Source organism: Protomyctophum bolini (genome assembly GCF_963924005.1).
Source record: "Protomyctophum bolini genome assembly, chromosome: 3".
In the NCBI taxonomy this organism is placed as follows: domain Eukaryota; kingdom Metazoa; phylum Chordata; class Actinopteri; order Myctophiformes; family Myctophidae; genus Protomyctophum; species Protomyctophum bolini.
Window position 1 is genome coordinate 17,886,631 of NC_137864.1, and position 72,089 is coordinate 17,958,719.

At 39.6% G+C, this 72,089-nt stretch overlaps 3 protein-coding genes across 4 annotated transcripts in view; all 3 read left to right on the forward strand.

Annotated features, from left to right (window-relative positions):
• Window positions 1-3,757, forward strand: part of s1pr5b (sphingosine-1-phosphate receptor 5b) — a 4,153-nt gene extending 396 nt beyond the window's left edge. Inside the window, exon 2 of the mRNA XM_080794013.1 lies at window positions 851-3,757. Within this exon, the coding sequence (XP_080650139.1) occupies window positions 1,072-2,301 (1,230 nt within the window). The 5' untranslated portion in view covers window positions 851-1,071 and the 3' untranslated portion in view covers window positions 2,302-3,757. The remainder of the gene's footprint in view (window positions 1-850) is intronic.
• Window positions 3,758-8,747: 4,990 nt separating this feature from the next.
• Window positions 8,748-27,979, forward strand: keap1b (kelch-like ECH-associated protein 1b). Its single transcript, XM_080759228.1, has 7 exons — window positions 8,748-8,896; window positions 12,578-14,021; window positions 16,007-16,252; window positions 18,925-19,601; window positions 22,097-22,302; window positions 23,467-23,643; window positions 24,608-27,979. The coding sequence occupies exons 2-7, from the start codon at window positions 13,716-13,718 to the stop codon at window positions 24,862-24,864; spliced, it is 1,869 nt and encodes a 622-aa protein (XP_080615354.1). The 5' UTR covers window positions 8,748-8,896; window positions 12,578-13,715; the 3' UTR covers window positions 24,865-27,979.
• A 1,161-nt stretch (window positions 27,980-29,140) lies between these two features.
• LOC308309912 (volume-regulated anion channel subunit LRRC8C) lies at window positions 29,141-37,289 on the forward strand. 2 transcript variants are annotated; one of them, XM_080755886.1, is made up of 3 exons: window positions 29,141-29,351; window positions 30,933-31,081; window positions 33,601-37,289. In XM_080755886.1, the coding sequence occupies exons 2-3, from the start codon at window positions 30,941-30,943 to the stop codon at window positions 35,893-35,895; spliced, it is 2,436 nt and encodes an 811-aa protein (XP_080612012.1). In that variant the 5' UTR covers window positions 29,141-29,351; window positions 30,933-30,940; the 3' UTR covers window positions 35,896-37,289. The 2 variants fall into 2 exon arrangements, with proteins under 2 accessions (XP_080612012.1, XP_080612013.1); XM_080755887.1 differs by lacking the exon at window positions 29,141-29,351 and adding an exon at window positions 29,374-29,386.
• Window positions 37,290-72,089: the final 34,800 nt, after the last annotated feature.

The window sequence follows — 72,089 nt, forward strand, 5'->3', positions numbered from 1 at the left end:
ACTTGAATACTATACTCAATCACACTCCCTAAATAAGAGCATTTTATTCATTAAGTATCGTAGTGATGGTGGAACTGCACCTTTGTCTAAGTACTTGGCACTCAGTTTGTATTCGCCTACTTGGACAACTTAATTTCCTAAATATTTGGCAGCAGATTGAACGAGTTAAAGTTTCCAGACTATTTGTTAAATGCTAGCATATTATGACTTAAGGAAGCCAGCAAAATTCCTCCGCACGACAAGACTCTGAGGAGGAATGTGACCCTAATCACGTGCAATAGCTTTAACAAAACAATTGGATCTTAATCAATATAATCATATGTTATTTTTAAATGTCACTCATCCTGTCAAGAAAGTTTATACATGTCATTTAAAAATTGCATAAAAATAGATTGCAATGTTTGCAATGCATGCATGGGGCACATATGCAGACTGTGAGAGCAGAATGGTCATGCAGGAATAGTGCCTGCATGTGTGCCAAATTACACACACATGGTTGTCTAACAACCGTACCTTATCATGACTGACAAATGTTTGCTTTGCAAACTGCTTTTTAATGTATTCGTTTAAATCTGGTCAGTATTGCTGTCTCTTTGATATTCTTACACTTAATATCACTTGTGCTGCTGACATTTAATTTGACCATTAATATCCTAAAAGGTAATTAAGTTACACACGACTCATTCATGCTGCATTCATCTATCCGCTAGTTTATCAACTATTAGCTTTGTGTGGCAATATGCCTCACCTTTAAAATGGCTCTGAAATGAAATTTGATGATACTCAACATCAGTGGTCATGCATCCTTTCTATCTCTAACTTAATGCTCTCTTTTCTTTATTTTCTCCAGGGTCTGAGTGCTCTGACCCGTTCAAACAGAGCTCAAGGGCACCCTCTTCTGGCAAGGAAGACATTTTAGTTTTTTCCTCTATCACAAGCATCATCAACTAATCTCCCCATGTGTCGGAGCTAAGCCTGTTTTTTTTACATACTTGAAAAGCCAAAACAATGTCACGATCAATGACTTTATAGCTCCAGACTGCAAGCACAAAGACGAAAGCCACACCAAGCATGGAGGCCTCTCGTGCTGCCCACGTAGGGGCTCCCCCCACCTCCACCATCCCTGCCGTCTCCCCAACACCCTCGTCTCCGGGTTACTTGCAGTTCTTCTGGGAGTACCAGGACAACGCTATCATCGTGGAACATTACAACCACACGGGCAAGCTGCAGGGGGACCGCTACCGCGAGGGGCTCAAGCCGGAGGGAATTGCCTTCTTGGTCGTGTGTGTCCTCATAGTCCTGGAGAACGCTGTGGTCCTCCTGGCCATTTGGAGGAACAAGAAGTTCCACGTGCCCATGTATTACCTACTGGGAAACCTGACCCTGTCGGACCTGCTGGCGGGGATCACATACATGGCCAACATCATCATGTCTGGACCTAAAACGCTGAAACTGACGCCGCTGCTCTGGTTTCTCAGAGAGGGAGGGGTGTTCATCACGCTGGCCGCTTCAGTCATCAGTCTGCTGGCCATCGCCATTGAGCGCCATGTCACCATGGTAACCATGAGGCCATACCACGGGGCGAAACGGGGCCGGATGTTGGCTCTGATTGGCGCAAGCTGGGCCCTGGCAGGGTTTCTGGGGGTCCTGCCCATCCTGGGGTGGAACTGCATTCACAGACTGGACCAGTGCTCAATAGTGCTCCCACTTTATGCCAAGAGCTACATCCTCTTCTGCGTATCGGTTTTCAGCGCAGTGCTGCTGGCTATCGTGGTCCTCTATGTCAGAGTTTTCGGCATTGTGCGCGCCAACACGCAGCGCCAGAGGCTGGGCCTGTCGGGCAGCCTGCGCAAGGGCCTGGCCAGGAAGTCCGAGAAGTACATAGCCCTTCTCAAGACTGTCACCATTGTCCTGGGTGTCTTCATTGCTTGCTGGCTCCCTCTCTTCCTACTCCTCCTTCTGGATTTTTTCTGTCCTAATCGCAGTTGCCGCCTGCTCTACAAAGCTGATTACTTCTTGGGAGTGGCAATGGTCAACTCTCTGCTCAACCCCATCATCTACACTCTGACCAGTAAGGACATGAGGAGGGCCATTCTGCGCCTATTATGCCGACCGTGTCTGATGACCAAAGATGGCCAGGTGAAGAGAATGGGGGTGCCGTTTCTCGAGTGCAGTTTCAGTAAGACAGAGGTAGCTTCCCAGAAGTTAGAAGGAGGGGTAGAGACCACCATCTCCTCCGGGAACAACATCACAACGCCCTCCCCAATCAAGGCCCTCTACCCCAAATTCTTCAAATCCTGAGCTCTCTATTCAAGGCAGAGAGGATAAGCTGATGGGAGGACAAACCATGCTGACAATGCGTATCTGTACGAAGAAACCACTTGTTCTCTGATTTGGAGAATAGCCATCAGAAAAGCAGAAGGCCTATGATTGATAGCACCACCTGGTTATAGCTAGAGGTGTTAGGATCGTCAAGTTTAGACTAATGACTCGCCCCAGCAAGTCGGTTTTAATGATACCACATCAAAGGACTAAATCATCATGGGAATGGTTATTACCAAATATCAGGCCAAGTGGAGAAGACTCAAATGTGAACTAAGCAACATTTTTATATTTGTAGCTGTACAGAAGAATTATCCTACAACGGATTTGCACTGAAGTAATGTCATGATTGGCAAGGTAGCTTTGGACTGAACTTTACTGTGGTAGTGTGTTTAGTGTCATAGGACACAGAGGTTGATGGGTTTCCTGTTGATATATATCTTTTCTTTTGCACCGTCGCAGCAACATATGGCCCCGACTCAGAAAGCCCAATTTGCATCTAATTGATGGAATGGCATTCTGACACTACACTCTGTGTTCTATAAACCCAAAGACTTTCAAGACTGAACATTCCAATCCAACCTAAGTCCGTTTTGGATGTTATGGCGAATTACCACGCCTCCTTTTGACACGGTTTACTCAGTTTCTTTAATAAAGTGCCAAGGACAAATGGACATAAAACTTAGACTATTGCATTTGTTGACATTGGGATTTCGCTGGCTCGAAGGCCCAATGTGTTACATACCACTTACAATAATTTGTGTTTTATTGTACTTGTACACACACGCAAGGGATATCAAAACAAACATAGGGTTTTACAGTGTGCTTGACCTAGAAAACTGTGGCATGGATATGCGATGGAGAGTTTTGAAATGACAGGTGGTTTATCAAAATCACGTTAATCAAAAAATGACAAGTGGAAAGGCAGTTTGCAGTTTATGTCAGAATCTGACCCCATAAATGTCACATGTTTTAAGTAGTACAAATCAAATGTGAAATATTTTCAAACTTATATTATGGTTGCAGTGCACTTCTGTCACTTCTTTGAGGAAATTAAATTATAGCTGATTAATCATCATCCAGGAACAAGGAATAAAAGGACAAGAATATGCCTGCTCTCAATAAAGCTGCACCTTCAGGGCAAATTCATCAGCATACACTGCTATCATGAGTTCAAACAAGTCCCCTTATTAATTATATTTCACAAGAAGTGAGAAATAATAACAGTGTAAAGCACTGAATGTATTACTTTCCAACCAGTGAAATTAATTTGACATCAATCTGTTAAAAAGTGGTCTTTGTACCAAACGTGATGAGTGAGTTTTTTCTAATACTTTGTACTTAAATGTATTAAAATGTTAATATTGTAAAATTTCATGACAACTGTATTGTAAATTATATGCATTTTATAATAAAACTTTCACATCTGACTTCATCAACGTAATAATGTGCTTTCTTGTAAGCTCTATCATGTTATCTAAATGACAAATGGCACATCTACAAGCTCACAACACATTGCAATGTGACAGGTTATAAGCTTATAAGCTTGTAGATTGGCTATTTTCCCTATTTTTCATATGCTGTCAAACAGAAACGTCTTATCTCATACTTTTGTTATTTCAGTAAACAAATGCCCTATTTCGTCAGTAGTGTCACACAAAAGTAGCAAAAATAGCAAGCTCATACAAATGAAACAAATGAAAAGTATTATTAACCAGAGCGTTACTGTGATCCAGTGGAACAAAGGCTATATATTTCCATTTCTTCCTCCTGAATTGTAATAGTTTTGGACATCCTAGGTTTCCACCCGACAGCGAGGTAGGGCTTTCTTAAGTGGTTAACTGTGTTTCAGTTTGTGTAGAAAGAGGTAACTAAGTGTGTTAAACAGTTGTTGGAGGAATGCCACAGGAAGCCAACCCTCCTACTTCACATCTGTTAATAGCATTGGCCTAGATACTGGGGTTTTTCTATACACATTTTGCATGTCATTGCTGCTTCTGAATCACACAATGAGACTTTTCTTTAAAGACAGAGCCTTTGACCTGTCTTCGTACATATTTTGTCAACCTGCACGTGAGATTAGCCATCTCAACACTTTGACCTGCTGAAACTCCACACAGCTGGATTTAATGCTGTCCTTCGCTGGTATTTGTATATTTTCTGTGGACATGTTGAAAAGGAGCTGCTATAAGCCACCGGGCTGTTTTTCAGGCACGCGGGTTTCCAAGTCAAGATATTAGTTTAATGTGGAAACGGGTTCTTGTAAAATAATCCTTTGTTATTTCAAACTTTTACTATTTACATACCGCTAATCCAAATATAAAGATGACATATGAATTGATCATGATCTTATAAATAAAACAATTAGGATGTCCAAACTAAATACACAAAGTATCCTAGCTACTAGACACACAATGGACCCAATAGTATAGCTTTGCAAATTTCTCACCAAGAATGGTTGCACACAAGAGAGAAACGTGTTCTTCATCATGCAAGAATTGACAATTGCTTCCACAACTGTCGAATGGCAAAGGATATATAGGATCAGATTGTTTCGGCTTAAAGCCATAGCTGCATTTAAGCAAACAAAGCATAATGTAAGACTGTGTTGATAGCATTCACAGGTGAGTGTCTCTACATGCACACCGCTGTACCCAACATACACTGTCTCTCTTCGGACAGGTCAAAGGGTCAGAGAATCCTTCCTGTCTCCTCCTAGGCTTCCTTCCTGAGACTAAATCATCCAGCGATCCATCCAGCTCACCAAGTCCTGCTTGTGAGCTGTCAAAAGGACCAGCAGCAGCCATGCCTGCTCTCAGTCTGCACCCATGATGCCCCTTGCAGACGTCCCACCTTGTCTTGCTTTGTGCTGCTGCTGCTTGCTAGATTAGATAGATTAGATTAGACTTTATTGTCCCAGAGGGAGATTTGTTTTCTCAGCCCGTTCAACACAGAAACAAACAAACATATGTTTGTGTTGATCGGGCTCAGAAAACAAATCTCTCTCCACTACAGGACAGTAGCGTACAAAACACAGCAACATACACGGAATCTCCATGAATACATTCATACATCCTATAGTATAGCAGCACACATCAGCATTGTCAGTGAGGCAGTTTATTGAATTCTACAATGGCAGAATGGACAAAATTCCTGCTAAAGCAAGTTTTTCCCCCCACCCATTTTAAAGTCCCATATTTCCGTCCAGAGATGGCAGTAATGGTAAGTGATGAGTGTCATTGAGAGTGCAAGGGGGTGTGAAGTTCATGTTTAAGCGCTTGGGTGTGTGAAGAGTAAGACCATGAGTGACGTTTACAGACAATTCAATATATTAAATATAGGCTACTAATTAAATCCTACATTATTTATGCAGGGAGAGGACTACAATACACATGCAGTGACCACAGACCAGCATGAAGAAGCAAATTAATTCACCCCCCCCCCCTACACCTCAACACCACAGCAAAATATTGATTAGTATTGATAGGGTGAGGTGGGGACAGGCAGAGTGGAGCTTGTCTAGGAATGTCCGCTTAGTGTCCCTGACTGTGCTATTAAAGCTAACTTCATTCTTCCGGAATCAAACAAAAACAGGAGGCAGGCAGCTTAATCTCTGCTCAGGTGAGCAATTCAATGTGAAGGGAAATAAATGACTTCCCAAAGATGTCACATGACATTAAGGTTTATACCTCACAAGTGAGCCATGACATCAATTTCAGTCAGCCATAAGAACTGACATTTTTTTGTTGTCTTGTGAATTTGTCTAATCAAGCCCCTTGGCTATATGCTGTTTTATTATGAAGAAGACGTGACTAATTTGTCATCTCACAATTGCCTTATAGTGTCACCTTGTGGTTTAAAACTGTATGTGCATGAATGAATTTTATTTTCCCATGATCGAGGAGGGACCACTTTTTCCACACGCACACGCACACGCACGCACGCGCGCACGCACACACACACACACACACACACACACACACACACACACACACACACAGTTCAGAACCTGTCAGCAGCAAGGAGACTCTTGTATAGGCATACTAGATTAGGTAGGCCTATTCATTTGTAGCCATGTAGCTTCAAACTAAATTTACATGATAGGATTATAGCCAGGTAGGAGCAATACAGTCAAATGAACATTCATTTCAAAAACGGTATTGTCTTAATGAGCTCTTTGGTATGGTCGCCCTTTTTCCATCTCGCCCCACTACTCTACCTAGCTGTAAATAACAAATATAAATTCATGTTGGTGATTATATAAAAGATATTATATTAATTTATAATTGTTAAATTCACTCTGTATATCCATGGGCATATAGCATCATGATTACAAAACATATGGGCTACATATGGAAGAAATGTGTTTAATAAAACGAAATTAACTTAACTGCCTAAATTAACTTAATTAAGCATGCACCGTCTCTGACTCTGTCTCATGTTATTCTTCCTTGATTTTGCAGAGTATGCTAGAGATCGAATACTATACAATCAAATACATTTGTATACAAGATAGGCCTAATTTCAGGGAGGGAGGTGTAGCTGTCCCAGTTATGGGTATGCTGTAATATTTTATTTAGCTTATTTTTCTGAAAATGCATATGGTAAATTGTATTTTTGTTTTGGGCAACAAACTGTATATTTCGGTATTTGTATGGTAAATGCATGGTGAGATAGTGCCATCTGCTGTGCTCTGTATGTATTTGTGGTCTGTTTGTCTGTTTCATGGGCAGGTTGAATTAGGCTCGCCTAAGCAGCTAATCACCTCATTTCAAACACCTGTTGGGTTTGGGCAGAACAAACAGAGCAGAGGTGAAGAGAGGAGTTCTTTCATGTCAGAGACAGAGAGTCTCCACAAAAGATAAAGAAAATAATATAAAAAAGAACAAGAACTTAACTGAACTCCTAAAAGTCTGTGCAGAAGGCGCATACGGTATGTTCCCAGTTGTTTTGTTTGATGTCTGTAAAAGTTATATTGCCATTGTTATCGTATTTGTTTGTGTTTGTGACATGCGGACATTTCATTGTGAAAATATGGACAATTCATGGTCATTTAAAAAGACAGCATGACTGACTGACAAGGGCATTCATAATTTCATGTGGTAATAATTCATTGTGGTTAAAATTTCTTTGCAGTTTTTCACGTTGTCGCTTGGGATAAATAAAAAGCCCTCTCGATATCAGTTGGGACGTTGTCTTATTTCTGCACCAGATGAAGATGGTTTAGGAGCAGTTACAGGAGGGAAATACTAAATGAACTGTTACGTTAACAGTTTTACATTAACACTTCGCGGGGGCGAGTTGGTAAAGGGTGGTGATCGTGCTAGCTACTGTACTCTACACAGACAATATCCTGTATATTTGTTGCTTGCCTTTTTTTATTTGATCATTGAATTGTAACTTAATTGTTACGGTTACTGAGATTGTGTTCTCTCCTTATATCTGTACATTATTAGAGTAAGGTGTAGCCTGCCTAGCGCCTATCTCATGTTAGTCTAATCCTTTGGTAAATGTATCTAACTTAACAGATTTAATTGATATACTACTTACTGCTACAGCACACAATAAGACACACATTTCCTCGATTCATAAAAGTCCTCAATAAAAGCTCGTCGCCCTCCGCTCACATTCGCTGCCGTGGGGCAAATCCCCGCCAGTGTTGCCATGTCCGCTTATTACAAGCGACCTTTTACCTTGTTTTTCTGTTGGATTGATTGGAGAATTACATGTAATCAAATAAGGCAACTAAAGAACAAGATTCCTGTGCAGGATCTCCTCACTGGTCAACAAAAACAACTTGAAAACCCAGGCCAGGAGCCCTCATACAAGGTTTCTTTGACTGCACCTCAAAGGCCTTTAAAAAAGGCTCCAGACTTCCCATACTTGGCCTCACTCCCAGAACCCACCTCATCCCTGCCAATTCATACTTTCTATGATAATTTCCTGTTTTTCATAGAAGTGTATATTTGTATTCAAATCTTCTGATGAATTAAAAATGAGGACCCTGATGTAAACAGGTCTTAGGTGCTTTTCATGGTTTCATCCCAGTTTTTGTATTGACTTCTGCTTTTGTTTGAAATGTAGCCAATCAATCAACATTTTGTGCCAGGGATCCATTCCCCATACCATATTTGTGAAAATATGTAAGTTTGAAAAAAATCTCACAGCGCGTTGTGAGCTTCTGAATCGGCTATTTTCAAACGGCTGATCATGAATATCAGATTAAAATGTATAGTACTCATTTGTGGAGTGGGGCTTCTTTTGGGCTTGTTTTCATTCATAGACCTATTTCTGTCGCAAATTCTGGCAACACTGATCTGATCCCCGCCTCCTTTCTCTCTTTCCTTTGGGCCGACTCTTATTTTGACAGCGGAGAGCAGCGGGCTCTACTCGCACAATGCTTAGTCATGGTGAGTTACAGCTTTGCTCCGCTCGCACAGACAGACAGAAAGGCATACAGACAGACAGGCATACAGTGAGACAGACAGACAGAGAGAGAGAAAGAGAGACAGCCAGCCAGCCAGCCAGCCCGCGACCGTGGAGGAAAGGGTCTAATAACGAGACTTATTATAACGTGAGTTTTCTTGTTTTCTCTGTATTTAAGACGCCTCGGTTGATTGATTTTTCTGTATAGATTTCAGCTAATCGCATTAACGCGCGGCGAGTATGTTTACCAACAAGAATATATTTAGATCCCGCTCTGGCAGCGTTTTTTTTTTTTTTTTTTACTCGAGGGTCGACTCACTCCAACCATTACGTTACTGTCTATTATGAGCCTGAGACTCGTGTCAAAACATTCTTCATTGATCTTCAGTATTGGTTTCCGATAATAACGCTCATTGCACGGCAATTAGGGCTTTTTGATCGAGACACTTTGGCTTGTATTGATGATAATAATATCAGTGTGCATATAGTAGCAGCGCTTCAAGATTATTTTGAACAGCAAAAAGCGGTGACCCAGTTCTAGGGGAAACCCCAGCAAGCCTTTGTGTGATTGATTGACACTAGTGTTTTAGGCAGATAATGATTTCACTGAAATCGTTATTGTTTATTACGTCTTTTTGGGGCTTTAAGGATCATGGCTCCACTTCAGTTCTGGTACATGCAGTTTTATGTGAAGACACGTCCACGTTGGCGAAAGAGTTCGATATCGAGTCACAGAATGACAGAAGGTTTATTTTTATTTTTATCAAAATCTCCATGGGGCGTATTGTTAGAATTTATTGCCCCTCTTAATTCTTAAATCACATACCGTCTCGTAATCTTGCTCCACTCTATTCCCAGGGGTACTATTCAATCGGATTAACGGTTTGTCTGCAGCCTTCAAATGTAAACTATGTGATCTGTTTAATCATTAGAATTAGAAGTGCATGAAAGTTTGACTCGTATTTATACTGTTGTGCAACTCATATATATGGTTTGTTTGGCTTAGACTGTTTATTTGAAAACGCTACGAGAGCTAATTGTAGATATTTATGTCACACGATAAAACTATAAACAATTATGCTTATTCTTTTAGTGGGAAATATTAACTGACATTTGGCACGGATAAACTGTCAACTTTAGCCCGGGGATTCTAAGGGCCTATCTGTCTGCCATGGACAGAGTCATTTACAGTTGTGTCCTGTGTCGTATCCTGCATCTCAAAGTTGAGCAACCTTCTTCTCAAACTATTTTGTTTACTCACTCTCTCTCAGGCACATTGCAATGTGGCACAATAACACACACACACACACACACACACACACACACACACACACACACACACAGAGTTGACTTGATCAACATATCCTTGGAAATATCCAAGACATCAGTTAACTTTGGTTTCATTTCACTTTCACAACACTGATTTAAGAGTAGGGCACAATTTGGCACTTGGCAGTATAGGTCAATTGATATTCTATCAATATTGCGATATGAGGAAGTATACAGTCGGTGTTGTCTCTTCCTGGTTTTATCTCTATTTTATACTTTAGGAAATTGTCTTACATTTCGAAAAATAGCTAAAATGGACAGTCATGCTGACATGCTCACAACACATTGGATTCAATGCCTTGTGAACCTGTTCATCAGCTACTTTGGTTATTTATTTAGTTTTTTAAATATGAAAAACATGTATATTCATCACAATACAATATTATATAATCGCAATATTTGGTGTGTGTGCGCGTGTGTATAACCTGGCCTATCGTGCATTTATGTAGTCCCTTTATCCAAGGCGACTTTCATAGATTGTGCATTACACACACACACACGTTCATACACCAAAGGCAAGGACACTAAAGCCCAAACCACACCAATGCAACAAGTCACAACTCCTTGCAACGAAACGGTTTTAAGGACATGTCACACCAATGCTACTCCTTGCAACTGCCATTGTGGGTAATGGTAACTGGTTGCATGCAACTACTCAAACCGTTTGGTTGCAAGGAGTTGCAATTTGCATGGGCGAATCATTGGTGTGGTCTCAGTCTGGGCCTATAACTCTGGGGGAGCCCAGGATGGAACTACTGGTACCAACGTTTCAGTTCGTAACCGACGTGGCCTATGTATGCTCATACTCTTATCGCCCCTTTGTAGGTAATGATTGTTTTATGTGCATAGCTTAAGGTTGTTGTGTTATATAACTGGGAACATCGAGCTGCACCACCTTTACTGCTGAGTAACTCTTAACGGTCTCTGGTCAGTGAGCACAATACAGGCGGGTGATACTCTGTGACAACTCTCTTGTCAGTCATTGTCATTGTCAAGAGAATTCATATTCTGAAAATAAGTGCTATATCTGGGAAAAAAGGATCTGGACTTCCAAAACAAAGGTATTGTTTTGGAAGTCCCAACAGCCACAGGTCATTGTGTAAATTTGTTTGGTAACTTGTTCACATCATATTTACGCACATTTCTTTTAGTCTTTTTTTCTTTCTTTCGTTCTCCACAAAACCAAGTACGGTACTGTTTTCCAAGAACCCAATACTGAACTCATTGAGTTTTATACTATAATTCAGAATTCTACAGAGAGCAACTAAAAACATAATAGATGAATTTGTGATTGTACATGTTGGTATGGTAGAACAGTTTCTTGCATAATGTTTGCAACCAGTCTACTCTAAATAGTTCTGCTAGTGCGGCAGACTAGAGCACACCTCTTCCCTCCTTTACGAGACAAACTGGATTGGTCACAAGACGGGGCAAATAAAACACTCAGTCACGCTGGCCGGTGAAAATCAGGCCTAATTTAAGTCACTCCATCTTCCCCAGTACTGTGCGTCACTCCTGCTATCCCGTTCACACTCGCTACATTCCCTTATGTCACATCTCTGGAGATATTCAACAAGGCTCCTAGGCTTGTCCACAAACAAATTAAATACTCGCGTTTACCCCTGCACACTCGTATACTTAAAGGATTTAAAAGGGGGAACCTATGCACGCTATGTTTGGCGGACTCAGCACAGGATCCTCGACTAGTGCTTTCATTTCTATGCTCCATAACAAACGGGCCTCGTAGATTGATCCGAGATGGCGGGCCTGTGTAAACAATAGTTTGTCAGACTTCTTTCTTACATCAAGGACTCCCGAGATTGAGACTGATAACACCAATTACTCTCCAAGCAATTCTATCGGATCCTTTTTACAATATGAAAACTCAACCCTTAACAACATTAACCCTGGTGAAATCTTTTCACACTTTAAAAAAAAAACTTTCTCAAAATAGCCATAGAATTAGTTTTAAGTGGTTGTGGCTGTTTTATACTATTAAGAGAAGTGTCTGCTAATCCACATCTGCAGTGCACTTGCACAAAATGCTTTGTCTGTCGAAACTTTTGTATAAAAACACTTAAACAGACTTGACACATGAAGAGTCTTATCAGAGGCACGTGATTAAATACTACAAGGATGTGTCATGATGACCGGGACGGGAACAGGCTCACAATGACTAGGATAAAACTTTGACCCTACTGTACTTTAGAAGGAAGTACACACAGGGTGTGAAGTTACAGCAGTGCATGTTCACCATCACATAAGACTGTTGCTTAGTTACTTCAGCTGAGCTGAGTCACTTGCCTCCCATATAACTTATTTGCTGTGTGCAAGATTCCATCATCATTTTAGCACTCTGCAAATGTGTAAATGTATAAACCAGCCAATAACCTAATAAGAAAACATTGAAGCTACATTTGTGTTGTCACTACAAATAACACATACCGTAACTGAGCAGAATTCTGTATCTAAACACAATCTCTGTCTTTTCTCCCCCCAGCTGCCAGCTGAACCAACAGCTTCCCAGTAAACGCAGCGGTGCAAACGGATTCCTTAGCTGGCCAACCTCTACGAAGGCCCCTCCTGGGTAATCCAGTGAACAACACGCACACCCCCCGTTCCTGTTAACTTCAAGCAGCACTGATGACATTTTTGGCAGTAGACCCTCTTCTTTTTCTTACAGTGAGTTGACAAGCTTTCCACTGCCCAGTCTTTGCTATCTGTCCCTGGAGCTCTGGCAGAAGTCGAGCCATACAAGGGGAAGCTTTCATTATTGGCTTCAATTTCGAGGGTGTGTGAATCACCGTAGCTTTGATTTAATCCTCCTGGGAGTAGAAAATCAATATGCAAGCTTGATCTAACTGTCATTTCTCAGAGGCACCTTAAAATAAGTTTTTTTTTGTGCGAGTGTGTAATGAGTGTAGTGTAGTTATTGAATTTAGCAATTCCTGCCATGCTGAAGTTGGCTAATCAGCAATTTTGGAAACGCATGGTGTAGATGTTTGAATAGACTCCTGTTTGCGCAGACTGTTCTAGGGAACGGTTGGAGAGTGTCGACATCCCCCTCTGCAGTGAGATAATACTTGTGTTGCCAACACAAACAGTTACACTGAAACGTTGGGCCAATGTTTCCCTTGATTTTTACTGGACCTAGTCTTGCCATAAAACGTTTCTCAGTCCACCCCTGCCTGAATCTGTAAATTATACTAGGAACAAAGTTTACCCGTGGACAGAAGCAGAGGAACCCAGAATTTGGATGCTATTGATGCAATAAATCATTTTTTAACTGTCTGACTGCACGAATAGCCATGAGCGGCAGTTGGCATATAAGCGTCTAGTTGTTCCCTACTGATCACTATGGCTGAACTCACGGATTAAACGCAAAGGACGCATATCCATAAACTGATTTCAAAATTTGCACTATTCTCTACAGCAACAAACACAGAACCAAGCCTACTCGGAGGAAAAAGACCTCAAACCTTTCACAAAACCGAAAACCCTCACTACTTTGTTGAGGTTCAAATATTCATTTATTTTCTACCGAATACCTCCAGTGGCGCGAGGATGGCCCGTAGCACAGCCCCCACTGTTCTTGAATAAAAGGGACGAGGAGGGAGGGGAGAGAGACGCGGAAGGCAATGACTGAGTGCATGACAGAATGCAAGGCGTTGGTGACGCCATCGACGCGCAACGGACACCGCGTCTTCAGCTACACGCTGGAGAGCCACACGGCGGCCGCCTTCGCCATCATGAACGAGCTGCGGCTGGAGCGGCAGCTCTGCGACGTGACGCTCCGCGTGCGCTACAATGACCTGGAGGCGGTGGAGTTCGTGGCCCACAAGGTGGTGCTGGCGTCGTCGTCGCCCGTCTTCAGAGCCATGTTCACCAACGGCCTGAAGGAGTGTGGCATGGAGGTGGTGCCCATCGAGGGGATTCACCCCAGGGTGAGTGAGATTGTTTCAGATGTTTTTTTCTTTCCTGCAGTGCATCGTTTTGAATTGTGTCACTCAATGTTTGTCACAGCCCCCTGTAGGTTGGTCTACCAGGGGTCTGTGCTGCCTACTCTACAAGGCCTGCAGGTTGGGAAATTGGGGTGCCAATCAGTGCATTGGGAGCACCTGGCCAGTATTCCCAGTGTGCTCTATAACTGGCTGGGTGTTGGCCACACTCTCCCTCTCTCTCTCTTCCTGATGGCAGCAATACTTTATTTTAGACTTTTAGATTGCACTATTCAACGTTATTTTTAACAGTATTGCAGTGGTTCCCAAACCTTTCAGGTTGAGAAAGACCCAAAATAATCCAAATTAGTGAAAATAGCAGATCTACAAGCCGTCTGTAATGCATATAATTCGAGAACCGACTTCAAATTCCACGTTCCACACACCCCGGTGTCGAGTCTGTCGGACCCACGGTTGTCCAGAACCGCTACAAAAGGCCTCTGCCCGGGCTTATTGCTATAGTAAATCAGCAGAATCAATTAATTTATCCCCAGTCCATTGAGAGTCCATTACATATAGTTTTGAGTGTCAGGCTGCTACTGTAGGGAATTTATTACATTACAATTAACAGTCATTTGATACAGGCTGTTTTTAGGGGAATGCCTGACTTTTGAAATTACATCACACAATTACAGCCACGTCTATGGACTTTTAATGTTTGTTTAGGGCAGCGCTTAAGAACATTGACGACGTGATGCGTCCATGTGGCCAATATAAATACATCTCGTGACTGATTTCGTTTTATACAATAACACACTGCATTGCATTCATTCAATTCAATAACACAGCTGCATTCATGATAATATTGTTTTATTATAATTCAAAACAAGCAATATTACTTGCCCCAGCCAGTTCACCCACACGGCACAAACCTGGCATGATAAAAGGAGATTGAATATCAGAATGACCTCATTATCAAGAGTTTGTGAATGGTACGGCATGTATTTTTCCCTGGCTGGCACCCTGGGCGCCTGCCAAGTACATACACATGCACACGCAGCACAAGCGACGACGGGTTTGCTCAGTATTATGTGCAGTATTATGACTTTGCAAGAGCCCTACATTCATAAACCACAGTAGACTATTCATAAAACCACAGACACGACGGACAAAGATTTTAAATGTTAAGGAAGTGGTGTGTAATATATGTAATGTCACACATGCCGACGCAGTGTCAGAGAGCCATAGTGTACAGCACTGGTTCCCAAAGTGGGGTTCGGAGACCCCTAGGGGTCCTTCAGAGAGTTCCAGGGGTTCCCCAGCTAAATGATAATTAGGAACCAAATGGACCCTTATGGGTCTGTAACTCAGAGAGTGTACAAATGGAACCAAATGGACCCATTTGTAAACTCTCAGAGTTAAATTCACTTTGATTTTACAATATAGCTACAATGGGGTCCCAGAGATAGAAATGTCATTAAATGTGGGACCGTAGCCTAATTCAGGTCAAACCTGGCTGGCCTTGAAATTAAGCTGGTTGAGAATCACTGCTAGAACTGTAAAAATCTTCTCTTATGGGGGTTCATGGCGTATATCTTCTAATGGGGCTTAGCCCTGGCTGAGTGTCAATTTGGGGGTCCTTGACATGAAAAGGTTTGATAACCACTGTTGTACAGTATGTTAATTTAAAGAGTGAGTTTGCTACTGCTACTACTGCTACTGATAAGCTTCTCTCTCTCTCTCTCTCTCTCTCTCTCTCTCTCTCTCTCTCTCACACAATCACACTCTGCTATTTTCAAAAGTTTTTATACATGAAATGGCACATATTCTACATAATGAGTACTTTTACTTTTGGTACATAAATTTTGATGCCAATCCATTTGTACTCGAGTACATTTTAATTACCGGACTTTTACTTGTATAACAGAGTAGGTCTACAATTGCAATACTTTTTACTTATGTAAAACACTTTTTCCACCCACTGGACGTAGGTCATGGACAGACTGATAGAGTTTGCCTACACGGCGAGCATCTCCGTGGGGGAGAAGTGCGTGATCCACGTGATGAACGGGGCGGTGATGTACCAGATCGACAGCGTGGTGCGGGCGTGCTGTGACTTCCTGGTGACGCAGCTGGATCCCAGCAACGCCATCGGCATCGCCAACTTCGCCGAGCAGATCAGCTGCACGGAGCTCCACCAGAAGGCCCGCGAATACATCTACATGAACTTCAGCCAGGTGCGCTGTCTATATCCACTGTTTCCCGTTAGACATACCAACTGTACGTCCTACAGTCATGAGTCCAACACCCTACCCAAAACCCTAACCACAGGCACACACGGCACGCCACGGATGATTTATTTTAAAGGGATTGTGACATAAAAAAAGTTTTTGTATAATTTTTTTCATGTTTTCTGAGCTCAATTGCACCCAAAAGACTGAACTTTTAACATTCAGTAGAGTGTGATGTAAGAGCCAGCAAATCCCATGTATGACAATGGGATTTGCCTAGTTTTTTCATTGCAGCTCAAAAGGCAGACACAGAGAAAATCCCAGACCACAGAAAGTCCACTGAATGTTCAAAGTTCAGGTTGTTTGGGTGTAATTGAGGTCATAAAAGCTAAAAGAGAAAACTAAAAATAAATAAATAAATTAAACCTTTAACCCGCCACGGGTTAGTTTGCACATGTCGGGAGCCACGGGTGATCTTTAACCCGCAGCACGGCAGTGCATGTCGCCAGCCCAAACAGTGGAACAGGACCCATTTGTGGGTCGCGGACACATTGTTATGGGTCCCCTTAGTTTTTGTTTCCTACACAATTGGTTTTTAATTAATACATTAATTAGTAATGTAAAGTAAGAAATGAAAGAAAAATCCAAGAAATGTAATAAATTATAGAACAAATATTTAAGAAGTAGTGAAAATAGCCGGTCTACATTGTGAGCCTGTAGATCTGCTATTTTCACTAGTTTGGGTCCCGGGGGAATATCTAATTTCTGTTTTGAAATTTCTGTCCTTAACTGCATTTGTGATGTTCAATGAAGTAAGGAAGAATGTTATACAGCGGGCCATTATTGGATAATAAACCCAGAAAGGGTGCTGCAGGACCAGCACTAAGCAGAGGCACCAATAATGACCACCTCACTGTGACTGTGCATTATGCCGCTTGGCTATGGCTACTTGTGAACAAAATTAACATTTGCCATGGAATATTGATGATTTGAACATTATTTGAATGATTCACAAGCTTCCGCTTCTATAGAAATGTAAAAGGAGTCTTATTGAGAACAGCGATCATCTGCCATCGGGAAATAACAGACAGAATAGTTTGACTCGGAGATAAGAAACGAGTATTGAACAATGCTGGGCAATTTAGGCAATATCAAATGATCAGATCTCATGAGCAGTACATGAAACTTAGTCAGTTGTACTGTGTTGTCTTATGTATAGTGTAGGAATTGTGCACAATGTTTCAGAGAAACAATGTGTGCATGTGAAATGAAGAGCTGTCCTCTCTGTCTGATGTTAATTATTGTTACCAAGGCTGCAACGCACACTCGTTCACTTCGAGGTGCCACCCAAGGAAGTGAACAAGAATAAAAGAGTTGCCACACACATGTAGTTGCTACCAATAATGTACTGTGGACACTGGACAGAGACTTAAAAACGCACTGACATTTCAGACAGACTAAACTGCGTTCTTCGGGGTGAAGAAGGCAAGTTCGTACATTTTAAATGATTGGCTTAATTTAATTAGTTTGGTTTGCCTTTACTGCCAGAGTTGGGTTGTAATTGACCATTTCCGTACTGTTTTGTTGACCTGCCCTAGTCGGTGTGTCTCCAACAACAGGCTGCTTTCACCCGAATTGAGGACCATTATATAATTTATTTTAGTCACAGGGTTATAGTTTGAACAGAGATAATATGGCTCGTCTAATCTAAAACTGATATGGGTTAACCCAATATATCTTTATTTCGGTGCAAAGTTAGTCGCACATTATAAAGCTTAATTCATCTTCCAGTTCATAACTGGGCACTGACATCTTTGACCGAACACTTTGAGTCAGATTCATGCCAGGTCTCTTGTGTCTGCAGGGGAAATGTGTCGTGAGTAAATACAGTTCCATTGTGGTTTCCGTAGGCCGACTTTTCCGCTTCAAGCCTTTGCAAACAATTGCCCTGTGCCTCTGTGTGGTCAGGTCATAGTCAAATATGAGCACAGTGAGTCACAGGGTGAGTAAAATGTGGGTTTACCTGTGCTCCAAGTCTGCATAACTTCAGGGGTAGTCAGGAACTGTGGCAAAGGATAAGAGTGGGTGTGTAACTTAACTATAGCTTCATTGGTTCAATTCAGTTTTATTTGTTCAGCCTTGATCACTTACAGTCTCAAAGGGCTTTACAGGCTTATAATTAATTGAAAAAAATGTCTCAAACATTTAGCATTTTTAAATTTATTTTGCCGTTTTTTGCCTTTTATTGATAGGGTACAGTAATTAGACCGTAAAGGGGGAGAGAGATGGGCAGTGACACGCGGCAAACCTGCGGCACGCCATCCGGCTGTCTTGGCAGCCTAGGTGCCCAGACAGTTGAGATAACCGTTCGGGCCAAACATTTAGCATTTTGCCTACCAAACAAATGTATGTTTATAATTGTGAATAGTATCCTATGATACTGGCTGAATGGAAAGGAATTGCGGAAAGTAGATTAATATTACAACATTTAATTAAACACCAGGATTAAAAGTGGGCTAGCCTCTTACCACCAGCTACCTTTCCAGCGTTGTCATCTGTGCTTCTCTGTATGTGCAATGTTGATACCTGACAAAAGTAGTTCCATCAAGACATTTTCATGATTCTATTGATAATATTGACTATGTGTGTATAAAGTTTTCCCTCTCTTCTTCCTTCAGGTGGCAACACAAGAGGAGTTCTTCAACTTGTCCCACTGCCAGTTGGTAACCCTCATCAGCCGCGATGAGCTCAACGTACGCTGCGAGTCCGAGGTCTTCCAGGCATGCGTGGCCTGGGTGCGCTCCGACCGGGAGAACCGGAGGCCTTACGTCCAGGCCTTGCTTCAGGCCGTTCGCTGCCATTCCCTCACCCCCAACTTCCTGCAGGCTCAGCTCCAGTCTCTAGACTGGGACCCCCAATGCAAGGACTACCTGGCACAGATCTTCCAGGACCTCACCCTCCACAAGCCCACCAAGCTCAACTCCTGCCGAACGCCCAAGGTGCCGCAGCTCATCTATACGGCGGGCGGCTACTTCCGCCAGTCCCTCAGCTTCCTGGAGGCCTACAACCCCTGCACGGGAGCCTGGCTGAGGCTGGCCGACCTGCAGGTGCCCCGGAGTGGCCTGGCCGCCTGTGTGATCAGTGGGCTCTTCTATGCGGTCGGCGGAAGGAACAATGCGCCCGACGGTAACATGGACTCTAACACGTTGGACTGCTACAATCCTATGAACAACTGCTGGTTGCCGTGTGCTCCCATGAGCGTGCCAAGGAACCGTATTGGCGTCGGCGTCATCGACGGCATGATCTATGCCGTGGGAGGGTCGCACGGGTGTATTCATCACAATAGCGTCGAGCGGTAAGTGAATTGCTATTTGGGCGGCGCGCTAGCCCCGCCAACATCCGGCTTTTGGAAATGACATCATATGGCAGCCAAAACTGTTTACACACTTTTGTCTTCGATGTTTGTGTACACAAACACTCAAAGCTGGACATAGGACGGGGCTTGTCTAGAGCACTTTAAACAAACCGTTTGTTAAAAGTGAGGCGCCCCTCATTTCACACGATTAGATTTTTGTGTGCTGTACACTGGGTTCTGTAAACTTCTGTTAAGTCGAAACTCGTACCTACTGTAAGTAGGACCGAACCGAATGCCTTGAGCATGCGTTCACTCGTGTACCCTGTGACAGTACATTTCATTGTTTGTGGCTTTCGCCTTTATTTTTTTATATGTAATAGAGGGACAGACAGTAGGCTGACAGGAAATGGGGAGATAGATGGGGGGCGTGACATGCAGTAAAGGCCGTCTGGATCGGGAGTCGAACACGGGAGTCGAAACCACTGCCATTTATAAAGTGTCTACAGTCTGTGCGTGTGCAGCACTGTGCACCACATGGGCCGATCTGTCATTTGCATATCATATACTCTACATTAAGTACCAGTATGTTTCAGGCCTAGACCTAGATTGCTGAAAAGCACTTGGTGTGGCATTGATTTTTTTTAATTCATTTATTAAGATAATAATAATGTTTTCTTTTTTTTAAATCTTATTATTCATGTGGTTAAGGCAGTCAAATTTGACAGGAAAGCAAGTAAAATGTAGACTGGATTTCATGCAACACGCCCAGTCATTTCCATGATTAGCATTCTTAATGGATGAGGCACCAGTACCACGGTGCCTAGGCCTACACTACACAGTGTATTTTGTGGATATTAAAGGATTAATGAGACTGGGTAGCTTAATTCTTGTTGTTTTTATTGTAGTTTTTTCTTTTTTCTTTTTAGTATTGGTTCACTGAGTGCTGAACTGCCCCAGGACATGACATACCCAATGAACATTGTAGATTCAGTGTTCTGTGCTGTACACTGTGTACACTTCAGTGTTTTAGTCACTGCATTGTAATTTCATTTTCCTTTCAAGGAAAACATTCCTTTTTGCATTATTACATACTATATTTATATTTTATATACTATATATATATTTACTGTAAATAAATGGAGCCGAAATACTAGAAAGGAAAACTGAAGAGTCACAAATAACTCTCGGCTCCAACAGTCTACAAACAATGAGCAAATTACAGAAAGCGTTATTTATTTATTTCGCTTTTAACGCCGCCTTCTACCCAATTCTCCGCACATACCCTATTGTCCTGAATATCTTTTTCCAATGTAAATATCCTAAAAAACAGGGTCGTATTATAGTCGGGGACTAGAAGACTATTTGACATTCAATGTTCTTTTTCCACAAATGAGTCTTGGAAAATAGGGGTCGTCTTATCAGATTTGTCTTATATTCGGCACATTACGGTATTTGTTTGTGTTTTTAACTTCTGTTGTATGATCCTACTGGCTCACGGCTGCCAGTGAGTATCCCCAAGTGACTGGGAGGACGTAGAGCCTCCGCCCAACATTCCCTAGTGCTGCAAAAGTAGTATTGTCCTACCCCAGCAAGGAGGTGACACTGACAGTTTTAAACCGCATACCCTGAATCAAGTTTTAAAACAAAAATCACACCCGTGTGAACCGAGTGGTGCAACTCTCCTCTCTCCCCCCCCTCCCCTCTCTCTCTCTCTCTCTCTCTCTCTCATTAGCAGGCAACAGTGGCAAACAGTGCCCCTACTGGTACTCATTATACTAGTGCTCATTAACGTCACATAGATAGATAGGTGAACACAGACATTGCAGTTCCTTGGATTGGTTGCACCACTAAAAAAAAAAAGACAAACAGACAAGACAAAACCACACACATGGCTTGGTCACCCCTCAAACAGGACATATTTCCTCATAAATATACTAAAACAACCCAGGTGCGTTGAAGATCACATCTGAATAATATGCTCAAGTTCAGACTTAAACTCAATCAATCTGGAACAGCATGGAGCTGTAAGTTGTTTACCAGTGCGAGGAAGGGACCTCAGGTTTCCCCAAACTTGAATACCGCCTCTCAAGGTGTATCTACTTTTTTCCCCCTAATTTTAAGTGGAAGGTATCATGTCATGTTGTAGTCAGGTTTGTAGTCATGAGGCCAGAACAACCAAACCGGAATCAGTATTAGTTGTGAAGTGAAGGTAGGAGAGAGAATAGCCCAGCCACTTGCACACTGCCACTTGCTTGCGGAAGGTCTCATGACTGAAACATAGCTCTCCTTGAAAATGAAAGATTCTCTTGAACCAGCAAGTGGCAGGTGTGTGCGGGTCTATCCTCTCCTACCTATACAGCCTTATCACCTACGCACCTGCTTGGAAAGGAACCGGGTGTGTGGAAGTCTCCTCTTCACTTGTGGGAAAGAAATTGTGAATCCTGTTTAAAGATGGGAGTTTTTAAAAGTGTTGAATTTCCATTGCTCCACCTCAGGTATGACCCAGACAGAGACCAGTGGAATCTGGTAGCCGCGATGCTGACGCGCCGCATCGGTGTGGGGGTGGCTGTCATCTCTCGGCTCCTCTACGCTGTGGGGGGGTTCGACGGGACCCACCGCCTGAGCTCGTCTGAGTGCTACAACCCCGAGAAGGATGAGTGGAAGTCCATGGCTGCCATGAACACGGTCCGCTCTGGTGCAGGTGAGGAACCATCAGAAATGCAGTAGGGGTGCAACAGTTAAGCCGACTATAGGACGATAGTCACGGTACCCCCCCCCCCCCCCCCCCCCGAACCTAAAATGACGTCACATTGTAGGCTCTACAGCGCCGAACCGACTTTTATTCGGCTCTAAAATAGGAGTATGAATCGGCCCTAACTCTTAACGGGAGATGCACTAAGTCATTATCACGCATAGAGAACATGGAAAACGCTTTAAGTGGCCCATTCATCCACTTTACGTTTCCATTCATCTCTTTTACTGTCGGGATGAAGAAAAAATGTGTTTTATTAATTTAATCATCCATAGATTTATCTTTCCTAGTAGACACTTTAACAGCCATAGAAGTGACAAACCGCTCGTGAAATGAAATAAAGTGCCCCTCGTCTTTTTAAATATTAACATCACTGATAGGCTAACATAGCTGTAGTCTTAAGTTTATTCACAGCCATTCACTGTTTATAAGATGAGAATTAACGGGCGAGTAAAGTGAACCTTGACCACTCCTCTGCATCTAGTGGTGTAAAAGTTTACTTATAAGTACTTGAGTACCGGTACAATTTTGAGGTACTTGAGTAAAAGTACTAAAGAATTTGCAATTGCATCAAAATGTACTTCAGTACCCAAAGTAGAAAGTACTCATTATGCAGAAGGTCCCGTTTCTCAAAATGTCAAATGTCTAAGAACCTTTTTGAAAATAGCAGATCTGGGTGCATGTCTAGGCTTTTACTTGTAAAACACCCACCAGTTCATTAGCCCATTTAGGGCTGACCTCGAAATTAAAAAAACATCTTCTAAATCCTCCAGTTTTCTGGAATAAATATTTTCACGATTTTTCAATGGCTAAATTACAAAATGTTGTAACACCAAAAGGGGTTCCCGCCCAAAATGGGTTAAGTATCCCTGGCTGGTTTCCACCTTGGCACAACCCACCTGAACTGAAGCCGCGGCCACTACTGATTTTAGTGTGTATTTCGATGGGGCCTTTTGACTCAAAGGATTTCAGCTTTCAGGATGAAACTACAAAAAGGGAAGACATATTTGCATATTATAACCACATACCCGGGGTTCTGTTGACTGTCATAGACGCATACAAAAAATCTTAAAGTAAAAATAGTACTTTGTCCACCCATTCCTCCGCATCTAGGAGTGTGTGCGCTGGGGAATCGCATCTATGTGATGGGAGGCTATGATGGAACCAACCAGCTGAACACAGTGGAGCGCTATGATGTGGAGACCGATACCTGGAGCTTTGCTGCCTCCATGAGGCACAGACGCAGTGCTCTGGGAGTCACCACGCACCATGGCCGGATCTATGTGCTGGGTGCGTATCTTGGGAATTATGTGTCACGCTTTCCTAACTGCAAATAGCATGTTTATTATTCCTTACATACCTTAGACCTTCATTAAAATAGAAACTGACAGACTAAGTCCACCCGCCCTTGGCACACACTGCTTGCTCATGTAGAATGATTTATTTACACAGTGCACAACTCTATTGAGTTTGACAGCACCTCAAAAAACTATGCCTATTCTCTGTGGTGTCCAGCGATGCTTGAAATAATTAAAATATGTCAATAGATAAAACAAAACATTAAAACCCATTTAGGCCTGACCTAAAAAAAAAGTTCTGAAATAAGTATTATTATTTTCAAAAATAGCAGACCTACAAGCTCGTAGTGTGGCGCACTTATGAGCTTGTAGATCTGCTATTTTTCAATAGCTAAATTATTTTTGTTTAAAACTCTCTCCAGATCTTTAGTAAACACAAAATAAAAGTTCAGGTGAGTCACCAATTTCATTCAATCAAGAGAGTACCCAATTATCAGCTTACATTTTATAGCGTTTCAGTTTGTTTCTTCCCTTCCATTTTACTTGATTGTACTGTATGACTTTTCTCTACTGATCGGATGAAATCGGTATTGCGAGCCAAAGGGCTGGAGAGATGGGGAGACCCATTGCTAAACAAACTCTTTAATGATTATGATCAGGAATATGAAGCTATTTAACAACCCAAAAAAAAAGAATCACTTACACTTAGAGCATCTTTAATTAATTGACCGTTACACATTCTGTATTCACCTCATTATATATAAAATAAAAATAAAATCCAATGCATGGAAAACAAACACAGTATTCTCTATCATCCCCAATGAGACACAAACCCACAGTAATATAAAATAACTGTTGTGCATAGCATACTGTAGTTAAACCGTAACAAACGCCACCAAAGACATACCATAAGGACACACCGGTTACACAACTAAACGCCTGTTCTATGTAAACAGGGGGCTACGATGGCAACAATTTCCTGGATAGCGTGGAATGTTATGATTCAGAGGCGGACACGTGGTCGGAGGTGACTCGCATGACATCGGGGCGAAGCGGAGTAGGTGTGGCTGTCACCATGGAACCGTGCCAGAAGGATCCGTCTGAGAGGGAGTGTGGCAGCGGTGCGTCATCGCCAGCGTATCACTCGACCAGCTCCGGTTTCAACTCTCACCACGTCCAACGACACAACGGACCTTTCAGTAAGGACACCTGAGACTGCCCCGCACTCTGAGCACTCTCTTCAGTCTTCCGTGAGAAAATGGCTCCTCCCAGGAGGCCAGCCGTGTTATGTAGAAACACCCGTGTGGGCTGCCTGCCTCCTATCTTTTTCCCCCCAACAAGTCAGTTGATTTGAGTTGGGGGGGGGGGGGGGGTTAAGATAACAACTAAGAGCTATCTATTTTTTTAAATTAAAATTCTGGACTTTGATCATTCATTTGTAGTCTGTGAATTGTTTTCCATAATGTTAGACGGGACTTTGATCAAAATCGTCTGCGCGTTTAGTGTCTTGCATTTTCCTGATCGGACCAACAACATCTCTGCTTTGACCAATGGGAGAGAAGGACTAGACTTTATTGGACTAGACGTGGGCTGCTCATGGAATAGCCGTGGGCTTTTTTTCTATTCAGTTTGTGCAGGAAAAAACAAATCCAACAGGGCTGAAAACAAATTTGAAAATCCATTCTGTTTAAGTAAGGAAATAGGATACAGCAAAAACTAGCATTTGTCAGTTTAAGGGAGTGAAGTTCAAAGTGCCATTATCATGCCTGTGAGCTTGATTATAATCATCAATATATTCACTGAAGGTGCTTGATGTGGAATAGAACTAACCTGTGGCACAGCGAGTTCATGTTTATTCATAAGCCAAGTGGCCCAGGCATCCACAAGATGAAGCTTAACACTTAACCGCCAATGATGTCCCCAGACATCATTGAAAGGTTTGTATTGATTAAGATTGATCTCGCTCTTCACCACCGTATCAATAGCTCTCGGTTGCTAGGCGATCGATAAAACAGAAAAATGAACCAGGAAGTGAAAAGGTCTGCCTCTATCCTTCTCAATGTAATTTCTTTTAAATTTTAAATTAATTTAAAATCTGTTTGGGGTGAATTTAAATAACCTTCCATGGCACGTTACACAGCTGTTGTGTACTTCCGGTTCACGGCCTGGGACGATTTGGCCTTAAAAAAAAGAGCATACACTGAACAGACCGTGGCAGTGGGAAATAATTAATTAATTTTATATATGGCAGTCTAATGTCTATGGCATATTAGTCTATTAGTCTATGGCAGACTAATCTAATATACGGCAACCTTCCCCGTGTTTCTTCACTGGTCCGATCCAGAAGAGCGCAGTTTGCCGGCCGGTGCTACAGTGCTGAAAATGAGGTTATATCTTCCCTTCTCTGGAGTCCTGGCTCAGGGCGGACCAGAGGTAGAAAGTTGGGGACACATGCTTCAATAGGCAGGAACTGGGGGTGGCAATAAAGGACCAGGAAGTCTGGCGTAGCATTGTGGAATCCATGATCTCGACCGCGGTCGAAAAATGATGATGACGATATATGGCAGTCAATGCGTTTAAAAGCATTAATTGTAATTGCCTTCTCCCATAGAGTCACTTGCAGTGTAATTAGATCTGACACTTTTGGGTATGTTTAGCAAACATCGTGCCGAGCATGCCGCCTCTTGTAAGTCCCACAGGGGCCATTTTATATTTGTATGAAGTGCCAAGAGAGTGCAGGGACAGGTTTTAAGTGTGGTTTGTGGAAAGGGAATATTGTAGCATTTAGACGAAGTGTATTCAAGACGATGTGTTGCTGAATGTGTTTAAAAAGTTGAAACGGAAAAAACACTACTTATTGAATAATTGAAACATCCCCTTTAAGTTTTCACTTGACATTGGCTACGTTTACATGAGCAGTTAAATCCCCTTTTCATTCCGAATAGAAGTTCAATCCTATTAAACGTTGTTATGTAAACACCTACAAAAACTTACATCTGAATGAAAACGCTCGATGCGATCTAAAAACCATTCCGATGTCACTGGCCGGATTACTCCGATGTTCAATGCGATTGAAAGAAATTTTGACTCATGTATACACTGCTTCGGATGTATATTCATTCTGGTCTTTCTGAGCATGCTCCAAGGCGCTCATATCAAAGGCGCGCCGTCGGCGCAGAGGAGTTTGCACATAGAGCGCGTTATTTCGTTCCTTTTTTCAGATCCGAAATCCACAAAAAAAACGTGGAGCAGCAGCAGATGAGATACCCCTGATCTGTGTGTGTGTGTGTGTGTGTGTGTTCAACGGTCTCTCTCTCTCTCTCTCTCAAAAATAACGAGCGACCCGATTCAATAATAATCATCAGTGTTGCGTTGCGTGCCCTGGCCGTGCTGTAGATACAAAGTAGTAGTACAAATAAAAACGAGATGATCACCTTCCCAGCGGAGAAGCGGAGCCGCAGCGAGTGGGGCAAAAAATACGGTAAACACTAAACATATATGCCCGCGCCGCCCCTATCCAACCAGCAGCCTCAAAGCTACTGCGGAATGAAATGATGGGATTTCAAAGTATCGTCTTTCGTCTGTAATATTTGTATTGTTGAGACAGTCACAATGAATGAACTGCCTATATTTTATGTGTCCAACAGATGGCGTAGTTTCACGTGAATTAACATGTATCATGTCTTCTATCACTTCTCCATATAAACACTCATTCGGAATGACCATTTCCCATGTAAACTCGCGGCAAAAAACATTACATCGGATGTATTTTATTCGGAAGTATTTATTCGGAATGATCACCCTTCATGTAAACGTAGCCATTGATTGGGTTTTCTGCGCCAAACTTCACAAACAGGTGATTTGCACGTGTTCTTGCGTTAGTATTCAGATATTGGAATAAATAAAAAAACAAATCTATCTGCTTAAAGAAATGTATTTGTAACAGCGATTTAAGCTACAACGTTTTTTAAGTGAAATTTTGTACATTGATATTCTAAGAAGTCTTGTACAGAATTTAAAAGCTCAGTTTTTTATTTATTTGTTCTGGTCCTTTTTTTCTTTTACACCGAAAACTGACACAGTTTATACTGAAATCGACTGGTGTTGTGTCTCTTGCTAACTAGCATGTGTTGTAACTACTAGAAATGCTTGTTGAATGCTAATTTTGAACGTTTGTAAAAATTTGCCTCATTTTGAAAGGGACATTTTCCTGTCGGTCAATAGATGCAACGAAATCCTAGGATATTTAAGGTATGCTTTGTAAATTTTTCAGCAAACAATACTCTGTACAAAACACATTGTAAAATAAAGAATATATGTTTATTTTATCACTGAGTGTAATGTGATTCAGCCAAACATCCAGTATATTATTATTATTTATTATTTTAAATACCGGTATGTAAAAAGAAATACAAGGTCTGTGAGCACAATTCTGTAAAATACCTCCTTATTTTTCCCTGTAGATGGCGCCAGTGATCAAAGTTTCAAAAGCACAAGTTCCAGTCAAGGTCGAATGAGAATCTTGTAGTGTTACTGATGATTGTCATGTAAAACAGTGGTCACTTTGACGCACATCCAGCCATTCTGAGAAGCATGTTAATAATATAATGGGCCACGACTATGAAACATCTCAGTTCCTCTCCGAATCTGACAACTAGATGTGATATGTGATGGTGGTAATCTGAAAGAACATTCTGTAGATTTATGTTGTCACAATCTCAAATTGTACGTGGCCCTCGAGTACTAACCCACCAGAAATAATAATTGACATACCTCAGATTTATTTAGGCCCAGTAGGCCTAGCCTATTGTATTAGGTCTACTCAAAGACAAATATGTTTTACACTACCTTTACAGCAGTGGTTCCCAAACTTTTTCATATCAAGGACCCCTAAATTGACACTATTTAGCCCGCGGACCCCCATTTGAAAAGATATGCCAAGGACCCCCATGAGAGAAGGCTCTAGCAGTGATTCTCAACCAAGGACCCTCAGTTTGACATGCATTAGTCTGCGGAGTGCGGACGCCCATTTAATAGCATTTATCTCTCGGATCCCCAATTTATATTCTAAAATCAATGTTAATTTAATTCTGAGTGTACAATTGTCCATTTGGTTCCATTTGTTTACTCAGAGTAGACCCATAAGGGTCCATTTAGTTCCTAACTATCATTTAGTTGGGCCCCCCCTGGAACTCCTTCAAGGACCCCTGGGGGTCCCCGGACCCCACTTTGGGAACCACTGCTTTACAGCATGTATAAAATAAGATGTATAAAATAAGTTGGACTATCTAGGTAGCAGACTAAACTTCTGCCCTTGTTGCACTCATAATAAGCATAGAGAATGCCACTCTCCGGCGGATTTGGTCAGTGACTAAAAAAGTCGTGTGATGTGAATGTGATGTCATGTCAAAACTTGTGTTTAGAAGAGGAGGCTCGATGATGTCTCACCTTGCAATCAGCTGTGGTTTATGACTATGAGTCTACATGCAGACGTAACGTACTGTTGTGTTGTAGCTACTGTCTGTAGCTAGGAGTGAAACGGTATTGTATTCGTATTTGAACTAAGTCGCCAAACAGGACGGGCAGGACAGGACACTGTATTGTCACCAAAACGATGGAACACCCATTACGCGACCCGAGCTCTCGCGTTACCAGAATGAACCCCACCTGACACCTGTGGATTTTTGCTTTAAGGCGCAGGTAAGTCAACGAAAAGTTTTTTTTCTTCTGTAAAGGTAAATTACTCTGAGTAATGGCTATGTTTGATACACGTATTACTTCATGTAGCGCAATTTACGCGCAATAAAGCACTGATGTCAGATTGTAATGAGGAAGTGTGAAGTTAGAACGATAGATTGTCTGATGATGAAACGCCAGTCATTTCAAATATTTCAAAAGACGAAGGAATGTTCATCTATTATTTTGGCTATTTTAGTTATGTCAAGTTCATTATTAGCGTATTTAGCGTTGCCAAGTGCAATTATAGGATAGATCTAGTTGAATCCTGCTCCTTCGTTATTGTAGCCGGCTATAGTCTCTTTTCCATTTTCCTCCCTGTGGGATATAATAAAGCTTTCGTGTTTGAGATCGGATTCCCTCAGCTGTATGAAAGCCATTTTTGGCTTCCTTATTGCTGTCAAACTAGTTTATCCACTTTGTAGGTCTGTAGCCTACAGAGCGAGGCAGTACATTTTGCTGGGCCATAGACTGTAGGCTACTCTTTACAGCACATTGTACACTATTATTTTATTTTCTATCACCTAATAATAGCTAGCTGTAGCCTGGCCTATATAACTTTTCGTTATTTTTGTCGAACGATAACCTGATAACTTTGAAAAGATTTAAGATGACTAGCCTGATCTTTTCACCCAAACTGTTCCCTAGTAAGTAAAAGTTAGAGGGTTAGCAACACAATTCCACTGTCAAGATCTAATCCAAAAGGTAGATGCAATACCAGTAGATGATAGATTGTAGCAGAGTGACCTATATGCTACAAGATTAAGGGCTGCAGTGCAGGCTAGACCACATGAGTCATGACAACTGACAAGACATGCCTTAAGTAAATAAAAACACAAAACTCCACCTCCTTTTGTCATCTCTGATTAATTGAAAATGGACGACCCCAGTGTAAACAAGTCCTGTATTTAACTGTGCTTTCCTCGAACTGTGCTTATTCTACAAACTTACATTTTTAATGCAAATCAATCAAGTCACCTTAATTGAACATTTTCAATTATGGTGACTCGATTGATTTGCATAAAGAAATGCCCTTTAAGCTCCATTTGCAGCATCTATAGGCTAGTAGGCAGATGCAATGCTTTTCTTTTGACCCCCTTCTCCCCAATTTTCATTTGACATTTGTGTGTTTTCCAGGGGCGGTTTTATATTGGCTAAACCTGTTTAGTTTCAGGGGTGGCTGTAGTGCACTTGGTTGCACTTTGGTTATAGTTGTACTTTAGATTAAAATGTTTTTTTACTGTGTGGACTGTGTTTTTAGTGTTTTCTTTTAATCATGTGCTGTAAAATGAATTGCCCAGTTCGGGACATACAAACAAACTTGACCTTGACCAAGAGGTCACTTTTGAGTGTGTGGGCAAGAGACACATTTGGGTGCCCCCCTGTACCCCCCCCCCCTAATTGATTATTAAGTGTTTATTTAATCAAATTACTATTTGATTAACGTTATAGGCCTATAATCAATTAAACTGATTCACTTGATAAACTGTTGCACCACTAAAATTGTATTACTCAAGGTCATTGCTTTTCCCTCACCTCTTACAGTGTCCAGGATGATCCCAGTGGGCGAGTTCCGTAATTTTGCTTCAGAGCAGAATCCACAGTTCCGGGTTCTAAAACCATGGTGGGACGTGTTCTCTGAGTATTTATGCATGGCCATGCTTATGATTGGAGTGTTTGGATGTACCTTGCAGGTGAGACACATAGAATACCCTCTTCTTTGTAAGCATAACCTTGTATCCTCGATGTGACATTTGTATCACTATAATATCTTCCAGTGGTTCTCAACATTTTCTGGATCAGGGACCACTTGAAACTCATGAAGTTGTGGGACCACCAGTGGGCCCACGCATCTGAGCTCTTTAACACAGCTGTGTCAAGTGGTCAGATGGGTTGGCTGTGTGCATTTTCAGGGCATGTCTATTTTAAGGATCAATCAAGTGATTGTGTTCTAGCAAGTTCTTATTTATTGGCATCACTTTCAAATCTTAGTGTTTTGCCAAACATTTGGGGGCACACTTGCAATAACCCTTGTGGTCGACTCACATGTTGAGAACCAGTCGTCTCTCCAACTATTTTGAACAATGTGGATAGGGTAACACTTGATCACAAAGGCCCTTCATTCTGCCAGAGACCTCAGGCTTTTTATATGACAACATTGTGGCAACACTGTGTTGTTTCTCTACTCCCTGACCTCCAAGTTAGCCAAAAGCACAATCTGTAACTGACCTCTCTCTCCTGGCCTAGTTTCTGTGTATTCAGATCATTAACCTTTCAGCTTAATCATTTCTCTCACAACCCAATTACTGTTTTCAGATAAGCTGAACCTAAAATATAACAGAAACTAAACAAAGCAAACAAATTGAAATTCCACTTGGCTTTGTCTTTTCCAAACAGATCTGGTTGGCTGCACTTAAACTATAAATATATGCTGACGGGTGTCCACCAGGGGTTTATTCTTGTTTCCCTCCTTTTCTTCCTCTACACTAAATCTCTTCACCAAAAATAGCCAATCTACAACATTTATGAGAGTGCTACAGTCAGAGCGGGGAAATGAAAGATGTGACAGCGGTGGCATAAAGGTTAGAGCAGCATATTAGTGGGAGGAAGGTTGCCGTTTCAATTCCCCCAACCAACAGGAACAATTTGCGTGAGGAAGTGACTGGGACCCCTTCCACAGTAGCTATACTACTGTGGAAGGGTTATATATTAATTTCCTTATATTGATCCTATAAACAATTTAATAAACAGTAGGTATAGTTTTGCCCACTCAATTCATAATTAACGTTCCAATTTTGGATCATGGACTAAGAACCAAAAAGAACTGAACCGGTTCCCATTGGGAACCAACTGGTGGAAAAGGGGTCTGAGTGAGCAACACTCGCCCGGCCCTCCCTCGATACCTGCTGTTGTGGCCTCGAGCATAGCATTTAACCGCGACTGCTGGACAGGTGTCTGTAACTTTGTGAGTGAAGCAGGACTTTGCTGATAAGAGCATTCGTGCTCAGAAAACTTGCCTTAATTTAATTTGAATACGGTATATTTGATTATAGTGCCAAATTTCAACAAGTTGTCTCAAGACACTTTACATATAGAGCAGTGACCTGACATTGTTCCAGAGATTATTCATTGAAAACAAAACAATTGACCAGTTTTGCCTGTCCAAACGTAAGCCACCCTGACTGATACTATAGCTACTGATATGAACTTTAGTACAAACATGGGCAATTTTATTACTCTGCCCCCATAATGTGGAATGCCCTGACATCATGATTAAACGATGTGAGCCACTGGCTTCTTTCAAAACTGATGGAGATACACTGTAGATTAAATCCCTTTGAAATGAGGGGACATACACTGCTGCAGTTTCTACTTGTTTCCCTCCTTTAATTATAGCTATTTGTATTTTTTGATAACATGTATTGTGTTCATATTTTATGCTCTGATTGTTGATTAATTGAATACATAGAGTAGGACAATAGTCCTGGGAACAAAGATTATTTAGTGTTTTACTGTATACTGTACCGTTTAAAAATTTGAATAAAAGGAAGTCAATCAATCAAAACTAACCATCCCAAAAAAGCTATCCACAAATGACTTTAGCTAATCTGAAAGAGACTTTAAGTGCTGTTCCATAATTTATTACATAATTATTTTGACCGGTACTTTCACAATGACTTCAGAACCTATTCAAGCAATCACAGTACTTGACATCAACTAAAGAACAACATGCATGAATTCCTTCTTTTCTTCCCTGCTTTTCTTCAGCTGTAAAACAATTAATTGTACCATTGATGCATACCCTATCCCCTCCTTTTCCCCTCAACACCAAGGGCTATATCTTGCGCCTTTAACCCTTATCCCTAAACTTATTTGCCATTTTTTTTACTATTTAAAAAAACCTTTTAAAACAGTCCAAATAGCTGATCTACAAGCTCAGAATGTGTAGATGTAGATCGGCTAGTTCAACTACTTTAAAATGTTTTTTAAAATGGTAAAAAATGGCAAATACGTTTAGGGATAAGGGTGGTGCAAGATAGGGCCCCAAATCTCTACCCCGGAAGTAGCCGATCTACAATTTAATAATGCGAGGCGTTGTCGGCTTGTAGATTGGCTATTTTCACGTAATGTGTTCTTAGTATGAGATGTACCGGAATTGGGACACAGTAAGGTTCATGTGGCTAATTCAACTCAAATGATACCATTTCCACAGCTCACCCAGGACAAGATCGCCTGCCTGCCCAGCCACTTCACGAGTCCTACTCCCGAGGCCATCGACTGCAGCTACATCCGTGGGTACGGCGAGAACGATTCATGGGAACACAGTCACTCGCTGGTCAAACCTGTGAGCCCCATCATCCGGGAAGTGGTCGGCCGCAAGAACAACCTGGACATTCACCAGTATGTGTTTGTCAACCACTACTGCTATGAGAGGGCCGTGCATTGGTATGGGAAGTACTTTCCATATCTGGTGGTCATTCACACCATGATCTTCATGGTGGCCAGCAGTTTCTGGTTCAAGTTCCCCGGGACATCTTCTAAAATTGAGCTCTTCGTCACAATCAACAAACAGTGCTTCGACTCGCCATGGACGACTAGGGCTCTGAGTGAGGTTTCCGAGGAGAGAGGCGAGGAAAAGATGGTTATTTGGAGGAAGAACACCATGTCAAAATCTGTCCAGGACGGCCCAGCCACGGAGGAGGAGACTGTAGGGCTGTTACGAGCCTCCTCTGTCAAGTCCAACGCGGACAAGAAGAATCCCGAGCTTACGCCTGCCACCTCAGTCCTGGATAAGAAAGAGGGAGAGCAGGCTAAGGCTCTGTTTGAGAAAGTGAAGAAGTTCAGAACTCACGTCGAGGAGGCAGACCTCCTCTATGTCATGTATGTGCTGCAGACCTGCCTCAAGGTGTTCAAGTTCCTTTTGATCACCATCTACAGCGCAGCACTAGTTCCTAACATTGAGATTGTCGTGCGCTGTTTAGTTCCTCCTGAGCTGACCGGTTTCGATATCTATTGCTGTAATCATAACAAGGCACATCTTTTCTCTAAGTTAGCCTACTGCTACATATGCTTTGTGGGAGTGTATGGTCTTCTGTGCATCTACACTCTCTATTGGCTGTTCCATCGGCCTTTGAAGGAGTACTCCTTTGAGCAGGTGAGGCTGGAAACGGGTATTAATGACATACCAGACGTGAAGAACGACTTTGCCTTCCTGCTTCACCTCAGTGACCAGTATGACGCTCTCTATTCCAAGCGATTTGCCGTCTTCCTCTCCGAGGTCAGTGAGAGCCGTCTCTGTCAGGTGAACCTCAACCATGACTGGACCGCCAAGAAGCTCCGCACCCGACTGACCAAGAACGCCAGTGATCGCTTGGAACTCCACCTGTTCATGTTGCCGGGGCTCCCCGACACAGTGTTTGAGGTTCCCGAGGTCCAGTCGCTCAAACTGGAGCTCCTCTCGAATGTCACTATCTCAGGTAATGTGGCACAACTCTCTGCCCTTCAGGAGCTTGCGCTGATTCACTGCCCTGCCAAGCTCCAGCTAGCCGCCATGACCCACCTCAAGGAAAGCCTGAAAGTTCTACGTCTAGCATTCGAGAGCTTAGAACAGGTCCCTGTGTGGATGTACACCTTGCATGGCCTAGAGGAGCTCTATTTGACGGGCCCTCTGTCCAATGAGGTCTCCCGAAGTGCCACCCTGGACTCCCTCAGAGACCTCAAAGCTCTCCGAATCCTCACTCTCCGCAGCAACCTCACAAAGATTCCACCCAGTGTAGGCGATGTCGCATCACAGCTGGAGCGGCTGTGTATCTATAATGAAGGCGGCAAGCTCCAAGCTTTCAGCACCCTGAAGAAACTGACGAACTTGGCTGCGCTGGAGCTGGTCGCCTGCGAGCTGGAGCGCATCCCCAGCGCCGTCTTCAGCCTGTCTAACCTCCAGGAGCTGGACTTAAAGGAAAACAAGCTGACCACCGTGGAGGAGATCCTGAGCCTACAGCACTGCCAGCGCCTGGTGACGCTCCGGCTGTGGCACAACAGCATCAGCTACATTCCCGAGCACATCAGCAAGTTGCACTCCCTTGAGACGCTGGACATCAGCTGGAACAAGCTCCGGAAGCTTCCCTCCAGGCTGTTCTACTGCACCAAGCTGAGGCACCTCGACGTCTCACACAACCAGCTCACCACCCTGCCCGCAGAGGTGGGCATCCTGCAGAGTCTGCAGTTCTTCTCTGCTGCGTTCAACTCCTTGGACACACTACCAGAGGAGTTGTTTTCCTGTAAACGGCTCAAGACGCTAGCCGTCGGAAACAACCGCTTGTCTTCCCTGAGCACCAGGGTGGCGAACCTGGCCCAGTTGGTTCGCCTGGAGATCAAGGGGAACCGTTTGGAGTCGTTACCTATGGAAATATGCGACTGTCCCCTGCTGAAACTTAACGGGGTGATAGTAGAGGACAGTCTGGTTGATCTACTACCATCCGATGTGCGAAACAGAATGACTGACAATTGAGTTAGAATAGTCGAGGGTTGCTGTTGACATGTTCAGTAAGTAGTGAAATGTATGATGTTGTTAGACAAAGACAAGCTGCACATACGACATAGAGGGCCCTAGAGAGAGTTAGTCTGTGCCTTTTAGATGGATATATCTCATTCTAAGCAGAATAAAGGGCAGCAATAATTTAATTGAAGCATTAAAGAGTAATAACGTTTTTTTCTTGAGGAATTCCAGATCAATTAGGAGGAGTACTGTACATTAAACACATGATGGTCGATGGTCAAGTAGTTCTGTGGAGAAAGCAAGGATGAGACATACTGTAACACTACACAATCATACTGTATCTGATACTGATACTGTGTGTCATAGCCAAGCTGTACTCAAAACAATAAATTCCATGCCTGCATGTCATGGTGTCTTAATTCTATAATATTCAGATTGACAGAACATTATCATAAAGTCAAGGGTGAACAACATCGATCCTCAAGTAAATGTTCCATCACCACACAGTCTAGTTAGTACACATGATAACCAGACAGTTTAGGCCTTGCCTACTAATTTAAGAAATTATTCCACAAAAGGCCATTTTAGATTAAATGTTTTTATTATTTTTTCATCAACAAAGAGGTCATCAGAAAATGTGACATAAAACCCATGTACAGCAATGAAGTGCCTACTTCTATATGTGTTTTAATATACAGTATTTACTACATGTGTATATAAATGTCTGTTTACAAACACTACTGTATCAGTTGTTAGGGGTAGGATATCTGTTTTCATCGAAGCACTACTGTTTAAAGGTGGGATGTGGTCAACAGCAAAGCAGACAAGCCTGAAATTTGCAAGGAAAAGCCAGTGACGTTGGCTTCAGGCTCATCTCTATGGACACGAGGTTTGTCGCTTGCCAAAAAGAACAGATCGACTACAAGCTTAACACGAGGATTGTCTTACACAGGCTCCACAGGCCTGTTTTCATGCAGATCTGCGTAGGTTTTCATGGTTCTTTTGTAGGTTTGCATACATACAGGACAAAAAAAGGGATGAGTAACTATCTTGTATCCTGTTCGACAGGTTTACACTCCATAAAAGGCTGTTGTTTCCTAATGGCTCATGTTTCTGCCTTTCAGTGATGAGGCAAACGTAGAGAAAGAAAGCTTCTAAATAGCTGTGATTTGGGTTCATTCATCACATGGCCGGTTTCAGTGGAGAGAGATGCAACATTCATTCTCGCAAGGGATAGTGAGATGATGTACGCTGCTTAAAACAATGCAGAACGATATGTGCTACCAAATATAGTGAAAACAATATTAAATCTATGCAAAATATATATTTTTATCCCAGTTTCTACTGCCGTTCAGTGCTTTATAAATATTGCAGAAAGGTTCCATAGTACATTGTTTTTGCTTCCCCTTTTGGCTACCTCATCAGCATGATTCACCATGTACAGTAAACCAAGCAAGAGTAACATCACAGAAAACACTGTCAAGGGAACTGTCTCTGTACTGTCTGACTGTAGCTGAAAGCCATGTAATGGTCATTTGAACACACTACTTGCATAAGATGACTAACATTAGTGTTGCTAATCGCCTACAGTGCCTTATGAAACCGTATATTAAAACGACACAATATTGAAAATAAAATGATTTGAATAGTCCCAGCTGTCAAACTTGCAGTCAGTTCTTCACCCTTAAGCCCCAGTGAGTGCTTGGTATATGTTGAAATGTTTACACTTGCTAATTACCCTGTACAATGCAATCTCTCTTATTCAATCTGTCTTGTTCACAATAACACAAGAACGTTGTGTGCTGTCGACTGGTGTTTTGGCTTTTGCTAGATAGTCATGTCCTGGCTTGTGTCTCTACAACAGGGGTTCCTGTCAGCCCATTCTGGGACATACCTCAGTAATACCCAAGCACACACACCGACCTGCCCATACTGCCGCACACCTTCAAGGCCAATGGGAAAAGAGAGAGTATACTGTTTGAATGAGCGAGAGAGAGAGAGAGAGATCAAATGGAAATGTCCAAAGTTGCATAGCAGGAATTATAATGCCCACTTTATGGTCTGGCTATAATTTCCCTTTGTATCTGAGAAATGGTCAAAGTGTCATTCCGCAATCTTTGTAGCAAATTACGATTTTCTTCAGTGTTCTTGACAGATTGTTTTTTTCTGTACTGCAGCCAGAATAATCTGCATTTGGTACTTTGGTAACTCTTTGCGGGAAATAGCCAATCTACAAGCTCACAAAGAGCTTGTAGATTAGAATAGTGTAGCTACTATTTCCGCAGAATGTTTGGCTTGATAATGGCTTTATGTTAATCAAGCTCTGTCATTAAAGACAGGCAGTGATATATTTGGGTTGTGGAAGTGTGCCTTCTTATATTTGTAATGCTACAATTTCTGTGAAATACTAGGCCAGGGTGTCATGCTTGTGGCGTGTGCCATCACAATGTCATAATGGAATATTTACCCTTGTTTGACCCAAAATGAGAACATGAAGCATACTGTTTTTTGCTCTCTCTCGTGCCACTTGTATTTCCAACAGTATGTTGATCAAATTGCAGGGAAGTTTACAAACGTCATCACCCTCACCTCAGAGTATGACTCATCAATGACTTCAACACAACAATGTACGGCATGCTGTACAGAAGTATAGAACTAAAACATAATCGCATGGATGCACCTGGGACATATCCTCAGTGATGTATCCCAAGGTCATCAGCGTTTCGGGTCTCTCGAACATCATACCCCTCACTCAGGTGACCCAGCCGCGGTGATCAAGTCCTGACTTACGTCCCAGCTAGTGGCTACCCTCGATCAGTCCCATTAGGGCAAGACCAATCCGTTGCTCCGGAACTAGGAGGAGCAGCAATCTGGCGCGTGGAGGCCTCACCGAGGGTTTTTTGGGCTTCCTCCTCACAGAAGACACAGGCTGGGGCACCAACCCAAACTGCTACCGGGCGTCCTTATACTGAACAGCCTTTATCATCCTTTAAATACCATTTGAGCTAAGCTATACAGTATATAAATATGTATTTTATACAGAGGACTATTTGCATACATACAAATCAAAGCATTTTCTCATTGTTCTCTAAACAACATGCCTAATTACAGACACAACAGATGTAGCTTACTAGTGATTTCAGGTGAGACGAGGGCATGAGATAATTCATCAGCATTTAATATTCCCTAACAGTGGAACTCCAACTCTCCCACCAAAGACTATAATTACTCCTTAGCTCCTTCGACTGGCATCTTCATACATTTCAGTTAACTTTGTAATATGAGCACTCACACTTGGGTCAGGTACTGTTTTTGGACAGCTCTACACCTATACCTATAGGGCTGTCAGGATTTCAAATTTGAATGGATATTTCACATTAAAAAAATACTTTTGGTCATTTCATCGTATACTATATATAGTATGTTGTGTAACTGTCCCAGCAATGGGTATTTTGTATTTTCTATTTCTAGTTTATATTCTATTTTATTGCTTACCTTTCTGAAAATGTATGTGAACTTCATAGGTATGTTATTTGGGGTACATATGGTAAATGCATGGTGATATAGTGCCATCTACTGTGCTGTGTTTTGGTGGTCTATCTGGTTCCTGGGCAGGTTGAATTAGGCAAACCTGCTCTGATTACCTCATTTAAAGCACCTGTTGGGTCTTGGGCATGTCAGATCAGAACAAACAGAGCAGAGCTGCAGAGAGGAGCTCTCTCATGTCAGAGAGTCGGACATGACAAAGAGAAGACAAGAGAAAATAATATAATATGAAAGAACTTAACTGAACTCCTGAATAATCTGTGCAGAATCTGTGTTCATCTTACTTCATCGTGCTTTGGCTGAAAATTAATCTTTGAAATGTTTAATTTTTTAATTTGTTCAAATCCTCAAAAATGATGAAAAACGGCGTGCCATAGTATGCCGTACGATATGGGCTATAGCCCACGGTCCAAAATGATGAGAAACGAGGCTAACTTTTTTTTCCAATAACCCATGTTTTTTGAACATTTGAAAAAAATAATTATCCAATGACGGACGGACTAGTTGAACAGGTGACCGGATCCAGTGGGCGGGGCTTTGGATTTAAATAGGAGCGGCCATGTTTTTTCCCAGCATGCTGTTTGGTTTGGGATCCACTTCATGCTGTCTGTGAGCAGAGCTGTTTGTTCCAAGGTAAGAAGCGTTTGTTTGAGAAACACGGTTTTATCCTTGAGCACTGTTGTTGTTTAGACATTAAGATGATTTATAGGACTGTTTATTGTTTAAACAGAGTATTTATAAGACTGTTGTTTATTGTGACACTAAATGGACAACAATGTCAGCAATGTTTGTCCTTTTATAGGACTCGTTCTTTGGCCTTGGGCCTCGATCACACAAAAAAAACATTTGTCTTGTCTGTTTAATGGCCGCCCCAATGCATTTCCAATGGGAGGCACATGCTTTGACCAAACATTAGCCCCTCTCGGAACCCTACATAAAGCTTTTATGAAATTTGATTGTCGCTTTATATAGGGTTCCTGGCCATGCTAAGATTTTCCAATGCGATTGTTGGAACGCGGATATGAACAAACTCAACCTTTCGTCGATCGGCGCGCTATTACCGCGCTTTTTATTGTGTTTGCTTACGGATGTGCGAACTATAAGTACCTTACATACCTCTGATAAAATCTCCTGTGTCGCGGAAGCCGTTAAGTATTTTTAATCCATGTTTGATTAAAAATGTCGCTTTGATTTCTTCTTGTTTATTTACCGTTTATTGTACCGCCTCCCGATGTGCGGTTGGCTTTGCGGGCTACGTCCCTGCCTCTGATCTGCTCCGTCATAGCTGTAGCACCACTAGCTAGCCAGATAGGCGGTACAATGAGGTGTCAATAAACAAGGTAGGAAGAAGCGACATTTTTAATCAATCATGGATTAAAAATACTTAACGGCTTCCGCGACACAGGAGATGTGTCGGTATGGTATGTAAGGTACTTATAGTTCGCACATTCGTATGTCAACACATGAATAAACATGGTAAAAGCGCGCAGAATCGTTTCTCATGGCGTGTTTACATTGTATTTGTGTGTGCGTAACTGGCGGCAGCCCAGCGTGAAACAGGACCCAATGTGTAAAGTAATCAAAGTGTCAGAAACTTTATTACATTTGGGTTCTGCTTGCGGGGCTAACCAAACATTTGTGTTTGATTTTGGGGGGCAATCAAACACATGCAGGCAGAGCCCAGAACATATGCTTATGTGTGACTGAGGCCTTGGGCCTTGATCGCAACAAAAGCATTGTCTTGTCTGTGAAAATGGCTGATCTACAAGCTCACAATGCATTGTGAATGTGATGTGACACATTGTGAGCTTTTAGATCTGCTATTTTCAAAAGGTTTTTTTCTGTTCAAAATGACCAAGTATGCAGATTGTCCCATTTGAAATGTTTAAGTACATTTTGATGCCAAAACCTTTTAACTTTGACTCAAGTTATATAATGTAGATTTTGAAGTTTAGATTTTTTTTTACCAATATCTTAAAGGGACAATTCACTTTAAAAAACTAACTTTTTGTCATTGTATTATCTACTCGGGTTTATGTGAACACTACAGACAGTTTTTAAGTTAAAATGCTAAAATGAATATTTAAATACTGAATCAAGCAACTTAAAAGCTGTCTGCAGTGTTCACATAAGCCTGAGTAGACGATAAAGTGAAATATTATATGAATTTTACAATGTATGAAATCTGGATAAAGAGTAATGTTGTTTTTATTTATGTCTTGCAGGTTAATCATGTGACCTTGGTGTCATGTGTGACCTTGGATGGGGTCATCAGGAGATGGCTGGTATTGATAATAGAGTGTCTACTCGGCTGAGCTGAAACGTATAACGGTGTCAACGAACGCTCCCTGAGATTACGAGGCGTACGGTGCTCGGGACGTATTGTGCCATACAACCTACGCGGCTCTATTAATACCGGCTATCTTCAACTGAGCGACGGAAGCCCCCCCATGGTATGTACCTGGATTACATGTGGCTGTAGTAGAAACAAGGGCAGTGTCACCATTACATGTCAAGTTGACCATTCATTGTCATACATATGATTTTACATATGTTTTTATGTGTTTTTAGTATTTCAATGTGTCCATGATTTCATGGACACTTCCTACCCAGACTACAATTCCCATAATGCTTTGGTGCACTGCTCCTTGTGCATAGGGGAGGGCTGTCTTACTGAGACAACATGTAGTCTAGGGAGGAAGTGAGCCCATTGTCCATGACATCATGGAGCCCATGGACACTTTTGAAATACTACATATATAAAAACGACGATTACCCACATAAAAAACCCAGGAAAGTGTTTCTTGTCTCCCAAACATCATTAAAATAAGCTCTGGTTGCAAAAGGGGTGAAGTCGCCGTTTAATGGGTTGAATCATTAAAGCTGCTATAAGCAATATGTCAAATGTAATTACTTATATACTTTGGTATTCAGACTGCCAGCAATGGGTAAAACAATATTGTCTCTGACACATCTTGGGGCCACAATCTGCATTCAAAGATGTTCCTAGCTTTGTCATTGGTCGATTTGCCTGTCTACTTCCTGATTGGTCAGTCATTTTGACCGGGTTCTTTTTTTTTCTCTGACCAATGACAAAGCTTCTAGGAATATCTTTGACTGCAGATTGTGGCCCCTAGATGTATCGCAGAGACTAAATCATGTGTGTTTTACTCATTGCTGAATGAAATAAAAATCATTAAAATTGACATTATTGCTTATAGGAGCTTTAATCACAATTTGTGACAATAATAAAGTAAGATATTGGTGACACAGCTTTCAGTGACTGTTATGACTTACAAAATGTCATCCTGTAGGCCGACAACTAAATAGATATATTTTTTTCTTGTCATTTCAGAACGTGAAGCTGACAAGGCGACGTCGGTATTGAAGGTACAGTGCTGTTGCCACTCCTGGGTGCTGTTGGCAGTGAAGGTTAGTAATGAACCTTTTGATTCCTGATGCTTGTGTAAGTGGGCTACATGCTACATGCTACCATACCATAGGTTGTCATTCGCACCGTGTATCGTTTCACGTAATCTGTGTATAATGCCACTCTACATCACATGCCGCAATGTGATTTATGTATTGTTTAACATAATTTACGGGTAAAGATGTCGCGTCACGTCACATCACATTATGTATGTTCTGTTGTAGTCTTTCTGTGCTGTTTTCTGTGTCGAGTTATTAGAATTTCTATTTCCTTTCTCTTTTAATAAAAAAAAGTATTTTTTTTTATTTCTCCTTGCCCATTGCCCTAGTTCTTCACTAGTGTACTGTGTGTACAAAATGTGATTTGGCGTCATGCGACTTATTTCCGGTATCATTATGGTAGCATGTAGCCTGCTTAACACTGTTTACAGCCTTCTATGCTGTAGATCTCTCCAAACTAACAGGAAGAAAATTATGGCAGATTTTCTTCGTTGGTTAGTTTGTTTTGTTTAGTGCTGATATTGAAGGTAAGTGGGCGTAGTTTATTATCTTTTGATGTCGGGCAGAAACCTTGTATCTCCATAGTTCAACCTTTTGTAAATTAATTTCCTTACTTGGTCATGCTACAGTGTCACACACTAAAGTAGCAAATAGCTGATCTACAAGCTCACGATGCAAAGATCATCCATTATTGAATATAACCTATTAGTATCGAACATGCACGGTTTCTACCCCGACCTTTCATCTTCTCTTCTATTCTTTGCTTTAATAAAGTTATTGTTTTTTCTGGTCAGAGTTTTTAATCGCATTTTGCTTCTTTAAAGTCATTTCTTTCTTTCCTATTTTGCTTCTTTAAAGTCATTTCTTTCTTTCCTATCTATCACTAGTTCTTCACTAGTGTATGTGGTGCGTGTGTCGGGTCGTGTCTCTCATACAGTTTCTAATCATTTGATTGGAGCTGTATCGTTTCACGTCATTTGCGTTGTGTCATTTGCTGGTAAAGCGCCATCACGTCAGTTCACATCAGATATGAACACAGGCCGGTATGTGATGTGCATTTATGTGATATTTTTATGTGATTATTTCACAAATTGCGGATAGCTCGTTGCACGCCATGCACTCTGTTCATTGCTCTTGTGTTCTAATGTCATCCTCAGTGTTGTATGTATGTTGTGTTCTCATGTTCATAGTGTTGCTGTATTGCTGACAAATACTGGGGTCCAAAGAATGCTTCTGCCATTGCATAATTTGCACCTCGTATAATTTGTCAATCGTCCACAAATGGCATAAATTGTAATGTATATTTAAATGTGGGCAATTCTTTTGAAAACATGTAGATTTTAAAATAGAAATGTGGGACAACTGGCTAGAAAGACTGGCCACAAACCTAAGGCCAACTGCTTTTTGTTTTGTTCATGTTCATAAAGCGCTCCAAGTGCTTTAAGTGAGAAGTCCTGCAGCAAACCTCTAGGTCATAAGAGCATTGTTTGTGCTATATTATCAGATCCAATTTGTGAGTATAAAGCTTCATCTAAGCCCACATCACATATGAACACAGGCCCGGTATGTGATGTGTGTTTATGTCTCGTATCATTTCACATTGGTGAGTAAGGCTTCATCACGTCATCCCCACATCACATGATGAATTTAGGGTTAGGGCTAGGGTTAGGTATGTGATGTGGATTGATGTGATGTATGTCTTTTATAATGTGCGAGTGAAGCTTCATCGTGTCAGTTCACATCACATTATGTGGTGTGTATTGATGTGATTTATTTATGCTGCCATTTGCAGCTAAAACTTAATTCGTGCCGGTCAGTAGGCGAGGCATTGACGATGGGCCTATGACCCAAAGGTTTTCTGCTGCACTTTTCACTTTTAGCACTTTGCAGCTCTTTATGAGCACGGAAAAATAAAATATTTTCTTAGTTTATGTCTGAGGAGTTTTCTTTAGTCTTCTTCTCGATTTCAATTGTAAGACATAATCATGGCTATCATTTATAGTCCATTATGATTCAAATTGTTATGAATGTGATTGCTTTTGGACCTGTAAATTACAACAAAACAAACTAAGGCACTGGTGTGGTACTACTGGTTTACCAGAATGGGGTTCAACTCCCTGCGGTGCCCTCAATTTGTTGTATTTACATGGTTCATTTTCTGCTCATTGTTGCCTTTTCAGAGATGATAACCCCCAGGTTCTTTACTGCGTTTGTACTCTCTACATTTGGGTTACAAGTCTATTTAGGGACAAGCCCGAAGGTACTCTTGGTTTTCTCTTCTCCTTCCACCAAAAATGGCAGTCCCCACGGTCACACTCGGCAGTCAGTTGGGGGTTGGGGGTCCATATTAGAAGTCCATGGAACTTTCTTTCAAATCCTCGTTTTTCAATATGCCGTTTTTCATTTTGGAGGATTTGAAAAAATAGACTAATCATTCCAAGATCATGGACTATAGCCCATGGTCTCGGAATGATTTTCGTTCCATAGTGAGGCGGCATAGCTAACCTATCGTTCATTTTATGACGTAAGCGCCAAATTTGGCAGAAGTTTTGACAGATATATTGGTAACGAAACTGGATATTGGGCCATCCCAAATTCTTATTCTGGTGGGTGTGGCAGCCATTTTTCAAAATGGCCGCCAGCGGTTTTGTCAAATCTTCCTAAACGTCCCTCTAGCAGCTACAATATTTGCTGTAGAAGACTGAAATGTTGCATGAAGGTCATGTGCTTTCAGACCAATTGGCTAAAAGGGGTGGGGGAGATGCAATGGGAGTGGCCTATCATAAAATGTGCATAACTTCGAAGTAGACATACAAATTTTGTTTTCATTATTACATTTTTTTTCAAAAATGATGAAAAACGGCGCGCTATAGTATGCCGTACGATATGGGCTATAGCCCATGGTCCAAAATGATGAGAAACGAGGCTAACTTTTTTTTTTCAAAATTTCAAAAAACATGGGCTATAACCCATCGTTTTTGTCATTTTGTCATTTTTTTCAAATCCTCAAAAATGATGAAAAACGGCGCGCTATAGTACGCCGTACGATATGGGCTATAGCCCATGGTCCAAAATGATGAGAAACGAGGCTAACTTTTTTTTTTTAAATTTCAAAAAACATGGGCTATAACCCATCGTTTTTGTCATTTCGTCATTTTTTTCAAATCCTCAAAAATGATGAAAAACGGCGCGCTATAGTATGCCGTACGATATGGGCTATAGCCCATGGTCCAAAATGATGAGAAACGAGGCTAACTTTTTTTTTCAAAATTTCAAAAAACATGGGCTATAACCCATCGTTTTTGTCATTTCGTCATTTTTTTTAAATCCTCAAAAATGATGAAAAACGGCGCGCTATAGTATGCCGTACGATATGGGCTATATCCCATGGTCCAAAATGATGAGAAACGAGGCTAACTTTTTTTTTCAAAATTTCAAAAAACATGGGCTATAACCCATCGTTTTTGTCATTTCGTCATTTTTTAAAAATCCTCAAAAATGATGAAAAACGGCGCGCTATAGTATGCCGTTCGATATGGGCTATAGCCCATGGTCCAAAATGATGAGAAACGAGGCTAACTTTTTTTTTCAAAATTTCAGAAAACATGGGCTATAACCCATCGTTTTTGTCATTTCGTCATTTTTTTTAAATCCTCAAAAATGATGAAAAACGGCGCGCTATAGTATGCCGTACGATATGGGCTATATCCCATGGTCCAAAATGATGAGAAACGAGGCTAACTTTTTTTTTCAAAATTTCAAAAAACATGGGCTATAACCCATCGTTTTTGTCATTTCGTCATTTTTTTTAAATCCTCAAAAATGATGAAAAACGGCGCGCTATAGTATGCCATACGATATGGGCTATAGCCCATGGTCCAAAATGATGAGAAACGAGGCTAACTTTTTTTTTCAAAATTTCAAAAAACATGGGCTATAACCCATCGTTTTTGTCATTTCGTCATTTTTTTCAAATCCTCAAAAATGATGAAAAACGGCGCGCTATAGTATGCCGTACGATATGGGCTATAGCCCATGGTCCAAAATGATGAGAAACGAGGCTAACTTTTTTTTTCAAAATTTCAAAAAACATGGGCTATAACCCATCGTTTTTGTCATTTCGTCATTTTTTTTAAATCCTCAAAAATGATGAAAAACTGCGCGCTATAGTATGCCGTACGATATGGGCTATAGCCCATGGTCCAAAATGATGAGAAACGAGGCTAACCTTTTTTTTCAAAATTTCAAAAAACATGGGCTATAACCCATCGTTTTTGTCATTTCGTCATTTTTTTTTAATCCTCAAAAATGATGAAAAACGGCGCGCTATAGTATGCCGTACGATATGGGCTATATCCCATGGTCCAAAATGATGAGAAACGAGGCTAACTTTTTTTTTCAAAATTTCAAAAAACATGGGCTATAACCCATCGTTTTTGTCATTTCGTCATTTTTTTTAAATCCTCAAAAATGATGAAAAACGGCGCGCTATAGTATGCCGTACGATATGGGCTATAGCCCATGGTCCAAAATGATGAGAAACGAGGCTAACTTTTTTTTTAAATATTTCAAAAAACATGGGCTATAACCCATCGTTTTTGTCATTTTGTCATTTTTTTCAAATCCTCAAAAATGATGAAAAACGGCGCGCTATAGTACGCCGTACGATATGGGCTATAGCCCATGGTCCAAAATGATGAGAAACGAGGCTAACTTTTTTTTTTTAAATTTCAAAAAACATGGGCTATAACCCATCGTTTTTGTCATTTCGTCATTTTTTTAAAATCCTCAAAAATGATGAAAAACGGCGCGCTATAGTATGCCGTACGATATGGGCTATAGCCCATGGTCCAAAATGATGAGAAACGAGGCTAACTTTTTTTTTTCAAAATTTCAAAAAACATGGGCTATAACCCATCGTTTTTGTCATTTCGTCATTTTTTTCAAATCCTCAAAAATGATGAAAAACGGCGCGCTATAGTATGCCGTACGATATGGGCTATAGCCCATGGTCCAAAATGATGAGAAACGAGGCTAACTTTTTTTTTAAATATTTCAAAAAACATGGGCTATAACCCATCGTTTTTGTCATTTTGTCATTTTTTAAAAATCCTCAAAAATGATGAAAAACGGCGCGCTATAGTATGCCGTACGATATGGGCTATATCCCATGGTCCAAAATGATGAGAAACGAGGCTAACTTTTTTTTTCAAAATTTCAAAAAACATGGGCTATAACCCATCGTTTTTGTCATTTTGTCATTTTTTTCAAATCCTCAAAAATGATGAAAAACGGCGCGCTATAGTATGCCGTACGATATGGGCTATAGCCCATGGTCCAAAATGATGAGAAACGAGGCTAACTTTTTTTTTAAATATTTCAAAAAACATGGGCTATAACCCATCGTTTTTGTCATTTTGTCATTTTTTTCAAATCCTCAAAAATGATGAAAAACGGCGCGCTATAGTACGCCGTACGATATGGGCTATAGCCCATGGTCCAAAATGATGAGAAACGAGGCTAACTTTTTTTTTCAAAATTTCAAAAAACATGGGCTATAACCCATCGTTTTTGTCATTTCGTCATTTTTTTAAAATCCTCAAAAATGATGAAAAACGGCGCGCTATAGTATGCCGTACGATATGGGCTATAGCCCATGGTCCAAAATGATGAGAAACGAGGCTAACTTTTTTTTTTCAAAATTTCAAAAAACATGGGCTATAACCCATTGTTTTTGTCATTTCGTCATTTTTTTCAAATCCTCAAAAATGATGAAAAACGGCGCGCTATAGTATGCCGTACGATATGGGCTATAGCCCATGGTCCAAAATGATGAGAAACGAGGCTAACTTTTTTTTTCAAAATTTCAAAAAACATGGGCTATAACCCATCGTTTTTGTCATTTCGTCATTTTTTTAAAATCCTCAAAAATGATGAAAAACGGCGCGCTATAGTATGCCGTACGATATGGGCTATAGCCCATGGTCCAAAATGATGAGAAACGAGGCTAACTTTTTTTTTCAAAATTTCAAAAAACATGGGCTATAACCCATCGTTTTTGTCATTTCGTCATTTTTTTCAAATCCTCAAAAATGATGAAAAACGGCGCGCTATAGTACGCCGTACGATATGGGCTATAGCCCATGGTCCAAAATGATGAGAAACGAGGCTAACTTTTTTTTTTGAAATTTCAAAAAACATGGGCTATAACCCATCGTTTTTGTCATTTCGTCATTTTTTTAAAATCCTCAAAAATGATGAAAAACGGCGCGCTATAGTATGCCGTACGATATGGGCTATAGCCCATGGTCCAAAATGATGAGAAACGAGGCTAACTTTATTTTTCAAAATTTCAAAAAACATGGGCTATAACCCATCGTTTTTGTCATTTCGTCATTTTTTTCAAATCCTCAAAAATGATGAAAAACGGCGCGCTATAGTATGCCGTACGATATGGGCTATAGCCCATGGTCCAAAATGATGAGAAACGAGGCTAACTTTTTTTTTAAATATTTCAAAAAACATGGGCTATAACCCATCGTTATTGTCATTTTGTCATTTTTTTCAAATCCTCAAAAATGATGAAAAACGGCGCGCTATAGTACGCCGTACGATATGGGCTATAGCCCATGGTCCAAAATGATGAGAAACGAGGCTAACTTTTTTTTTCAAAATTTCAAAAAACATGGGCTATAACCCATCGTTTTTGTCATTTCGTCATTTTTTTAAAATCCTCAAAAATGATGAAAAACGGCGCGCTATAGTATGCCGTACGATATGGGCTATAGCCCATGGTCCAAAATGATGAGAAACGAGGCTAACTTTTTTTTTTCAAAATTTCAAAAAACATGGGCTATAACCCATCGTTTTTGTCATTTCGTCATTTTTTTCAAATCCTCAAAAATGATGAAAAACGGCGCGCTATAGTATGCCGTACGATATGGGCTATAGCCCATGGTCCAAAATGATGAGAAACGAGGCTAACTTTTTTTTTCAAAATTTCAAAAAACATGGGCTATAACCCATCGTTTTTGTCATTTCGTCATTTTTTTAAAATCCTCAAAAATGATGAAAAACGGCGCGCTATAGTATGCCGTACGATATGGGCTATAGCCCATGGTCCAAAATGATGAGAAACGAGGCTAACTTTTTTTTTTAATATTTCAAAAAACATGGGCTATAACCCATCGTTTTTGTCATTTTGTCATTTTTTTCAAATCCTCAAAAATGATGAAAAACGGCGCGCTATAGTACGCCGTACGATATGGGCTATAGCCCATGGTCCAAAATGATGAGAAACGAGGCTAACTTTTTTTTTTGAAATTTCAAAAAACATGGGCTATAACCCATCGTTTTTGTCATTTCGTCATTTTTTTAAAATCCTCAAAAATGATGAAAAACGGCGCGCTATAGTATGCCGTACGATATGGGCTATAGCCCATGGTCCAAAATGATGAGAAACGAGGCTAACTTTTTTTTTTCAAAATATCAAAAAACATGGGCTATAACCCATCGTTTTTGTCATTTCGTCATTTTTTTCAAATCCTCAAAAATGATGAAAAACGGCGCGCTATAGTATGCCGTACGATATGGGCTATAGCCCATGGTCCAAAATGATGAGAAACGAGGCTAACTTTTTTTTTAAATATTTCAAAAAACATGGGCTATAACCCATCGTTTTTGTCATTTTGTCATTTTTTTCAAATCCTCAAAAATGATGAAAAACGGCGCGCTATAGTATGCCGTACGATATGGGCTATATCCCATGGTCCAAAATGATGAGAAACGAGGCTAACTTTATTTTTCAAAATTTCAAAAAACATGGGCTATAACCCATCGTTTTTGTCATTTCGTCATTTTTTTCAAATCCTCAAAAATGATGAAAAACGGCGCGCTATAGTATGCCGTACGATATGGGCTATAGCCCATGGTCCAAAATGATGAGAAACGAGGCTAACTTTTTTTTTAAATATTTCAAAAAACATGGGCTATAACCCATCGTTTTTGTCATTTTGTCATTTTTTTCAAATCCTCAAAAATGATGAAAAACGGCGCGCTATAGTACGCCGTACGATATGGGCTATAGCCCATGGTCCAAAATGATGAGAAACGAGGCTAACCTTTTTTTTCAAAATTTCAAAAAACATGGGCTATAACCCATCGTTTTTGTCATTTCGTCATTTTTTTAAAATCCTCAAAAATGATGAAAAACGGCGCGCTATAGTATGCCGTACGATATGGGCTATAGCCCATGGTCCAAAATGATGAGAAACGAGGCTAACTTTTTTTTTAAATATTTCAAAAAACATGGGCTATAACCCATCGTTTTTGTCATTTTGTCATTTTTTTCAAATCCTCAAAAATGATGAAAAACGGCGCGCTATAGTACGCCGTACGATATGGGCTATAGCCCATGGTCCAAAATGATGAGAAACGAGGCTAACTTTTTTTTTTGAAATTTCAAAAAACATGGGCTATAACCCATCGTTTTTGTCATTTCGTCATTTTTTTCAAATCCTCAAAAATGATGAAAAACGGCGCGCTATAGTATGCCGTACGATATGGGCTATAGCCCATGGTCCAAAATGATGAGAAACGAGGCTAACTTTTTTTTTTAATATTTCAAAAAACATGGGCTATAACCCATCGTTTTTGTCATTTTGTCATTTTTTTCAAATCCTCAAAAATGATGAAAAACGGCGCGCTATAGTACGCCGTACGATATGGGCTATAGCCCATGGTCCAAAATGATGAGAAACGAGGCTAACTTTTTTTTTTGAAATTTCAAAAAACATGGGCTATAACCCATCGTTTTTGTCATTTCGTCATTTTTTTCAAATCCTCAAAAATGATGAAAAACGGCGCGCTATAGTATGCCGTACGATATGGGCTATAGCCCATGGTCCAAAATGATGAGAAACGAGGCTAACTTTTTTTTTTAATATTTCAAAAAACATGGGCTATAACCCATCGTTTTTGTCATTTTGTCATTTTTTTCAAATCCTCAAAAATGATGAAAAACGGCGCGCTATAGTACGCCGTACGATATGGGCTATAGCCCATGGTCCAAAATGATGAGAAACGAGGCTAACTTTTTTTTTCAAAATTTCAAAAAACATGGGCTATAACCCATCGTTTTTGTCATTTCGTCATTTTTTTAAAATCCTCAAAAATGATGAAAAACGGCGCGCTATAGTATGCCGTACGATATGGGCTATAGCCCATGGTCCAAAATGATGAGAAACGAGGCTAACTTTTTTTTTTCAAAATTTCAAAAAACATGGGCTATAACCCATCGTTTTTGTCATTTCGTCATTTTTTTCAAATCCTCAAAAATGATGAAAAACGGTGCGCTATAGTATGCCGTACGATATGGGCTATAGCCCATGGTCCAAAATGATGAGAAACGAGGCTAACTTTTTTTTTCAAAATTTCAAAAAACATGGGCTATAACCCATCGTTTTTGTCATTTCGTCATTTTTTTAAAATCCTCAAAAATGATGAAAAACGGCGCGCTATAGTATGCCGTACGATATGGGCTATAGCCCATGGTCCAAAATGATGAGAAACGAGGCTAACTTTTTTTTTTAATATTTCAAAAAACATGGGCTATAACCCATCGTTTTTGTCATTTTGTCATTTTTTTCAAATCCTCAAAAATGATGAAAAACGGCGCGCTATAGTACGCCGTACGATATGGGCTATAGCCCATGGTCCAAAATGATGAGAAACGAGGCTAACTTTTTTTTTTGAAATTTCAAAAAACATGGGCTATAACCCATCGTTTTTGTCATTTCGTCATTTTTTTCAAATCCTCAAAAATGATGAAAAACGGCGCGCTACTATGCCGTACGATATGGGCTATAGCCCATGGTCCAAAATGATGAGAAACGAGGCTAACCTTTTTTTTCAAAATTTCAAAAAACATGGGCTATAACCCATCGTTTTTGTCATTTCGTCATTTTTTTCAAATCCTCAAAAATGATGAAAAACGGCGCGCTATAGTATGCCGTACGATATGGGCTATAGCCCATGGTCCAAAATGATGAGAAACGAGGCTAACTTTTTTTTTCAAAATTTCAAAAAACATGGGCTATAACCCATCGTTTTTGTCATTTCGTCATTTTTTTAAAATCCTCAAAAATGATGAAAAACTGCGCGCTATAGTATGCCGTACGATATGGGCTATAGCCCATGGTCCAAAATGATGAGAAACGAGGCTAACTTTTTTTTTCAAAATTTCAAAAAACATGGGCTATAACCCATCGTTTTTGTCATTTCGTCATTTTTTTTTAATCCTCAAAAATGATGAAAAACGGCGCGCTATAGTATGCCGTACGATATGGGCTATATCCCATGGTCCAAAATGATGAGAAACGAGGCTAACTTTTTTTTTCAAAATTTCAAAAAACATGGGCTATAACCCATCGTTTTTGTCATTTTGTCATTTTTTTAAAATCCTCAAAAATGATGAAAAACGGCGCGCTATAGTATGCCGTACGATATGGGCTATAGCCCATGGTCCAAAATGATGAGAAACGAGGCTAACTTTTTTTTTTCAAAATTTCAAAAAACATGGGCTATAACCCATCGTTTTTGTCATTTCGTCATTTTTTTCAAATCCTCAAAAATGATGAAAAACGGCGCGCTATAGTATGCCGTACGATATGGGCTATAGCCCATGGTCCAAAATGATGAGAAACGAGGCTAACTTTTTTTTTTAATATTTCAAAAAACATGGGCTATAACCCATCGTTTTTGTCATTTTGTCATTTTTTAAAAATCCTCAAAAATGATGAAAAACGGCGCGCTATAGTATGCCGTACGATATGGGCTATATCCCATGGTCCAAAATGATGAGAAACGAGGCTAACTTTTTTTTTCAAAATTTCAAAAAACATGGGCTATAACCCATCGTTTTTGTCATTTTGTCATTTTTTTCAAATCCTCAAAAATGATGAAAAACGGCGCGCTATAGTATGCCGTACGATATGGGCTATAGCCCATGGTCCAAAATGATGAGAAACGAGGCTAACTTTTTTTTTAAATATTTCAAAAAACATGGGCTATAACCCATCGTTTTTGTCATTTTGTCATTTTTTTCAAATCCTCAAAAATGATGAAAAACGGCGCGCTATAGTACGCCGTACGATATGGGCTATAGCCCATGGTCCAAAATGATGAGAAACGAGGCTAACTTTTTTTTTCAAAATTTCAAAAAACATGGGCTATAACCCATCGTTTTTGTCATTTCGTCATTTTTTTCAAATCCTCAAAAATGATGAAAAACGGCGCGCTATAGTACGCCGTACGATATGGGCTATAGCCCATGGTCCAAAATGATGAGAAACGAGGCTAACTTTTTTTTTTGAAATTTCAAAAAACATGGGCTATAACCCATCGTTTTTGTCATTTCGTCATTTTTTTAAAATCCTCAAAAATGATGAAAAACGGCGCGCTATAGTATGCCGTACGATATGGGCTATAGCCCATGGTCCAAAATGATGAGAAACGAGGCTAACTTTTTTTTTTCAAAATTTCAAAAAACATGGGCTATAACCCATCGTTTTTGTCATTTCGTCATTTTTTTCAAATCCTCAAAAATGATGAAAAACGGCGCGCTATAGTATGCCGTACGATATGGGCTATAGCCCATGGTCCAAAATGATGAGAAACGAGGCTAACTTTTTTTTTAAATATTTCAAAAAACATGGGCTATAACCCATCGTTTTTGTCATTTTGTCATTTTTTTCAAATCCTCAAAAATGATGAAAAACGGCGCGCTATAGTATGCCGTACGATATGGGCTATATCCCATGGTCCAAAATGATGAGAAACGAGGCTAACTTTATTTTTCAAAATTTCAAAAAACATGGGCTATAACCCATCGTTTTTGTCATTTCGTCATTTTTTTCAAATCCTCAAAAATGATGAAAAACGGCGCGCTATAGTATGCCGTACGATATGGGCTATAGCCCATGGTCCAAAATGATGAGAAACGAGGCTAACTTTTTTTTTAAATATTTCAAAAAACATGGGCTATAACCCATCGTTTTTGTCATTTTGTCATTTTTTTCAAATCCTCAAAAATGATGAAAAACGGCGCGCTATAGTACGCCGTACGATATGGGCTATAGCCCATGGTCCAAAATGATGAGAAACGAGGCTAACTTTTTTTTTCAAAATTTCTAAAAACATGGGCTATAACCCATCGTTTTTGTCATTTCGTCATTTTTTTAAAATCCTCAAAAATGATGAAAAACGGCGCGCTATAGTATGCCGTACGATATGGGCTATAGCCCATGGTCCAAAATGATGAGAAACGAGGCTAACTTTTTTTTTTCAAAATTTCAAAAAACATGGGCTATAACCCATCGTTTTTGTCATTTCGTCATTTTTTTCAAATCCTCAAAAATGATGAAAAACGGCGCGCTATAGTATGCCGTACGATATGGGCTATAGCCCATGGTCCAAAATGATGAGAAACGAGGCTAACTTTTTTTTTCAAAATTTCAAAAAACATGGGCTATAACCCATCGTTTTTGTCATTTCGTCATTTTTTTAAAATCCTCAAAAATGATGAAAAACGGCGCGCTATAGTATGCCGTACGATATGGGCTATAGCCCATGGTCCAAAATGATGAGAAACGAGGCTAACTTTTTTTTTTAATATTTCAAAAAACATGGGCTATAACCCATCGTTTTTGTCATTTTGTCATTTTTTTCAAATCCTCAAAAATGATGAAAAACGGCGCGCTATAGTACGCCGTACGATATGGGCTATAGCCCATGGTCCAAAATGATGAGAAACGAGGCTAACTTTTTTTTTTGAAATTTCAAAAAACATGGGCTATAACCCATCGTTTTTGTCATTTCGTCATTTTTTTAAAATCCTCAAAAATGATGAAAAACGGCGCGCTATAGTATGCCGTACGATATGGGCTATAGCCCATGGTCCAAAATGATGAGAAACGAGGCTAACTTTTTTTTTTCAAAATTTCAAAAAACATGGGCTATAACCCATCGTTTTTGTCATTTCGTCATTTTTTTCAAATCCTCAAAAATGATGAAAAACGGCGCGCTATAGTATGCCATACGATATGGGCTATAGCCCATGGTCCAAAATGATGAGAAACGAGGCTAACTTTTTTTTTAAATATTTCAAAAAACATGGGCTATAACCCATCGTTTTTGTCATTTTGTCATTTTTTTCAAATCCTCAAAAATGATGAAAAACGGCGCGCTATAGTATGCCGTACGATATGGGCTATATCCCATGGTCCAAAATGATGAGAAACGAGGCTAACTTTATTTTTCAAAATTTCAAAAAACATGGGCTATAACCCATCGTTTTTGTCATTTCGTCATTTTTTTCAAATCCTCAAAAATGATGAAAAACGGCGCGCTATAGTATGCCGTACGATATGGGCTATAGCCCATGGTCCAAAATGATGAGAAACGAGGCTAACTTTTTTTTAAAATATTTCAAAAAACATGGGCTATAACCCATCGTTTTTGTCATTTTGTCATTTTTTTCAAATCCTCAAAAATGATGAAAAACGGCGCGCTATAGTACGCCGTACGATATGGGCTATAGCCCATGGTCCAAAATGATGAGAAACGAGGCTAACTTTTTTTTTCAAAATTTCAAAAAACATGGGCTATAACCCATCGTTTTTGTCATTTCGTCATTTTTTAAAAATCCTCAAAAATGATGAAAAACGGCGCGCTATAGTATGCCGTACGATATGGGCTATAGCCCATGGTCCAAAATGATGAGAAACGAGGCTAACTTTTTTTTTTCAAAATTTCAAAAAACATGGGCTATAACCCATCGTTTTTGTCATTTTGTCATTTTTTTCAAATCCTCAAAAATGATGAAAAACGGCGCGCTATAGTATGCCGTACGATATGGGCTATAGCCCATGGTCCAAAATGATGAGAAACGAGGCTAACTTTTTTTTTCAAAATTTCAAAAAACATGGGCTATAACCCATCGTTTTTGTCATTTCGTCATTTTTTTTAAATCCTCAAAAATGATGAAAAACGGCGCGCTATAGTATGCCGTACGATATGGGCTATAGCCCATGGTCCAAAATGATGAGAAACGAGGCTAACTTTTTTTTTTAATATTTCAAAAAACATGGGCTATAACCCATCGTTTTTGTCATTTTGTCATTTTTTTCAAATCCTCAAAAATGATGAAAAACGGCGCGCTATAGTACGCCGTACGATATGGGCTATAGCCCATGGTCCAAAATGATGAGAAACGAGGCTAACTTTTTTTTTTGAAATTTCAAAAAACATGGGCTATAACCCATCGTTTTTGTCATTTCGTCATTTTTTTAAAATCCTCAAAAATGATGAAAAACGGCGCGCTATAGTATGCCGTACGATATGGGCTATAGCCCATGGTCCAAAATGATGAGAAACGAGGCTAACTTTTTTTTTTCAAAATTTCAAAAAACATGGGCTATAACCCATCGTTTTTGTCATTTCGTCATTTTTTTCAAATCCTCAAAAATGATGAAAAACGGCGCGCTATAGTATGCCATACGATATGGGCTATAGCCCATGGTCCAAAATGATGAGAAACGAGGCTAACTTTTTTTTTAAATATTTCAAAAAACATGGGCTATAACCCATCGTTTTTGTCATTTTGTCATTTTTTTCAAATCCTCAAAAATGATGAAAAACGGCGCGCTATAGTATGCCGTACGATATGGGCTATATCCCATGGTCCAAAATGATGAGAAACGAGGCTAACTTTATTTTTCAAAATTTCAAAAAACATGGGCTATAACCCATCGTTTTTGTCATTTCGTCATTTTTTTCAAATCCTCAAAAATGATGAAAAACGGCGCGCTATAGTATGCCGTACGATATGGGCTATAGCCCATGGTCCAAAATGATGAGAAACGAGGCTAACTTTTTTTTTAAATATTTCAAAAAACATGGGCTATAACCCATCGTTTTTGTCATTTTGTCATTTTTTTCAAATCCTCAAAAATGATGAAAAACGGCGCGCTATAGTACGCCGTACGATATGGGCTATAGCCCATGGTCCAAAATGATGAGAAACGAGGCTAACTTTTTTTTCCAAAATTTCAAAAAACATGGGCTATAACCCATCGTTTTTGTCATTTCGTCATTTTTTTAAAATCCTCAAAAATGATGAAAAACGGCGCGCTATAGTATGCCGTACGATATGGGCTATAGCCCATGGTCCAAAATGATGAGAAACGAGGCTAACTTTTTTTTTTCAAAATTTCAAAAAACATGGGCTATAACCCATCGTTTTTGTCATTTTGTCATTTTTTTCAAATCCTCAAAAATGATGAAAAACGGCGCGCTATAGTATGCCGTACGATATGGGCTATAGCCCATGGTCCAAAATGATGAGAAACGAGGCTAACTTTTTTTTTCAAAATTTCAAAAAACATGGGCTATAACCCATCGTTTTTGTCATTTCGTCATTTTTTTTAAATCCTCAAAAATGATGAAAAACGGCGCGCTATAGTATGCCGTACGATATGGGCTATAGCCCATGGTCCAAAATGATGAGAAACGAGGCTAACTTTTTTTTTTAATATTTCAAAAAACATGGGCTATAACCCATCGTTTTTGTCATTTTGTCATTTTTTTCAAATCCTCAAAAATGATGAAAAACGGCGCGCTATAGTACGCCGTACGATATGGGCTATAGCCCATGGTCCAAAATGATGAGAAACGAGGCTAACTTTTTTTTTTGAAATTTCAAAAAACATGGGCTATAACCCATCGTTTTTGTCATTTCGTCATTTTTTTCAAATCCTCAAAAATGATGAAAAACGGCGCGCTATAGTATGCCGTACGATATGGGCTATAGCCCATGGTCCAAAATGATGAGAAACGAGGCTAACCTTTTTTTTCAAAATTTCAAAAAACATGGGCTATAACCCATCGTTTTTGTAATTTCTTCATTTTTTTTGAATCCTCAAAAATGATGAAAAACGGCGCGCTATAGTATGCCGTACGATATGGGCTATAGCCCATGGTCCAAAATGATGAGAAACGAGGCTAACTTTTTTTTTAAATATTTCAAAAAACATGGGCTATAACCCATCGTTTTTGTCATTTTGTCATTTTTTTCAAATCCTCAAAAATGATGAAAAACGGCGCGCTATAGTACGCCGTACGATATGGGCTATAGCCCATGGTCCAAAATGATGAGAAACGAGGCTAACATTTTTTTTTGAAATTTCAAAAAACATGGGCTATAACCCATCGTTTTTGTCATTTCGTCATTTTTTTCAAATCCTCAAAAATGATGAAAAACGGCGCGCTATAGTATGCCGTACGATATGGGCTATAGCCCATGGTCCAAAATGATGAGAAACGAGGCTAACTTTTTTTTTTAATATTTCAAAAAACATGGGCTATAACCCATCGTTTTTGTCATTTTGTCATTTTTTTCAAATCCTCAAAAATGATGAAAAACGGCGCGCTATAGTACGCCGTACGATATGGGCTATAGCCCATGGTCCAAAATGATGAGAAACGAGGCTAACTTTTTTTTTTGAAATTTCAAAAAACATGGGCTATAACCCATCGTTTTTGTCATTTCGTCATTTTTTTCAAATCCTCAAAAATGATGAAAAACGGCGCGCTATAGTATGCCGTACGATATGGGCTATAGCCCATGGTCCAAAATGATGAGAAACGAGGCTAACTTTTTTTTTTAATATTTCAAAAAACATGGGCTATAACCCATCGTTTTTGTCATTTTGTCATTTTTTTCAAATCCTCAAAAATGATGAAAAACGGCGCGCTATAGTACGCCGTACGATATGGGCTATAGCCCATGGTCCAAAATGATGAGAAACGAGGCTAACTTTTTTTTTTGAAATTTCAAAAAACATGGGCTATAACCCATCGTTTTTGTCATTTCGTCATTTTTTTCAAATCCTCAAAAATGATGAAAAACGGCGCGCTATAGTATGCCGTACGATATGGGCTATAGCCCATGGTCCAAAATGATGAGAAACGAGGCTAACTTTTTTTTTTAATATTTCAAAAAACATGGGCTATAACCCATCGTTTTTGTCATTTTGTCATTTTTTTCAAATCCTCAAAAATGATGAAAAACGGCGCGCTATAGTACGCCGTACGATATGGGCTATAGCCCATGGTCCAAAATGATGAGAAACGAGGCTAACTTTTTTTTTCAAAATTTCAAAAAACATGGGCTATAACCCATCGTTTTTGTCATTTCGTCATTTTTTAAAAATCCTCAAAAATGATGAAAAACGGCGCGCTATAGTATGCCGTACGATATGGGCTATAGCCCATGGTCCAAAATGATGAGAAACGAGGCTAACTTTTTTTTTTAATATTTCAAAAAACATGGGCTATAACCCATCGTTTTTGTCATTTTGTCATTTTTTTCAAATCCTCAAAAATGATGAAAAACGGCGCGCTATAGTACGCCGTACGATATGGGCTATAGCCCATGGTCCAAAATGATGAGAAACGAGGCTAACTTTTTTTTTTGAAATTTCAAAAAACATGGGCTATAACCCATCGTTTTTGTCATTTCGTCATTTTTTTCAAATCCTCAAAAATGATGAAAAACGGCGCGCTACTATGCCGTACGATATGGGCTATAGCCCATGGTCCAAAATGATGAGAAACGAGGCTAACCTTTTTTTTCAAAATTTCAAAAAACATGGGCTATAACCCATCGTTTTTGTAATTTCTTCATTTTTTTTGAATCCTCAAAAATGATGAAAAACGGCGCGCTATAGTATGCCGTACGATATGGGCTATAGCCCATGGTCCAAAATGATGAGAAACGAGGCTAACTTTTTTTTTTAATATTTCAAAAAACATGGGCTATAACCCATCGTTTTTGTCATTTTGTCATTTTTTTCAAATCCTCAAAAATGATGAAAAACGGCGCGCTATAGTACGCCGTACGATATGGGCTATAGCCCATGGTCCAAAATGATGAGAAACGAGGCTAACTTTTTTTTTTGAAATTTCAAAAAACATGGGCTATAACCCATCGTTTTTGTCATTTCGTCATTTTTTTCAAATCCTCAAAAATGATGAAAAACGGCGCGCTATAGTATGCCGTACGATATGGGCTATAGCCCATGGTCCAAAATGATGAGAAACGAGGCTAAGCTTTTTTTTCAAAATTTCAAAAAACATGGGCTATAACCCATCGTTTTTGTCATTTCTTCATTTTTTTCAAATCCTCAAAAATGATGAAAAACGGTGCGCTATAGTATGCCATACGATATGGGCTATAGCCCATGGTCCAAAATGATGAGAAACGAGGCTAACTTTTTTTTTCAAAATTTCAAAAAACATGGGCTATAACCCATCGTTTTTGTCATTTCGTCATTTTTTTTAAATCCTCAAAAATGATGAAAAACGGCGCGCTATAGTATGCCGTACGATATGGGCTATAGCCCATGGTCCAAAATGATGAGAAACGAGGCTAACTTTTTTTTTCAAAATTTCAAAAAACATGGGCTATAACCCATCGTTTTTGTCATTTCGTCATTTTTTTCAAATCCTCAAAAATGATGAAAAACGGCGCGCTATAGTATGCCGTACGATATGGGCTATAGCCCATGGTCCAAAATGATGAGAAACGAGGCTAACTTTTTTTTTCAAACTTTCAAAAAACATGGGCTATAACCCATCGTTTTTGTCATTTCGTCATTTTTTTTAAATCCTCAAAAATGATGAAAAACGGCGCGCTATAGTATGCCGTACGATATGGGCTATAGCCCATGGTCCAAAATGATGAGAAACGAGGCTAACTTTTTTTTTTCAAAATTTCAAAAAACATGGGCTATAACCCATCGTTTTTGTCATTTTGTCATTTTTTTCAAATCCTCAAAAATGATGAAAAACGGTGCGCTATAGTATGCCGTACGATATGGGCTATATCCCATGGTCCAAAATGATGAGAAACGAGGCTAACTTTTTTTTTAAATATTTCAAAAAACATGGGCTATAACCCATCGTTTTTGTCATTTCGTCATTTTTTAAAAATCCTCAAAAATGATGAAAAACGGCGCGCTATAGTATGCCGTACGATATGGGCTATATCCCATGGTCCAAAATGATGAGAAACGAGGCTAACTTTTTTTTTCAAAATTTCAAAAAACATGGGCTATAACCCATCGTTTTTGTCATTTCGTCATTTTTTTCAAATCCTCAAAAATGATGAAAAACGGCGCGCTATAGTATGCCGTACGATATGGGCTATAGCCCATGGTCCAAAATGATGAGAAACGAGGCTAACCTTTTTTTTCAAAATTTCAAAAAACATGGGCTATAACCCATCGTTTTTGTCATTTTGTCATTTTTTTCAAATCCTCAAAAATGATGAAAAACGGCGCGCTATAGTACGCCGTACGATATGGGCTATAGCCCATGGTCCAAAATGATGAGAAACGAGGCTAACTTTTTTTTTTGAAATTTCAAAAAACATGGGCTATAACCCATCGTTTTTGTCATTTCGTCATTTTTTTAAAATCCTCAAAAATGATGAAAAACGGCGCGCTATAGTATGCCGTACGATATGGGCTATAGCCCATGGTCCAAAATGATGAGAAACGAGGCTAACTTTTTTTTTTAAACTTTCAAAAAACATGGGCTATAACCCATCGTTTTTGTCATTTCGTCATTTTTTAAAAATCCTCAAAAATGATGAAAAACGGCGCGCTATAGTATGCCGTACGATTTGGGCTATAGCCCATGGTCCAAAATGATGAGAAACGAGGCTAACTTTTTTTTTCAAAATTTCAAAAAACATGGGCTATAACCCATCGTTTTTGTCATTTCGTCATTTTTTTAAAATCCTCAAAAATGATGAAAAACGGCGCGCTATAGTATGCCGTACGATATGGGCTATAGCCCATGGTCCAAAATGATGAGAAACGAGGCTAACTTTTTTTTTTCAAAATTTCAAAAAACATGGGCTATAACCCATCGTTTTTGTCATTTCGTCATTTTTTTCAAATCCTCAAAAATGATGAAAAACGGCGCGCTATAGTATGCCGTACGATATGGACTATAGCCCATGGTCCAAAATGATGAGAAACGAGGCTAACTTTTTTTTTCAAAATTTCAAAAAACATGGGCTATAACCCATCGTTTTTGTCATTTCGTCATTTTTTTTAAATCCTCAAAAATGATGAAAAACGGCGCGCTATAGTATGCCGTACGATATGGGCTATAGCCCATGGTCCAAAATGATGAGAAACGAGGCTAACTTTTTTTTTAAATATTTCAAAAAACATGGGCTATAACCCATCGTTTTTGTCATTTTGTCATTTTTTTCAAATCCTCAAAAATGATGAAAAACGGCGCGCTATAGTACGCCGTACGATATGGGCTATAGCCCATGGTCCAAAATGATGAGAAACGAGGCTAACTTTTTTTTTTGAAATTTCAAAAAACATGGGCTATAACCCATCGTTTTTGTCATTTCGTCATTTTTTTAAAATCCTCAAAAATGATGAAAAACGGCGCGCTATAGTATGCCGTACGATATGGGCTATAGCCCATGGTCCAAAATGATGAGAAACGAGGCTAACTTTTTTTTTTCAAAATTTCAAAAAACATGGGCTATAACCCATCGTTTTTGTCATTTCGTCATTTTTTTCAAATCCTCAAAAATGATGAAAAACGGCGCGCTATAGTATGCCGTACGATATGGGCTATAGCCCATGGTCCAAAATGATGAGAAACGAGGCTAACTTTTTTTTTAAATATTTCAAAAAACATGGGCTATAACCCATCGTTTTTGTCATTTTGTCATTTTTTTCAAATCCTCAAAAATGATGAAAAACGGCGCGCTATAGTATGCCGTACGATATGGGCTATATCCCATGGTCCAAAATGATGAGAAACGAGGCTAACTTTATTTTTCAAAATTTCAAAAAACATGGGCTATAACCCATCGTTTTTGTCATTTCGTCATTTTTTTAAAATCCTCAAAAATGATGAAAAACGGCGCGCTATAGTATGCCGTACGATATGGGCTATAGCCCATGGTCCAAAATGATGAGAAACGAGGCTAACTTTTTTTTTTCAAAATTTCAAAAAACATGGGCTATAACCCATCGTTTTTGTCATTTCGTCATTTTTTTCAAATCCTCAAAAATGATGAAAAACGGCGCGCTATAGTATGCCGTACGATATGGGCTATAGCCCATGGTCCAAAATGATGAGAAACGAGGCTAACTTTTTTTTTCAAAATTTCAAAAAACATGGGCTATAACCCATCGTTTTTGTCATTTCGTCATTTTTTTCAAATCCTCAAAAATGATGAAAAACGGCGCGCTATAGTATGCCGTACGATATGGGCTATAGCCCATGGTCCAAAATGATGAGAAACGAGGCTAACTTTTTTTTTTAATATTTCAAAAAACATGGGCTATAACCCATCGTTTTTGTCATTTTGTCATTTTTTTCAAATCCTCAAAAATGATGAAAAACGGCGCGCTATAGTACGCCGTACGATATGGGCTATAGCCCATGGTCCAAAATGATGAGAAACGAGGCTAACTTTTTTTTTTAATATTTCAAAAAACATGGGCTATAACCCATCGTTTTTGTCATTTCGTCATTTTTTTAAAATCCTCAAAAATGATGAAAAACGGCGCGCTATAGTATGCCGTACGATATGGGCTATAGCCCATGGTCCAAAATGATGAGAAACGAGGCTAACTTTTTTTTTTCAAAATTTCAAAAAACATGGGCTATAACCCATCGTTTTTGTCATTTCGTCATTTTTTTCAAATCCTCAAAAATGATGAAAAACGGTGCGCTATAGTATGCCGTACGATATGGGCTATAGCCCATGGTCCAAAATGATGAGAAACGAGGCTAACTTTTTTTTTCAAAATTTCAAAAAACATGGGCTATAACCCATCGTTTTTGTCATTTCGTCATTTTTTAAAAATCCTCAAAAATGATGAAAAACGGCGCGCTATAGTATGCCGTACGATATGGGCTATAGCCCATGGTCCAAAATGATGAGAAACGAGGCTAACTTTTTTTTTTAATATTTCAAAAAACATGGGCTATAACCCATCGTTTTTGTCATTTTGTCATTTTTTTCAAATCCTCAAAAATGATGAAAAACGGCGCGCTATAGTACGCCGTACGATATGGGCTATAGCCCATGGTCCAAAATGATGAGAAACGAGGCTAACTTTTTTTTTTGAAATTTCAAAAAACATGGGCTATAACCCATCGTTTTTGTCATTTCGTCATTTTTTTCAAATCCTCAAAAATGATGAAAAACGGCGCGCTACTATGCCGTACGATATGGGCTATAGCCCATGGTCCAAAATGATGAGAAACGAGGCTAACCTTTTTTTTCAAAATTTCAAAAAACATGGGCTATAACCCATCGTTTTTGTAATTTCTTCATTTTTTTTTAATCCTCAAAAATGATGAAAAACGGCGCGCTATAGTATGCCGTACGATATGGGCTATAGCCCATGGTCCAAAATGATGAGAAACGAGGCTAACTTTTTTTTTAAATATTTCAAAAAACATGGGCTATAACCCATCGTTTTTGTCATTTTGTCATTTTTTTCAAATCCTCAAAAATGATGAAAAACGGCGCGCTATAGTACGCCGTACGATATGGGCTATAGCCCATGGTCCAAAATGATGAGAAACGAGGCTAACTTTTTTTTTTGAAATTTCAAAAAACATGGGCTATAACCCATCGTTTTTGTCATTTCGTCATTTTTTTCAAATCCTCAAAAATGATGAAAAACGGCGCGCTATAGTATGCCGTACGATATGGGCTATAGCCCATGGTCCAAAATGATGAGAAACGAGGCTAACCTTTTTTTTCAAAATTTCAAAAAACATGGGCTATAACCCATCGTTTTTGTCATTTCTTCATTTTTTTCAAATCCTCAAAAATGATGAAAAACGGCGCGCTATAGTATGCCATACGATATGGGCTATAGCCCATGGTCCAAAATGATGAGAAACGAGGCTAACTTTTTTTTTCAAAATTTCAAAAAACATGGGCTATAACCCATCGTTTTTGTCATTTCGTCATTTTTTTTAAATCCTCAAAAATGATGAAAAACGGCGCGCTATAGTATGCCGTACGATATGGGCTATAGCCCATGGTCCAAAATGATGAGAAACGAGGCTAACTTTTTTTTTCAAAATTTCAAAAAACATGGGCTATAACCCATCGTTTTTGTCATTTCGTCATTTTTTTCAAATCCTCAAAAATGATGAAAAACGGCGCGCTATAGTATGCCGTACGATATGGGCTATAGCCCATGGTCCAAAATGATGAGAAACGAGGCTAACTTTTTTTTTCAAACTTTCAAAAAACATGGGCTATAACCCATCGTTTTTGTCATTTCGTCATTTTTTTTAAATCCTCAAAAATGATGAAAAACGGCGCGCTATAGTATGCCGTACGATATGGGCTATAGCCCATGGTCCAAAATGATGAGAAACGAGGCTAACTTTTTTTTTCAAAATTTCAAAAAACATGGGCTATAACCCATCGTTTTTGTCATTTTGTCATTTTTTTCAAATCCTCAAAAATGATGAAAAACGGTGCGCTATAGTATGCCGTACGATATGGGCTATATCCCATGGTCCAAAATGATGAGAAACGAGGCTAACTTTTTTTTTCAAAATTTCAAAAAACATGGGCTATAACCCATCGTTTTTGTCATTTTGTCATTTTTTTCAAATCCTCAAAAATGATGAAAAACGGTGCGCTATAGTATGCCGTACGATATGGGCTATATCCCATGGTCCAAAATGATGAGAAACGAGGCTAACTTTTTTTTTTAATATTTCAAAAAACATGGGCTATAACCCATCGTTTTTGTCATTTCGTCATTTTTTAAAAATCCTCAAAAATGATGAAAAACGGCGCGCTATAGTATGCCGTACGATATGGGCTATAGCCCATGGTCCAAAATGATGAGAAACGAGGCTAACTTTTTTTTTCAAAATTTCAAAAAACATGGGCTATAACCCATCGTTTTTGTCATTTCGTCATTTTTTTCAAATCCTCAAAAATGATGAAAAACGGCGCGCTATAGTATGCCGTACGATATGGGCTATAGCCCATGGTCCAAAATGATGAGAAACGAGGCTAACCTTTTTTTTCAAAATTTCAAAAAACATGGGCTATAACCCATCGTTTTTGTCATTTTGTCATTTTTTTCAAATCCTCAAAAATGATGAAAAACGGCGCGCTATAGTACGCCGTACGATATGGGCTATAGCCCATGGTCCAAAATGATGAGAAACGAGGCTAACTTTTTTTTTTGAAATTTCAAAAAACATGGGCTATAACCCATCGTTTTTGTCATTTCGTCATTTTTTTAAAATCCTCAAAAATGATGAAAAACGGCGCGCTATAGTATGCCGTACGATATGGGCTATAGCCCATGGTCCAAAATGATGAGAAACGAGGCTAACTTTTTTTTTTAAACTTTCAAAAAACATGGGCTATAACCCATCGTTTTTGTCATTTCGTCATTTTTTTAAAATCCTCAAAAATGATGAAAAACGGCGCGCTATAGTATGCCGTACGATTTGGGCTATAGCCCATGGTCCAAAATGATGAGAAACGAGGCTAACTTTTTTTTTCAAAATTTCAAAAAACATGGGCTATAACCCATCGTTTTTGTCATTTCGTCATTTTTTTAAAATCCTCAAAAATGATGAAAAACGGCGCGCTATAGTATGCCGTACGATATGGGCTATAGCCCATGGTCCAAAATGATGAGAAACGAGGCTAACTTTTTTTTTTCAAAATTTCAAAAAACATGGGCTATAACCCATCGTTTTTGTCATTTCGTCATTTTTTTCAAATCCTCAAAAATGATGAAAAACGGCGCGCTATAGTATGCCGTACGATATGGACTATAGCCCATGGTCCAAAATGATGAGAAACGAGGCTAACTTTTTTTTTCAAAATTTCAAAAAACATGGGCTATAACCCATCGTTTTTGTCATTTCGTCATTTTTTTAAAATCCTCAAAAATGATGAAAAACGGCGCGCTATAGTATGCCGTACGATATGGGCTATAGCCCATGGTCCAAAATGATGAGAAACGAGGCTAACTTTTTTTTTCAAAATTTCAAAAAACATGGGCTATAACCCATCGTTTTTGTCATTTCGTCATTTTTTTTAAATCCTCAAAAATGATGAAAAACGGCGCGCTATAGTATGCCGTACGATATGGGCTATAGCCCATGGTCCAAAATGATGAGAAACGAGGCTAACTTTTTTTTTAAATATTTCAAAAAACATGGGCTATAACCCATCGTTTTTGTCATTTTGTCATTTTTTTCAAATCCTCAAAAATGATGAAAAACGGCGCGCTATAGTACGCCGTACGATATGGGCTATAGCCCATGGTCCAAAATGATGAGAAACGAGGCTAACTTTTTTTTTTGAAATTTCAAAAAACATGGGCTATAACCCATCGTTTTTGTCATTTCGTCATTTTTTTAAAATCCTCAAAAATGATGAAAAACGGCGCGCTATAGTATGCCGTACGATATGGGCTATAGCCCATGGTCCAAAATGATGAGAAACGAGGCTAACTTTTTTTTTTCAAAATTTCAAAAAACATGGGCTATAACCCATCGTTTTTGTCATTTCGTCATTTTTTTCAAATCCTCAAAAATGATGAAAAACGGCGCGCTATAGTATGCCGTACGATATGGGCTATAGCCCATGGTCCAAAATGATGAGAAACGAGGCTAACTTTTTTTTTAAATATTTCAAAAAACATGGGCTATAACCCATCGTTTTTGTCATTTTGTCATTTTTTTCAAATCCTCAAAAATGATGAAAAACGGCGCGCTATAGTATGCCGTACGATATGGGCTATATCCCATGGTCCAAAATGATGAGAAACGAGGCTAACTTTATTTTTCAAAATTTCAAAAAACATGGGCTATAACCCATCGTTTTTGTCATTTCGTCATTTTTTTAAAATCCTCAAAAATGATGAAAAACGGCGCGCTATAGTATGCCGTACGATATGGGCTATAGCCCATGGTCCAAAATGATGAGAAACGAGGCTAACTTTTTTTTTTCAAAATTTCAAAAAACATGGGCTATAACCCATCGTTTTTGTCATTTCGTCATTTTTTTCAAATCCTCAAAAATGATGAAAAACGGCGCGCTATAGTATGCCGTACGATATGGGCTATAGCCCATGGTCCAAAATGATGAGAAACGAGGCTAACTTTTTTTTTCAAAATTTCAAAAAACATGGGCTATAACCCATCGTTTTTGTCATTTCGTCATTTTTTTCAAATCCTCAAAAATGATGAAAAACGGCGCGCTATAGTATGCCGTACGATATGGGCTATAGCCCATGGTCCAAAATGATGAGAAACGAGGCTAACTTTTTTTTTTAATATTTCAAAAAACATGGGCTATAACCCATCGTTTTTGTCATTTTGTCATTTTTTTCAAATCCTCAAAAATGATGAAAAACGGCGCGCTATAGTACGCCGTACGATATGGGCTATAGCCCATGGTCCAAAATGATGAGAAACGAGGCTAACTTTTTTTTTTAATATTTCAAAAAACATGGGCTATAACCCATCGTTTTTGTCATTTCGTCATTTTTTTAAAATCCTCAAAAATGATGAAAAACGGCGCGCTATAGTATGCCGTACGATATGGGCTATAGCCCATGGTCCAAAATGATGAGAAACGAGGCTAACTTTTTTTTTTCAAAATTTCAAAAAACATGGGCTATAACCCATCGTTTTTGTCATTTCGTCATTTTTTTCAAATCCTCAAAAATGATGAAAAACGGCGCGCTATAGTATGCCGTACGATATGGGCTATAGCCCATGGTCCAAAATGATGAGAAACGAGGCTAACTTTTTTTTTCAAAATTTCAAAAAACATGGGCTATAACCCATCGTTTTTGTCATTTCGTCATTTTTTTAAAATCCTCAAAAATGATGAAAAACGGCGCGCTATAGTATGCCGTACGATATGGGCTATAGCCCATGGTCCAAAATGATGAGAAACGAGGCTAACTTTTTTTTTTAATATTTCAAAAAACATGGGCTATAACCCATCGTTTTTGTCATTTTGTCATTTTTTTCAAATCCTCAAAAATGATGAAAAACGGCGCGCTATAGTACGCCGTACGATATGGGCTATAGCCCATGGTCCAAAATGATGAGAAACGAGGCTAACTTTTTTTTTTAATATTTCAAAAAACATGGGCTATAACCCATCGTTTTTGTCATTTTGTCATTTTTTTCAAATCCTCAAAAATGATGAAAAACGGCGCGCTATAGTACGCCGTACGATATGGGCTATAGCCCATGGTCCAAAATGATGAGAAACGAGGCTAACTTTTTTTTTTGAAATTTCAAAAAACATGGGCTATAACCCATCGTTTTTGTCATTTCGTCATTTTTTTCAAATCCTCAAAAATGATGAAAAACGGCGCGCTATAGTATGCCGTACGATATGGGCTATAGCCCATGGTCCAAAATGATGAGAAACGAGGCTAACCTTTTTTTTCAAAATTTCAAAAAACATGGGCTATAACCCATCGTTTTTGTAATTTCTTCATTTTTTTTGAATCCTCAAAAATGATGAAAAACGGCGCGCTATAGTATGCCGTACGATATGGGCTATAGCCCATGGTCCAAAATGATGAGAAACGAGGCTAACTTTTTTTTTAAATATTTCAAAAAACATGGGCTATAACCCATCGTTTTTGTCATTTTGTCATTTTTTTCAAATCCTCAAAAATGATGAAAAACGGCGCGCTATAGTACGCCGTACGATATGGGCTATAGCCCATGGTCCAAAATGATGAGAAACGAGGCTAACTTTTTTTTTTGAAATTTCAAAAAACATGGGCTATAACCCATCGTTTTTGTCATTTCGTCATTTTTTTCAAATCCTCAAAAATGATGAAAAACGGCGCGCTATAGTATGCCGTACGATATGGGCTATAGCCCATGGTCCAAAATGATGAGAAACGAGGCTAACTTTTTTTTTTAATATTTCAAAAAACATGGGCTATAACCCATCGTTTTTGTCATTTTGTCATTTTTTTCAAATCCTCAAAAATGATGAAAAACGGCGCGCTATAGTACGCCGTACGATATGGGCTATAGCCCATGGTCCAAAATGATGAGAAACGAGGCTAACTTTTTTTTTTGAAATTTCAAAAAACATGGGCTATAACCCATCGTTTTTGTCATTTCGTCATTTTTTTCAAATTCTCAAAAATGATGAAAAACGGCGCGCTATAGTATGCCGTACGATATGGGCTATAGCCCATGGTCCAAAATGATGAGAAACGAGGCTAACTTTTTTTTTTTATATTTCAAAAAACATGGGCTATAACCCATCGTTTTTGTCATTTTGTCATTTTTTTCAAATCCTCAAAAATGATGAAAAACGGCGCGCTATAGTACGCCGTACGATATGGGCTATAGCCCATGGTCCAAAATGATGAGAAACGAGGCTAACTTTTTTTTTTGAAATTTCAAAAAACATGGGCTATAACCCATCGTTTTTGTCATTTCGTCATTTTTTTAAAATCCTCAAAAATGATGAAAAACGGCGCGCTATAGTATGCCGTATGATATGGGCTATAGCCCATGGTCCAAAATGATGAGAAACGAGGCTAACTTTTTTTTTTCAAAATTTCAAAAAACATGGGCTATAACCCATCGTTTTTGTCATTTCATCATTTTTTTCAAATCCTCAAAAATGATGAAAAACGGTGCGCTATAGTATGCCGTACGATATGGGCTATAGCCCATGGTCCAAAATGATGAGAAACGAGGCTAACTTTTTTTTTCAAAATTTCAAAAAACATGGGCTATAACCCATCGTTTTTGTCATTTCGTCATTTTTTTTAAATCCTCAAAAATGATGAAAAACGGCGCGCTATAGTATGCCGTACGATATGGGCTATAGCCCATGGTCCAAAATGATGAGAAACGAGGCTAACTTTTTTTTTAAATATTTCAAAAAACATGGGCTATAACCCATCGTTTTTGTCATTTTGTCATTTTTTTCAAATCCTCAAAAATGATGAAAAACGGCGCGCTATAGTACGCCGTACGATATGGGCTATAGCCCATGGTCCAAAATGATGAGAAACGAGGCTAATTTTTTTTTTGAAATTTCAAAAAACATGGGCTATAACCCA

Excerpts from the sequence above, each read along its gene's own strand:
- keap1b (XM_080759228.1), top strand. The coding sequence starts at position 13,716 with ATGACTGAGTGCATGACAGAATGCAAGGCGTTGGTGACGCCATCGACG. Across the intron at positions 16,253-18,924 it reads TCTACATGAACTTCAGCCAG|GTGGCAACACAAGAGGAGTT; the intron begins GTGCGCTGTCTA and ends TTCTTCCTTCAG. Across the intron at positions 19,602-22,096 it reads CATCACAATAGCGTCGAGCG|GTATGACCCAGACAGAGACC; the intron begins GTAAGTGAATTG and ends GCTCCACCTCAG.
- LOC308309912 (XM_080755886.1), top strand. The coding sequence starts at position 30,941 with ATGATCCCAGTGGGCGAGTTCCGTAATTTTGCTTCAGAGCAGAATCCA. Across the intron at positions 31,082-33,600 it reads TGTTTGGATGTACCTTGCAG|CTCACCCAGGACAAGATCGC; the intron begins GTGAGACACATA and ends CCATTTCCACAG.